This window comes from Mus musculus, chromosome 10, assembly GCF_000001635.26.
Source record: "Mus musculus strain C57BL/6J chromosome 10, GRCm38.p6 C57BL/6J".
NCBI classification, from domain to species: Eukaryota; Metazoa; Chordata; class Mammalia; order Rodentia; family Muridae; genus Mus; species Mus musculus.
Window position 1 is genome coordinate 57,768,419 of NC_000076.6, and position 53,668 is coordinate 57,822,086.

Sequence of the window (53,668 nt, forward strand, 5' to 3'; positions counted from 1 at the left end):
TCAAGTAACATATAAAGGCAAGCCTATCAGAATTACACCAGATTTTTCACCAGAGACTATGAAAGCCAGAAAAGCCTGGACAGATGTTATACAGACACTAAGAGAACACAAACTGCAGCCCAGGCTACTATACCCAGCCAAACTCTCAATTATCATAGAGGGAGAAACCAAAGTATTCCACGACAAAACCAAATTCACGCATTATCTCTCCACGAATCCAGCCCTTCAAAGGATAATAACAGAAAAAAACCAATACAAGAACGGGAACAACGCCCTAGAAAAAACAAGAAGGTAATCCCTCAACAAACCTAAAAGAAGACAGCCACAAGAACAGAATGCCACCTTTAACAACTAAAATAACAGGAAGCAACAATTACTTTTCCTTAATATCTCTTAACATCAATGGTCTCAACTCGCCAATAAAAAGACATAGACTAACAAACTGGCTACACAAACAAGACCCAACATTTTGCTGCTTACAGGAAACTCATCTCAGAGAAAAAGATAGACACTACCTCAGAATGAAAGGCTGGAAAACAATTTTCCAAGCAAATGGTATGAAGAAACAAGCAGGAGTAGCCATCCTAATATCTGATAAGATTGACTTCCAACCCAAAGTCATCAAAAAAGACAAGGAGGGACACTTCATTCTCATCAAAGGTAAAATCCTCCAAGAGGAACTCTCAATTCTGAATATCTATGCTCCAAATACAAGAGCAGCCACATTCACTAAAGAAACTTTAGTAAAGCTCAAAGCACACATTGCGCCTCACACAATAATAGTGGGAGACTTCAACACACCACTTTCACCAATGGACAGATCATGGAAACAGAAACTAAACAGGGACACACTGAAACTAACAGAAGTGATGAAACAAATGGATCTGACAGATATCTACAGAACATTTTACCCTAAAACAAAAGGATATACCTTCTTCTCAGCACCTCATGGTACCTTCTCCAAAATTGACCACATAATAGGTCACAAATCAGGCCTCAACAGATTCAAAAATATTGAAATTGTCCTATGTATCCTATCAGATCACCATGCACTAAGGCTGATCTTCAATAACAAAATAAATAACAGAAAGCCAACATTCACATGGAAACTGAACAACACTCTTCTCAATGATACCTTGGTCAAGGAAGGAATAAAGAAAGAAATTAAAGACTTTTTAGAGTTTAATGAAAATGAAGCCACAACGTACCCAAACCTTTGGGACACAATGAAAGCATTTCTAAGAGGGAAACTCATAGCTATGAGTGCCTTCAAGAAAAAACGGGAGAGAGCACATACTAGCAGCTTGACAACACATCTAAAAGCTCTAGAAAAAAAGGAAGCAAATTCACCCAAGAGGAGTAGACGGCAGGAAATAATCAAACTCAGGGGTGAAATCAACCAAGTGGAAACAAGAAGAACTATTCAAAGAATTAACCAAACGAGGAGTTGGTTCTTTGAGAAAATCAACAAGATAGATAAACCCTTAGCTAGACTCACTAAAGGGCACAGGGACAAAATCCTAATTAACAAAATCAGAAATGAAAAGGGAGACATAACAACAGATCCTGAAGAAATCCAAAACACCATCAGATCCTTCTACAAAAGGCTATACTCAACAAAACTGGAAAACCTGGACGAAATGGACAAATTTCTGGACAGATACCAGGTACCAAACTTGAATCAGGATCAAGTTGACCTTCTAAACAGTCCCATATCCCCTAAAGAAATAGAAGCAGTTATTAATAGTCTCCCAGCCAAAAAAAGCCCAGGACCAGACGGGTTTAGTGCAGAGTTCTATCAGACCTTCAAAGAAGATCTAACTCCAGTTCTGCACAAACTTTTTCACAAGATAGAAGTAGAAGGTATTCTACCCAACTCATTTTATGAAGCCACTATTACTCTGATACCTAAACCACAGAAAGATCCAACAAAGATAGAGAACTTCAGACCAATTTCTCTTATGAACATCGATGCAAAAATCCTTAATAAAATTCTCGCTAACCGAATCCAAGAACACATTAAAGCAATCATCCATCCTGACCAAGTAGGTTTTATTCCAGGGATGCAGGGATGGTTTAATATACGAAAATCCATCAATGTAATCCATTATATAAACAAACTCAAAGACAAAAACCACATGATCATCTCGTTAGATGCAGAAAAAGCATTTGACAAGATCCAACACCCATTCATGATAAAAGTTCTGGAAAGATCAGGAATTCAAGGCCAATACCTAAACATGATAAAAGCAATCTACAGCAAACCAGTAGCCAACATCAAAGTAAATGGAGAGAAGCTGGAAGCAATCCCACTAAAATCAGGGACTAGACAAGGCTGCCCACTTTCTCCCTACCTTTTCAACATAGTACTTGAAGTATTAGCCAGAGCAATTCGACAACAAAAGGAGATCAAGGGGATACAAATTGGAAAAGAGGAAGTCAAAATATCACTTTTTGCAGATGATATGATAGTATATATAAGTGACCCTAAAAATTCCAACAGAGAACTCCTAAACCTGATAAACAGCTTCGGTGAAGTAGCTGGATATAAAATTAACTCAAACAAGTCAATGGCCTTTCTCTACACAAGAATAAACAGGCTGAGAAAGAAATTAGGGAAACAACACCCTTCTCAATAGCCACAAATAATATAAAATATCTCGGCGTGACTCTAACGAAGGAAGTGAAAGATCTGTATGATAAAAACTTCAAGTCCCTGAAGAAAGAAATTAAAGAAGATCTCAGAAGATGGAAAGATCTCCCATGCTCATGGATTGGCAGGACCAACATTGTAAAAATGGCTATCTTGCCAAAAGCAATCTACAGATTCAATGCAATCCCCATTAAAATTCCAACTCAATTCTTCAACGAATTAGAAGGAGCAATTTGCAAATTCATCTGGAATAACAAAAAACCGAGGATAGCAAAAACTCTTCTCAAGGATAAAAGAACCTCTGGTGGAATCACCATGCCTGACCTAAAGCTTTACTACAGAGCAATTGTGATAAAAACTGCATGGTACTGGTATAGAGACAGACAAGTGGACCAATGGAATAGAATTGAAGACCCAGAAATGAACCCACACACCTATGGTCACTTGATCTTCGACAAGGGAGCCAAAACCATCCAGTGGAAGAAAGACAGCATTTTCAACAATTGGTGCTGGCACAACTGGTTGTTATCATGTAGAAGAATGCGAATCGATCCATACTTATCTCCTTGTACTAAGGTCAAATCTAAGTGGATCAAGGAACTTCACATAAAACCAGAGACACTGAAACTTATAGAAGAGAAAGTGGGGAAAAGCCTTGAAGATATGAGCACAGGGGAAAAATTCCTGAACAGAACAGCAATGGCTTGTGCTGTAAGATCGAGAATTGACAAATGGGACCTAATGAAACTCCAAAGTTTCTGCAAGGCAAAAGACACTGTCTATAAGACAAAAAGACCACCAACAGACTGGGAAAGGATCTTTACCTATCCTAAATCAGATAGGGGACTAATATCCAACATATATAAAGAACTCAAGAAGGTGGACCTCAGAAAATCAAATAACCCCCTTAAAAAATGGGGCTCAGAACTGAACAAAGAATTCTCACCTGAGGAATACCGAATGGCAGAGAAGCACCTGAAAAAATGTTCAACATCCTTAATCATCAGGGAAATGCAAATCAAAACAACCCTGAGATTCCACCTCACACCAGTGAGAATGGCTAAGATCAAAAATTCAGGTGACAGCAGATGCTGGCGAGGATGTGGAGAAAGAGGAACACTCCTCCATTGTTGGTGGGATTGCAGGCTTGTACAACCACTCTGGAAATCAGTCTGGCGGTTCCTCAGAAAATTGGACATAGTACTACCGGAGGATCCAGCAATACCTCTCCTGGGCATATATCCAGAAGAAGTCCCAACTGGTAAGAAGGACACATGCTCCACTATGTTCATAGCAGCCTTATTTATAATAGCCAGAAACTGGAAAGAACCCAGATGCCCCTCAACAGAGGAATGGATACAGAAAATGTGGTACATCTACACAATGGAGTACTACTCAGCTATTAAAAAGAATGAATTTATGAAATTCCTAGCCAAATGGATGGACCTGGAGAGCATCATCCTGAGTGAGGTAACACAATCACAAAGGAACTCACACAATATGTACTCACTGATAAGTGGATACTAGCCCAAAACCTAGGATACCCACGATATAAGATACAATTTCCTAAACACATGAAACTCAAGAAAAATGAAGACTGAAGTGTGGACACTATGCCCCTCCTTAGAAGTGGGAACAAAACACCCATGGAAGGAGTTACAGAAACAAAGTTTGGAGCTGAGATGAAAGGATGGACCATGTAGAGACTGCCATATCCAGGGATCCACCCCATAATCAGCATCCAAACGCTGACACCATTGCATATACTAGCAAGATTTTATCGAAAGGACCCAGATGTAGCTGTCTCTTGTGAGACTATGCCGGGGCCTAGCAAACACAGAAGTGGATGCTCACAGTCAGCTAATGGATGGATCACAGGGCTCCCAATAGAGGAGCTAGAGAAAGTACCCAAGGAGCTAAAGGGATCTTCAACCCTATAGGTGGAACAACATTATGAACTAACCAGTACCCCTGAGCTCTTGACTCTAGCTGCATATGTATCAAAAGATGGCCTAGTCGGCCATCACTGGAAAGAGAGGCCCATTGGACACGCAGACTTTGTGTGCCCCGGTACAGGGGAACGCCAGGGCCAAAGGGGGGGAGTGGGTGGGTAGGGGAGTGGGGGTGGGTGGGTAAGGGGGACTTTTGGTATAGCATTGGAAATGTAAATGAGCTAAATACCTAATAAAAAATGGGAAAAAAAAAACAAAAAAACAAAAAAAAAAAAAAAAAAAAAGAAAATAATATGCATGTTTGACTTTGATGTTAGAAATTCCAAAAGTGACAAACAACATCAAACATGGTCTCTTTCCAGCTGAACTGGGTCCTCCCTGGACCCAGGATCCTTTGGTTTGGGAAGGGCTTCATAAAGCTGTAAATTATTTTTTGAGGTAAAAATCATTCCCTTAATATATTTGTCATTGTTCAAATCGTCATTTTTCATTGTCATTGTACACCTGAGGAGTTTGAAACAGGATTTGATGACAACCTTGGGCTTATTTCAGGGAGCAGTTGGCTATCTCACAATAAGACTTTAGTAAACCTACCAGAAATCTGACTTTACAGGAAAATGGGCTGTCAAGTCCACTGCCCAGTGAAGTCCATTTCTACATATAAGTCACATATGTTAAATATTATAGGGAAAGTCAATTAAATGTGTTTTCAAAGAAAATCTCTGCTTTGTACTCTAATAAAGAAATGTCAAAATATCCGTGGTATTGCTCTATATTTGCTGGCTGTCTCAAACTTGCTAGGAAAGAATATGGCAAAACTACTAGTTATTATTAAAATTTAGGCATCACTTTCTCTGGTTAAATACTTTCCTTATTTTTATATTTACTTAACTTGAATTATGTTTGTTTTAAAACATTCCTAGGGCTGGAAAATTTGAGGTCTCCTTTTTATCTGATATTTCTAATGGTGTGGCATACTGACCTATGTTAGTAATACTGATTATCAACTAAAGAAAAGTTCCTTGGAATTTACCTTATATCTTTATTCCAATTGCTTTGATATATTTGTTGGTAATTTTAGTATCTAGGTTGCACGTGTTTTGTCTTTGTTTGTTTGTTTGTGTATTTTCCAGAAAACTCTCTATAGTCCTTGCTGTCGTGGAACTCACTCTATAAACAAGGCTGGCCTTGAACTCAGAGATCTGTCTGCCTCTGCCTCCCAAAAGCTGAGATTAAACATGTATGCCACCCTGTCCATTGAACTTCTCTTATTGTTAATGTTTCTGTTTCTATTATGCATAGTACCTCTGCATTTTAGAAAGTCTTCACAGGTAATATTCTAGTCATTATTGTTGCTCTATTGGTCTAATTTCTTCTTTTTAATTAATATTTCTAAATCCTTTGATCAGCTTACTTTTAAACTTAATCCTTTCCCTGCTGTTCATCTGACTCATCTTATCCCAGGCTGTTCTCTCCTGGAAGAGTCTTACTTCTGTTTTATGGGAATCCTGTACATGTATAATATACAAATGACATGTGGTTTTGTTTGTTTGTTTGGGGGAATTTTTGTTGTTGTCATTGTTGTTTGGTTTCGTTTTGTATTTTTGTTTGTTTTTGATTTAAGAAGCCATTTGTTAGACTATATGTTTTATTCCCCATCTTCAAGTAATATAGTGTTTTACTATTATTATCATCATCATCACCAGCAGCAGCAGCAGCAGCAGCAGCAGCAGCAGCAGCAGCAGAAGCAGCATTAGTGGTGATATTGGTGGTGGTTTATACCATGAATTTGACTGTTTTTACATATTTTAAAATCAGAACTAGCCACCTACAGTAGGACTTATTATAAATGTAGGAGGATTTTCCCTGTTACATGCTGCCCATATCATAACTGTCAGCTTCTCATTCAAATGGTTAGAGAATAGGCTTATGAACACATAAAGAAATAATTGTGAAATTTACTGCTATGTACTTTTGTCCCAACCCCATGCCTAAGCCTCTGAAGTTTTGGGTTTTTTTTTTTTGTTGTTTTTGTTTTTGTTTTTGTTTTTTTTACTTTGTATTAGTTATAGCTGTCATTTGTGCTTAAAGTTATTATAAAGTATTTGTTGAAGGTGATAATACTTCCATGTTGACTCCATCTGCTACTTTCAGACATTGGCTTCTTTTATATCTGGTGTGATGAAAGTGTGTGTTGGGAGACAGAACTCAACTTGAAATATCTAAGGAAGGGTGCTTTGGGGTTCCTGGTTTATACATTCTTATCATCCCATGTACTGGCTAGTTTTCTGTATCAACTTGACACAAGCTGGAGTTATCACAGAGAAAGGACCTTCAGTTGAGGAAATGCCTCCATGAGATCCAGCTGTAAGGCATTTTCTTAATTAGTGATCAAGGGGGGGGAGGGTCTATGGTGGGTGGTGCCATCCCTGGGCTGGTAGTCTTGTGTTCTATAAGAAAGCAAGCCAAGCAAGCCAGGGGAAGCAAGCCAGCAAGTAACATCCCTCCATGGCTTCTGCATCAGTTCCTACTTCCTGACCTGCTTGAGTTCCAGTCCTGACTTCCTTTGGTGATGAACAGCAATGTGTAAAGTGTAAGCTGAATTAACCCTTTCCTCCTTAGTTTGCTTCTCAGTTGTGATGTTTTGTGCAGGAATAGAAACCCTGACTAGGACATCCCATAACCAGGAAGGAGGTGGTGAAATAGAACAAAGAGCTCTTGTGTTAAGTCTGTAAAGTTCACACTATGTTAGATGATTAAAACAACAACAACAACACCAACAAAGGCCACAGAATTTGTAAGCATGTCATTATAAAATTGACTAAAAAATTAGGAATTTAAGGTCAATATTTTATACAAACATATTACCTGTGAGACAGCTGAAGGTAACATAATAAATAGGTGAATGGACTCTAAAGGAATAAGAGGAGTTTGTGATGCTGAGGGAGCCTGGAGTCCAGCCTGTGCTTTGGTATGCTAATATGCAAGACAGATAGCCATTTGTTCCTTCTGCAAGTGAAACAGGAAATAGCTACTTTTAGTAGAGGGGAATGGGCTTCACAATTTTCTGAGGAATACTGGTTTCTAACTGCCAGAATTTGCAGAAATGGAGTTTCCTTTAGACCTGACACCAAGAAGGCACTCTACAAAATGAGAAAAATCTCCAGTCTCTAAAAAGTTGTTTGCAAATAAAGAAAATATAAGTTAACGGCAGTTTCAAAAGTATAATGTTTTGATTTTCAATCAACTAATAGAAAAAAAATCATCAGAAGTTTCAATAAGCTGTTTACAGTTTATAATGATGTTACTCCTCAAATTCTATTGACTCTTGCTCCAATAAATTATTTAGAAAATAATATGTTGCAAAGGCTTAAAGTTTATCTGGAAAATATTCATATACAGTTCTTATTTAAGATTCTAGGTTTTTTTTTCTGTAAAGTGAATATGGAAATACCTTATTTATCTGAAGGCCCAACTGGACCAGATCCTTTCTTGGAATTGGATTTCTCAATGTCTTCAGATATTTTCCCTTAAAATTAATAGAGATAATTAAACTTTGTGATATGTTGGAAATTTGTCTTATGATTAAGGCAAACTTACATTAAAATACAGCTTTGCACAATAACCTTAACTTAGCACTTTTTATCTTTGGGATATTTTCAGACCATGTGGTTTCTTCCTTGCTAAATATTATACAATGCTTTTTTTCAATAAAGAGTCATCTGTGGTATAAGACAGCATTTCAGCAATCCTTGGTAGGCAAGAATGCTGTAGTGTCATTTGTGTTGTAGGATTACTTTGTACTTATGGAAAGCAGAACTCAGATTTACTGAGATGATTCTGACGATGTGCAATGGAATGTGGCATCAAGCATTACATGAATTATGTCTAATTTCATCCTAAGCTTTTGTGTTTCAATAACCTCAGGTCAGCTCTACCAGAATCTTTGTGGGAAAACTTGGGATTGACAGGAGCACATATGTCCTAAGGTATTTCTATCACTGACCCCATTTTAAAATCTACTACTCTCTGACAGTCTGGCCAAACACACACAGTCTTTACCTTTCTTTCTAGTTTTCGTTCTTATTTTATTTTTATTTTTTTGAATTCCGTCCCACTGTTTGTGTCAGAGAGGAAGTATAATTGACTTGTCTGACATGTGATTTTTTTCAAATTCTGGCAGTTAGACAAGAACGAGTGAGCAACATGTAGGAATTTCTGAAGCCAGCTGCCCTCTACCCAAAGGAGCCATTGGCAGAAGGAACAAATGACTATCTGTGGTGCTCATTAGCATAGAATCACAGGCTGGCCTGTGGGCTCCCTAAGTATCACAAGTACATATTACATTTCAAAGTCCTTGCTAGCTATCTAGCTCTTCTAAGCTTCTCTCTCTCTCTCTCTCTCTCTCTCTCTCTCTCTCTCTCTCTCTCTCCCTCCCTCCCTCTCTCTCTCTCTCTCCCTCTCCCTCACCTGCTAAACTTCCTCAAGCTTAAGAGCATCTCTATCCCTGCTGCTTCTCCTCCTTATAACCCTGCTGTTTGGGTTGTGTGCTTTCTTGGTCCTTTTGTTTTTCCCACTCTGTCTTCATCTGTTCATCTCTTCTCTTCTCCTTTTGTCCCTATCTTTCTCTCTGTTCTGCTCTTGTTTCTCTCATGGCCAGTTCATTATATTATATTCTCTCTCTGCTCTTGATTCTTCCAAATAGCTCTGGCTGTTTTCTCTCTCATATCTACAATAAAAAATTTTCTCCTTAACTATACCGTGGAGTAGTCATGTCATTAATTTGTACACAATTCTACTGCCCTCTGTGCTCCTTCATCCTCTAGAGAAACTAGAGGATCTGATGACACCTCCAAGATGCCACCTACATCTTCACTTGAAGTAGGTTCTGCATGTCCTATGAATTAGGATAGGATTGGAATCAAGATTTTTCACAGGTCAAGGAGAACGTATGGAAGAAATTTGGTTCTGAGATTGAGTCCACATGATGCGGTTTTGAAATTGATATTTCTGAGTGAAGCATTCTTGTTCCTTTGTAGCAGTTAAAGCAGAAGAATTACTGAAGTGAGCACTTGTAGAAGGAGCTTCCTGAATCTTCACACTCCTGACACTACTATAAAACACTTTTCCTGAAAGAAGTTGATTTCCTTGGTAGTGAACTGAGAGTGTTCCCACAGCTTAGCTCAGCCTGAAATCTCTTCCCTCATCTCTTTAGAGAGTTCTGTTAGCATCTATTTCCCTATATTTATCTTGCACTATCGAGAGCAGATCCAGTGTTTTCTTTAGTCTTCATAGTATCCTAAATTAATACTTTCCTTCCTCTAGCAAGCTAGCTGTCTTTTAGTCATTACTTAGTGCTTATTTTGATATTTCATATAGAAAGAAAACAGAAATCTTCAAAGCCTCTAAGAACAACAATAACAGACAAAAAACCCTATTGATATACAAATGAAAATAACCCATAATAAGTAGACCTAAGGATACACTGAAAGAGCATTCTCTATGTGCATCTGTTAACATCAGTCTTTCCGATTAAATAAGAAACAAGATTGTTCCACACTTGCATTAAAATGTGCATCATGCATTTGGATGTTCTCCTAGAGTACTGTATATGGGTTTTCTTCAAATGTTAAATAGGAACCTAAAACATTAGTCTTAATGTTTACTTTGTTAGAACACGGCCTATGTGTGAAGCTTTGTGAGTAGTTCTCCATAGCATGGTTTGTTCTTGAAATGTGTAGTAAACAGGAGTGGGTTTACTTCAGATCACCCATCGTCTATTATTATTATTCAGACGATGTTTCCAAGCACAGGTTATTCTTGCTTGGAAGGACAGCCTTGCTAGGAATATAGTCTAAACTCATATGACCTTTGCTCATTTGGCCTTGCCAAATGCTTCAGAATGTCCTCCGAATGAATACACACACACACACACACACACACACACACACACACACACACACACACACACAGAAAGAGAGAGAAGAGAGAGAGAGAGAGAGAGAGAGAGAGAGAGAGGCACACATTTGTCTTATGCTCTGAATAAAACTGGCTATCACACAAGACCTTAGTCTGCTGCATTTTTAGGCCATACTCACCCAGGTTCACTGTAGAGTGGTAACACACCTAAATGTTAATGTGATAGGTACAAAGAGGAAGCTTGGGTATCTTGCGTTGGAGACCATACAGTCTGCGAAGAGAAAAAGGTTCAGATAAAGACCTGGTAAAGACCATATAGGCAGCAATGTATCATCGTTTTGGAGTTCTTTGTTTCTCTGTGTTCATTCTTTTGTTGCTTGAGCACACACTGTGGATTTCATATTAGCACAGACAATGAGCATGAACTATGTCCCGGAGTAAAACAGTTTCATCAAGAACTTGTGTTCCTATGAGAAAGAAAGATGCTAAATAATGAATTATAAACATATTTAGCTGAAGTATGACATATGGAAAAGACATAAAATGACAAGATGGCATAACCGCAAAGTTCTGGATTGGTCTCCTGTAAGGAAATGATATTTAAGCTAAATGCTAACTGACAGCAGAAATCGATAAGGAATTGAGAAGAGAGCTGCTTTATTTTCTGGGAGAGCTGTCCCACATAGATAATCAAAGAGAGAAGGTACTGAACCTGAAAGTTTTATAACAGTCCTGGTATAAGAGAAGATAACTTTTGAGTAATTTTGTCTCTCTGGAAGGAATCTAAAGACTTACATTATAGTCAATGTTTAAGAAAATATGGGGAAGAGGCCACTTAGATAAGGCGAGGTAAAAAGCACACAACAGCAGGAAGTAGAAAAGAGAAGAAATGTTGCCCTGGCCTCTTTAAACTATGCTAGCTGGATTTACAGTTGCTTTCTGGTCCAAGCTAGGTATTTTCTGCGTGTACCAAACCACAAACTTCTCCTCACTAAGGAACAGATGGGCCATTGTTTCCCCCCCTTCACTGCCTCAGTACCTTCTCAATCAAATTCAGTTATCAGAATCACATTAACCCTAGTCTTGCAGGTTCTGATCTTCCTTACTCTAAGCAACTCAGGCACCAAGCAGTTTTAGCATCTTGGTTGTGGAGATGGTGCAAGAAAGTGTAGGTAAGATAGACAGGTGACCTAATTTCAGAAAAGGGGGCAGGGAAGAGGGGGTCTAGTTCTTTCTCTCTTGCCGATTACAGGAGGGCTGTGTCAACAGTACAATCAGCACAAGTCATATTTCATTTCAACTATGAAGATGTTCCCTTAGGATTTTGTATAATTTGGTGATGAAAAGAAATTCCAGCAGAGATCCTGAATGTTGATTGTCTCTCTCAGAGTCTACTCCTGGGAATTCTGCAGGACATATCAGTCAGGAACTTGGTTGACCTTCTTCTTTTTGTTTTTTGTTTGTTTGTTTGTTTTGTTTTGTTTTGTTTTGTTTTTTTAAAGTGGTGAAAATGTATGACCATTCTCTATTTTCTTAAAAGGGAATGCAGTTAGAAACCAAGCTCCCTGAGATCCAGCCTTGTGTGGAGATTCGCCAAGATCTCTCAAAGCCCTTTCTCTCCCTTTTTCTTTGACTACTTAAAATAAGTAGATCTTTCTAATGGATTTTATTATTTCCCATTGGCTTGCTGACAATGGAGCTTTGCACACACTCTACCACTGAGCCATATCACCAGCATTACCTACCGATCATGGAAATGATTAGAGGTCTCATTATCCCTAGTTAACATGTACAGAAATTAGCTCTAGAAGGTCAGTCAGTCAGTTTATCACCTTTTCTTCTTGATTTTACGATGCATGTAAATTATTACATCCTCAACAGAGTCATACATTACTCCAAGGTTTAGGGAATTTGGAGAAAAATATTGGTTGAATTTGCCTTAGCACAGCAAATACAGTTTCTGTTCTAGAACTGTCTCAATAGAGATTCAAATATGCCCTTGTTTAGAGCAGTAAGTATTCTGTGTATATTTTATTCAGTTTATATTACATAGTGAGTAATTTGAATTTGCTCAGATGTGTTGGTTTAGGTAGTCACAAAATAGATTGGGTCTTCCAAAAATTCTACTGTACTTATCTACATAACAGTATTTTCCTCTGTAAATGAATATGAAATTTATGGAATGCTTCCTATGAAAGGAACTATAAAATGTATAGAGTTATAGTTCTATATAAAAGAATTATATGCACATGTAATTTTAGTTAGAATAAACCCTTCCTGTTGTAGTCTTCGTCTGCAGAACAGAGAAGATAAATGTAAAAAGACAAATAGTTCAGCCCTCTAAGCTGAGGAGTGTAACACTTGCCCTGCTTCCTTCAAATGTCCAGGGCAGGGCTGGCTTAGAGATGCTTTAAGTTTCTGTCTTTAACTGGAGAACAAGAAGGGTTTGCATAAGGGCTTAAATAAGAAGTCAAGATCTGTGGGACTGTGATAGGCAGCCTATTTTAGTTGAATGGGGCTTGCTCTGGTGACCCAATAGAGAAATCTACAAGGGATGAAAAGGTGAGCCATATTCCCAGAATCAGGAGCCTGTCCATAATTCTGTTACTATCAGTCGTGCAGACAATGTCCCAAGCTTCTGGCATTCTGGTTAGACTCCACCCCCACAGCCACCTGACTATAGCTCACTATAAGAGGGGCTGCTTGGCCCCTCCTCGCTCTTTAGCCCTCAGGTTTCTTACTCTCTAGCCTCCTCCTCCTCTCTCTCTCTCTCTCTCCCTTCCCCCATCTCTCCACATGGCCATGGCTGGTTTCTCTCTCTTTCTACCTTCTTTCCTTTCTCCCTGCCTTTCTACAATAAAGCTCTAAAACCATAAACTGTCTCTGATCATGAAGGCCTGCCATGCTTGAACTGCCATGCTTAGGCTTTCTCCTAAGGAGCCGAGTCTAACCTCCCACCAGAAGGCCATCCTGTGCTCCAGCCACAGACCTGACCAAGGACTCTCGCCCGAGTGGGAACCATCCAGTGCCCTCTCCCCCAGCCCTCTCCTCCTTTCATCCCTGGGGCCAAGTGCCACCCCGGGCCCCTATTCTGTTCTCTGTTCCTTTGCTGTATCCAGCCTGGGATGTCGGAGGCCGAGAATCTGGTACCTGGGGCTGCCCCTTGTCTACCACCCGCTGTGTGGGGTTAGTGGCTTCCTACAGCAGACACCCACCGGGGGCCGTGTGGAAAGCGTGAACAGTCCTCCTCCGACCACCCGCCCAGAGCACTGGATCTCTGGCGGGACACGGGTTCTCTCCCACTCCCCTCTTTCCCCCACATCCACAGCCCTGCAAAGATCAGGCTTTGCAGACACCACTGTTGCTTTTTGCCGCTTGCTGAAGCAATGATCAACCCCACCGCGTTCTTCCTTGGGCCACGTCTCCTTTGAGCTGTTTGCAGACAAAGTTCCAAAGACAGCAGAAAACTTTCATGCTCTGAGCACTGAAGAGAAAGGATTTGGCTATAAGGGTTCCTCCTTTCACAGAATTGTCCCAGGATTCATGTGCCAGGGTGGTGACTTCACACGCCGTAATGGCACTGATGGCAGGTCCATCTACGGAGAGAAATCTGAGGATGACAATTTCATCCTGAAGCATACAGGTCCTGGCATCTTGTCCATGGCAAATGCTGGACCAAACACAAATGGGTCCCAGTTTTTTATCTGCACTGCCAAGACTGAATGGCTCGATGGCAAGCATTTGGTCTTTGGAAAGGTGAAAGAAGGCAATGAACATTGTCGAAGCCATGGAGCGTTTTGGGTCCAAGAATGGCAAGACCAGCAAGAAGATCACCATTTGTGACTGTGGACAAGTCTAATTTCTTTTGACTTTCGGGCATTTTACCCATCAAACCATTCTTTCTGTAGCTCATAAGAACACCCCTACCCCATCTGCTCTCAATGTCCTGTAATCTCTGCTCTCACTGAAGTTCTTTGGGTTCCATATTTTCCTCATTCCCCTTCAAGTCTAGCTGGATTGCAAAGTTAAGCTTATGATTATGAATAAAAACTAAATAAGAAAAAAAAGTCAAGATCAGATTTAGAATTTAAAACAACTATACAGAGGTACCATTAACTAAATTCAATTTATATGTTCTTAAGATGTATACAAAATAAAGTTTGATATATTCGTGAAATTTTTGTTTTAACCAAGAAAAGAAAAAAAAAATAAAAAGGATTTTTTTGCAAAAACACATATCCACCAAGTAGCTTATCTAAAATATACAAAGAATATGTATATAGCACAGCAGAAAGGGAAAAAAAAACCCCAACTTTAAAGTAGGAAAATATTTACATAGTCACTGCATGAACGGTATTCAAAACCCAGAAAATCACATTAAAAAAATGTTCAGTGTCCTTAGTAGTGAGGGGAATGCAAATTTGTGTTTGAAAGGTTGCTGGTTTCCAAGAGATCCTTTGAGAACAGTGTGGTAGCTGCTGCTAAAGAATCAGGCAAAGCCAGAAGTTGCTCACATTTAGGAGGCTTGTGTGCTGGGGGTTGGGAGGATGACTGCTAAATACTGGGGAAGCAAAATGAGCTAAGTCTTTACAGCAACTGTCATTTGTGAGAGTAAACCATTAGAAACGGACGGCAGGTTTGTGGTAGATTCCACAAGGTGGTGGAACTAGTCGCATATGTAGTTCAGACTTGAAGGCACACACGTATGGGGACAGTTCTGGTGTTTACGATAAACAGGTATGCTGCCATCCAGCTAGCACAGCACTAGGCTAAAGCGTACTGAGCCCTTGTCTTCCGTGGGAGCTGCAGAGTGGGATGCATGCGTTGTGAGCTGAGGCTCAAGCTGCGCTGGCAGAAGAGCAGGGGTTGCCTTGTCAGACTCCAGGGTCTCTTTCTCTCTGAGCCTGGGAAAGTGCCACTTTATTGGATCTATAAAGCCGGGGGGGGGGGGGGGGGAGGAATCTCAAGGTGAAGAGGAAGTTCACAGACCCCTCTAACGCCTCTATTAGAACCTTCCAGCTATTCTCTCATACTTGTACACTGAGCTGGCACACAGTATAGGCAAGTTCTATTCGCATCACCCCTCTAGTTCCTGTCTCCCTGGTTATGCAAGCCTCATATTTAGGTAGATGTGACCTTAGGAAACCAAAATATCCTTTAAGATCTTACTAACTGGTTGCCTGTTCAGCTTTTCCACATTGATCCTGTAGCCCCCTCGAGGAGGTGAAGGAAAAAAATCTCCTCTTTGTTTCTCTAACTCATTAATGAATTTTAAGGGCACTCTGTAAGGTTCCTTTCCCATTCTGGTCTGGTTCGTACATTCTGAGAAACACACTGTGTTTGTGTTGAGAGTTGGCTCCCTAGCTACACTGTCTGTCACATTGATGCTCTGAGTAGGGACAGGGTTCATCTAGGAAATATATTTTCACTCACACTCTGTATCTTTTCCTAGTTTGGCATATTCTAGTCTGCATTTGGCTCTCTGTTTAAATATAAAAGAAAACTAAAACACACCCTTCAGACGCCTATGTCTGAAAAATCTGGCATTTCCGTGGGTTTTTCTTTAAGGAGGCCTTCATTTGTAACCAACACCATGCTCTCCTTAAGGAAATCAATCTCAATGCCCTATTATCCTTCCCTTTTCTTTCCTCCCAGTTTGAGGCTGCAGTTGCCTTTTTTTTTCTTATCCCCTGCTGAACCTGAAAAACCCTCTCTTTTCTACAGTTTTCTGTTCCCAGGCCCCGCTGACTTCCTTTAGAGCATGGGGGGGGGGGGGATCAGGATTGTGATGTGTGAACTGGGAGGATCTTGACCTACTCCGCTAACCCAGTGGCCTGAGCAAATCACAAGGAGGATTGGAGCCATCTGCCCAGCCCCTCCCCCACGGCAGCCTGCTGGAAAGAGACAAGTTAGTCATTCAAATGATTGGCTTTTTGCCCGCTTCTTCTCTAAATAAGAAGGCAGCAGCTTCTGCTGAGGTGCAAAGGGTTTTTGTGAATTACGGTGGTGGGTAAGACCCGAGTTCCTCCAGTTCCTGCCTATTTTCAGCTGACTAGGCGGTTAAGGATGGTAGATGCTTTCTGCGCAACCTGGAAGCTGACAGACAGTCAGAATTTTGATGAGTACATGAAAGCTCTGGGTAGGTAAAAATAAGACGTACTGTTTTCTTCTTAACTCTGTATTTTGATCCTTAGAAACCCCCGATTTTACTTACCAGGTTTCTGAAAGACAGGCTGAGCACATTGTGTCAATTATACTAAGACTGTGCATAGCCCACTCAAATAATTCTTACTGTGGTATTTTCCTGCCTTCTTGCGAAGAATCAAATAAAGGGACCATTTGATATCCTGTGGATAATGTGAAGCTTCTGTAACTTTTGGAGAAGGGAGTGAGAAGGTCCTTATTTGTGCTTACCTTGTCCATGGCTAGTGGAGTAACCATTAATCAGGTTTGGACGAAATCTACACTTTAGAATCCAATTCTGGATTCTTAGAGTGACAAGCAGATTTCTGAACTATTTTGGAAGTTGCTGTTAACTGCGCTGGCTCCCTTTGCTGTTTCAGGCGTGGGCTTTGCCACTAGGCAAGTGGGAAACGTGACCAAACCAACTGTGATTATCAGTCAGGAAGGTGGCAAAGTGGTGATCCGGACACAATGCACATTCAAGAACACAGAGATCAATTTCCAGCTGGGAGAAGAGTTTGAAGAAACCAGCATAGATGACAGAAACTGTAAGGTAAGAGGCAGCTTTATCCGGTGAGGATGGGACAGAGGATTCCCAATCTCTCCACAGACATGGAGAAGGGGAACAAGCTTTCAGAATCCCCCTTCAGGAAGAAGGAGCCAGAGCTAACATTCTAGGGTTTACTGGTTGTATCCCAGACACTGAGTAATTTCCAGAGCCAAACTTGCAGGCTATTTATCCTTTTTCACATTTTATAGCAACTTTTACCCAGAGAGTATTGAACCATGTTTATTTGAAAGAAAGACCACACCTTGTTCCTTCTCTCTGATCATCTCAGCTTGACCAATTAGTCCGTCGCACAGCAAAGCTTTGCTTAAGCAAGAAGAGTGACTAGTTCTGTATTTTTATTTCTGATCTATGCTGGTTTTTTGCAACTGGCTGTATACATGGCAGCTGAATCATAAATGGCCACATTTTAGAAAACAGAGATTCTTGAAAGTAACAGAGGATGAAGTGCTGCTGGAATAATTATGAGTGATGTACTCAGTTATGGCCCTCTCTGATAATGCTGTCGTTTGACTTCTGTGAAAAGTGGACTTCTGCCTGTTAACCCCCTTTGATTGGTTGTTGCTCTCAGTCTGTGGTTCGGTTGGATGGAGACAAGCTCATTCATGTGCAGAAGTGGGATGGCAAAGAAACAAATTGTACCAGAGAAATTAAGGATGGCAAGATGGTCGTGGTAAGTCCTAAGGAGTCTGCCTTTTCTGTCCCTGCTTCCCTTCTAAGCATCATTCTTTTGCACTCCCCTCTGGACTCTTCTTCCTTAGCCCCCACTTTTGCTCTCCCCCAACCCCTTATTTTCATCTCAGTTTCTCCTGCCGTTCAAAGTCCCTTAATATGTAAAACAGGAGGAAGGAAAAACTCAGAACTAGTTGTTGCCTCAGGTTGGCACCTGTAGAGTTTTAAAATTATACATCAATTTACCCCAAAAGTGTGTGTCAAGAACCGTGGTCATGGGATTGCTGTGAATGTCCAGCCTTCAACTGGAACTTAAATGTAAGCTACTCATTAGGAAAATATTTGAAGATAACTCATAGGAAAACATAAAGTAACGAAATATCAGAGTAGTTACCTATTAGAGACTGTAATTAAGGCATTTTAAACATTTTAAATTTTAGTTTATAAGAGCTCAGTGCAAATAATTTTAACAAAAGGTGAAGCTTTAATTTTTACTAGATCTGTTTGATGTTACTCCCTTACAGTTGTTTTCATATTTAATGAATCAGCTAAGTTTTCAAGATATGTCCAGTGACAGCTAGGCATATAAATATCCTAAGATAGAAAATAATTTTATAAATAATTTCCCTCATGATAGAAGTTAGGCCTTGATCTAGACCTGTAGAGACAATTTTAAAAATAGAAATATTTAGATGATAGTGATATGGGTAAGTTTGATTATTACTCTTGAGGATGTCTGGGGTTCCCTTACAAACTCCTGCTAAGATTTTCTAGCTGCCTTTCTAGTGCCTTTCTGGCTGCTGGTACAGAATAGATTGCTCACTTCTTTACTATCACAGTCAGAACTATTCTGTACTTAAATACACTTCTTCTCACATGTAGAATGTTGGAGAGCAGGGAGCAGAGATTTTTCTTGAATAATCAACAAAGAAAAGAGTTCATTTCTAACAATTATCCTAAAGTTATCTTTTTATGAGTAGCCTTGATTCCTTTCTTGTTTATACAAAGCTAGAGCAAGCTCATCTTTAGAAATCCTGACTGTGGTCAGGCAAGACTGAGTTCTGCAAGAACTCAGATTACAGAAAGGCATACTGAATTCTGAGGGTTTACCAATGCTTGGAACGTCTTGGGTATAAACCTTAATACTTTTTTTTTGTAGTAATTCTTCACTTTCAGAGTAAGAGCATCAAAATTCAGTGCCCCTGCCACCTAAGCATCTAGATTATGTTCACATGAGCTAAACATGACAGTCAAAGTAGAGAGAACACCGTACTGGCATGTCCTTGCTGAGCTTAAAATAAGTCACTCCTGATACCATGAGCTCAAAGGCTTGTATTTTCTAAAGAAACCCATCAGGATTGTGGATAGAAAACTGTTATGAAAATCTATGAAAAATCGAAATCCCTTTCAAAGCAGACAATTGAGGCCACAGTGACATGATGCGTTTTTCTTGGATCCAATTTCTTCTGGTTCCCTTAGCAATTTTACAGGAAAGGAATTTTTAAACCATAGTTTCCAATTCAGTTTCTACTTCCTTTTCATCTTCATAAATTTGAATAAGATGAGCATGCTTTTCACTTATTAAACATGAGCATCTTTTTGTTTGGTTAGGAAACAATGAATATATGCAACATTTAATGCTTGCCTATGTCCTCATTCTTTGGTCTAATATTTAAGTCATATAAATGACAATGTTTAAAATTTCAGCAGTGAATGGTCTTAGGTAAAACGATTCAATTATCTTTGGACTATTTCAGACTCTTACCTTTGGGGATATCGTTGCTGTTCGCTGTTATGAAAAGGCATAGAAGAGATGACAGGACTTTTGACAACTTGGTTTCCTGGAGTCCCAGAGTTAGCCAGCTAATGAAGCACTGGTCACTAATTATAAGTTTGTCTTCGGTGTGGAGGTAGAAAATTATAATTCTAAGATGTGTTACTCCAAGCAATTCATGGGATTTTGATATGCAAATTTACTGTTTTCCATTTTTTTTAAATAATTTTACAATACTTTTTATAGAAATGGGAATATACTTATGACTTTCTTTGGAATGCAAACCAAATTGAAATAAAAAATACACACACATATGATAGCTGGTTGTCATTTTTAATACCGTCAATCTATCTTGAATTTTCCATACAGTAGCCTTTCTTATAGCATAAAGTAAGGCTGGAAAAAAGTCTTGTATCTTGTATAAGATACTCATTCATAAGATAGCTTGATGACCCAGAAAAATATGGAGATGCCACATATTTGAGACTATGATGAAGAACCTGGAATTAGTAAGTTCATCTGGTCAGGACCTAAGGAAGTTGGTTATAGTAAGACTACAAAAATGATCTTTTGCTATTAAAAACAGTATAAAGGAAAAAAAAACAGGCTTCAACATGTGACCACAGGTAAATATAATCAAGTGCCATGGAATCACAGTGCCATTTATCAAAGTTTTATAGCAAAGACAATTTGAGAAAAGAAGTCAATTTTATCCTCCACTCTTAGCACGAGTCTCCAAACACTGCACTACACTGAACTTTACAAAGTCAAGAATGGTACAATGAAGCCTATACAGAGAATCCATGAAAATGTTCCAATTCCACTTTTTTCAGGGGGTAGGAAGAACAGGTAATTAGAACAGAGCTGACAAAACTAAAACAAATATATTTATGTAGCTGGTTTGTATCTTCTATGTACGTACACACACACACACACACATACACGACTGAAATTTCTAACTTGTAAAATACTCTCGAGTCATTTTCTCAGCCTCTAATCTAAAGCAAGGCAGGGGATGCTATTATTTATCTACTGATGGAGTAAACCAAGGATCAAAGTAGTATGGCTACGTTCTTGTGACTGGGAAATAATACTGAGAATGGCAAACTTCAGGGTTTCTCTTAACGTTCTCTTGGAAATCTGCATTTCAGCTCAGTTTTCTTCTTCTAAAAGAAAACTGCAACCTTGTAATTTCATTAAGTTTTTATATGGGAATTCAAGGTAAAAATATAAAATGTAAGGAAATCTCCTTTAATTTATATAGTTCACTACAACAATACCATTACCTGATTGTTATAGGACATGTTTAATATTCCTTACCCATAGTACTTGGGACAAAAAGTGTATTAGATTTTAGGATATGCATGTACATAACAAGATATCTTAGAAATATGATCCAAACATAAAACTGCTTTATGTTTCACAAGTATCTTTGTCCCATACTTGAGGGTAATTTTGTAAAATAACTCAATGCACTTGCACTAGAATCTGCCATATTGAGGTCAGAGCAGGAATTTCCCCTTGGTGCTGTCATGACAGTTTAGGATATTGGAGCATTTTGAATTTTGATTTCTATACTAGAGATAGATACTCAATGTGCACTTTTAAATGTTTTAGAATTGTGTGTGTGTGTGTGTGTGTGTGTGTGTGTGTGTGTGTACATATTTTCATGTGAATGTCTGAGGAGGTCAGAAGAAGGTGTCAGGTTATCTGCAGCTGGAGTTATAGGTGATTTGAAGAACCAGAGTTGGTTGTGTGGAGAACCAAATTCTGGTACTCTGGAGGAGAATAAGTGTTCCTCGGCACTGAGCTGCCTCTCTAGCCACTCCCATGAATTTTAATATATAACAAAGAAATACAAAATTAGACATGTGGATGTACAATTCTTAGTGTCAAAGTAAATTACCTAGATAAGGTTTCTGGGCCTAGAAGGTCTACTTTCTTTAAAAATACAACGCAGAGAGTTGATAATGTGTTCATTCCGTGTCTCTAACAGTCACCATCTCTCCTGCTGGCAAGAGTTCCTGATTCTTGCTTTGAAAGCATTGACTCTAGCCTGCTGCTTTAAGGGTGCATTGTGAGTAGGTGAAAACACAGCCTTAATTTCCAAAACATTAAAGAAAGGAAAGGTGTGGGAGTGGGGGTAGGAAATAACACCACAGTGGTATAAGAGATCAAAAGCTGCACTGGCAGGTCTCATGTGTATTTATAGAAACATTAATAGATATTTCTACTTCTTAAATTTTAAAGGTAGTTGGATCTCATTTTTCTTCAAACCTGTCTTAGTTAGGGTTTTACTGCTGTGAACAGATAGCATGACCAAGGCAACTCTTAGAAGGACAACATTTAATTAGGGCTGGCTTACAGGTTCAGGGGTTTAGTCCATTATCATCAAGGTGGGAACATGGTAGCATCCAGACAGGCATGGTGCAAGAGGAATTGAGAATTCTACACCTCCATCTGAAGGCAGCTAGGAGAAGACTGGCTTCCAGGCAGCTAGGATGAAGGTCTTAAACACACACCCACAGTGACACACCTACTCCAACAAGGCCACACTTTCTAATAGTGCCTCTCCCTGAGCCAAGCATATACAAACCATCACAAAACCAAATTCTTTTTTTTTTTTTTGAATTTACTAAATTTTTTAAATTAGGTATTTTCTTCATTTACATCTCAAATGCTATCCCAAAAGTCCCCCATATCCCCCCACCCCCCTACCCAACCACTCCCACTTCTTGGCCCTGGTGTTCCCCTGTACTGAGGCATATAAAGTTTGCAAGACCAAGGGACCTCTCTTCCCAACGATGGCTGGCTAGGCCATCTTCTGATACATATGCAGCTAGAGACACGAGCTCTGGGGGTACTGGTTAGTTCATATTGTTGTTCCACCTATAGGGTTGCAGACCCCTTCAGCTCCTTGGGTACTTTCTCTAGCTCCTACACTGGAGGCCCTGTGTTCCATCCAATAGCTGACTGTAAGCATCCACTTCTGTGTTTGCCAGGCACTGGCTTGGCCTCACAACAGACAGCTATATCAGGGTCCCTTCAGCAAAATCTTGCGGGCATATGCAATAGTGTCTGCGTTTGGTGGCTGATTATGGGATGGACCCCCAGGTGGGGCAGTCTCTGGATGGTTCATCCTTTCATCCTAGCTTCAAACTTTGTCTCTGTAACTCCTTCCATGGGTGTTTTGTTCTCAATTCTAAGAAGGGGCAAAGTGACCACACTTTGGTCTTCGTTTATCTTGAGTTTCATGTGACAAAACCAAATTCTATTTCACTTAATAGTCTGTAGATATAACAACTATCAGCTCACTCCCTTGTCACATTGTTAAAGGAAAGGGGATATTTCCCAAGACCAAGGACAAATTGACCAAGAGATTGAGGAAACAACACTTTTGAAATTCAAAGTTCTCAAATTTGTAAACTAACCTAAAAGTTTTTGTATAAAATCCACTCATAGACCACTGTACTGGTTAGCATTAACTGACAACTTAGCATTGTTTAGGTTCCCTTGAGAAGAAGAGCCTAATTGAGAGATTGCCCAAATCAGATTGGCCAATGTTAATGTATATGGGGTCTTTGTTGTTAAGTGATAAAGGAAGATGCAGCCCACTATGGGTGACTCCATTCCCTGGGCCTGTGGACTTGAGCTCTATAAGAAAGCTCACTAAGAGTAAGTGTATGCAAGAGCCAGAATCACTCTTTATGTTTCTGCATCAAGCTCCATCTTGAGTTCTTGACCTGACTTCTCTTAATGATGGACTATAATCTAGAAAAGAAAACTTTACCTTCTATAGTGGTTTTAATATTAATAGCCCCCATAAATTCATAATGCTTATAAAGTGGCACTATTTGGAAGGATTAGAAGGTGTGGTCTTGTTGGATGAAGTGTGTCATTGTGGGTGGGCTTTGAGGTTTCAGAAGCCCAAGCCAGATCCAGCTGCTCTCTCTGTTCATGTTGCCCGCAGATACAGATGTAGAATTCTCAGCTACTTCTTTGGTAGCATTTCTACATGCACACTTGATGAGAATGGACTAAATTTCTGAAACTATAAGCAAACACCAGTGAAATGTTTTCTGTTATATGTGTTGCCATTGCCTCGATGTCTCTTCACAACAATAAAACTAGTTTCATGGTTCATTACAACAGAGATGAACCACTGACAGTCATCAAAATTTATTTACTTATTTATTTATTTATTTTTGGGGCTTTTATCTCACATTTTCCCTGGTTCAGATAAAGACAAATGCATGGGGGCTGAAGACCTACAGGAGTAGGCTTACACTGCAGGTATATCAGCGTGTGGAACACTGAAGCCTTGAGCTTCTTCTTAGTGAGTAGAAAGGAGGCTGTGGCTTCCATTGCTCACTTAAAACATTATCAGTTTATGTTCTCAAGCATTTTAAAGGTTTCACAATGTGTGTGCTTCATATTTTGTCTTAACTGAAGTTATTTCACAACCAATTTACTTCCTATAACATGTCTTAGAAGTTGAAAAATAATGTTTGACAAGGCAAGACACTGCAGATGTTCCTCTATCTTGTATTCTTACTGAGGCCATTTCAGGCTTAACTAGAATTTGATCTCTTTAATGGAGAATCCACTGGGAATTTACCCGACTCTATTGTAGGACCAAAGGCCAAGATGCTGCAGCTAACTTATCGCTTCTGCTAAACAGCTTGCTTGTGCAAACCTACCTCTGCCAATGCAAAGTGAGATACCAGGATATGGTTTTTCTCTTTAAAAGACTTGCTCTGAATAAGCTTACATCCCGAACACTTGAACATAGTTCCAGCCAGCTGGCTTGCAATCGGCTCTCAACTGTGTCTGAATGATCATCTCTGGTTGGATCACAGTTATAATGAGCAAAACTGGTATTCTGATCATTAGTTCACTTTCTTTTAAAATGTTCAAGCTCTTGCTATCTTGCTGATCCATTTCTGCATTTCAAGCTCACCACCATTTCCCGGCTTTACTTTCCCTGTACTCTTTAGACTGTAGACTGAGAAATTGCAGAAGTGACCATGTCTGTTGCAGGGAAGCATGCATGGTTCTTGAACTGCTCTGAATCACCCCAATGATGTAGCAAAACTTGGAGGAGTCTACCAGGATCTGAAAGGAAACTTAGTGTCCATTAAAAAAAATTTATTCACAAGATATAATGTCTAAATCATGCAGATATAAAACAAAGTTTTTTTCCTCTGATGGAAAATAAATATATTTGTAAAATATAATGGTAAAAGTACCTAAAGAAAATACAAAAATAATGTATCCTAAGCCAAATATGTGTGATCCTAGGCTAAGAACACAGATCCTGGTTTCTCTAAATGACTGTTTCAACATGGAATAGGTTACAGAAACTTACAGTTATAGAACAAAGAAAATAATAAATCAATACACTTACCAGATATGTTCCTATTACAAAGAATGTAAATCTAAGTAGGTAAACTATAAAGTTTCAATGTAGTATTCTTAATTCTATAGTTGGAGGATATTGAAAAACCATTTAAGCTTAGTGACAGAGATACTCTTTTAATCATGAAAATGGTATGCTAGATACACAAATTAAGGCATTTGAGTATTAAAGAGGCCATGGTATCCCAAGACAATGTGGGTGTCCACCTAAAACACCCATCTTCCCATAATAAGTACCTTGAACTCAGCTAAAGCATAGTATTTTGTCAGGACCTTTTAACACAGCACGGCTTCCTCAAGACGCCACAGCTCACATCTTTTATGAGGTCAGCATCTCTCAAAGGTTTGCTCTTCTCCAAAGACACCCTACGTTTTATAAATTAAAGTTGTTGGCTATATTATAAAGAGAGCGCATTCTCATAAATTCCTAGAGAGAGAACAAAGAATACATATTACACACAGTCTGTGGGTTTTGGTGTCTTTGCCAATACTTATAAAACTTTTGGAATAGAAAAATCAACAGTCTCTATTTGTATTTACCAGGTAGGTTGCATGAGGACGTGCTTAACTCAGTTGTGGAAAGGAAAACGTTCAGCCTGGTGAACCTGGGACATAGTTTGCCGACTCCACCTATCTATCACCTTGGAGTACTATGAAGCCACACATGGCCAGCCCAGCTAATCTGTTCATTTATCAGCGGTGGCCTGAGGCTTGGGAGTTTACATTTCTGTCATAAATCCCAGGTAGCGAAACCATTGAGGAAATCCAAACCCATTCTTGTACTCGTTTGTCTTAACTATGATTCAGGGTTCTCCTGCCTTTTCAAGTACCTCTGCTAAATGGCCCTGTCAGGTAGGCGCTCCTGGGGTTCAGGGAAGGAAACAATACGGGGTTGGAGCAAGAACATTGTTTCCCATTGACCTAAGAAATTAAGGAAGCATATTAAAATAAAGGAGTCCAGAAGGTCAGAAGAACTCGTGCTCAGGGGAATCTAATATTACACGTGATCTGCTTGCTGGGCGTCAACACAAGGAAAGGCTCTGGCTTCCTCTCCACCCCTAGGGCCTGCGGGTCTCAGCGGCGCCCAAGCTCCAGTCTAGCGTCCTGGGGCAGTGGCCTCCACCATGGCGTTGCTGGGCAACTTCCTTTGCTGCCTACTGGTTGCCTGGCTCTGCGGCCCGGGGCTCGGGGTGCCCCTGGCGCCGGCGGATCGCGCCCCAGCTGTGGGTGAGTGGACCGATCGGGACTGCACAGGACGGTGGAGGGGGTCGGCGAAGTCATGAAGGTGCCGGGTGCGTAGGCAGCGGGGCACAGGACGCCGCCACACTGGTCACTGTGGCCAAAGGCCAGACAGCAAGGTCACTGGGTCTGAGTCATGGTGGGGGCGCCCCGTGGGCGCCAGTATGGAGCCGAGCCGCCTGCTGGGCGTTTGTTTACATCCCGGGTCTGGGTGGTTTAGTTCCCAGGGGAGGAAAGTCTGAAGCTGTTGTCTGGTGGGAAATGCCGCTCAGAATTGGCTGTGGGCATTCCCGGAGTCACCTAGTCTGCCCAGAGCAGAGGAGGACCTACAGGGTCCCTACACCTGGATGTAGCTTCAGTCCTATTCTGTTCTGCTCAGTGACGTCGGAGCCTAATTCTGCCTCTTCAGGTCTCCGAGGCGTCTGGTCTCTTTCGTTCTTAACATAAAACCCCTGAGCCCTTCCGCAGCCCTTGGTGCACTTGGGGTCTTGCGTTTGTGGTGTGTTCTGTTTACCGGGAGCCTATTACTCTGTTTCTGCAATCTTGGCCTGCCCTGCCCTGCCCTGCCCCCTCAGTCTCCTTCCACCCAGCAGTAGCAGCTGCCAAACTTGGTGGGAAAAAAAAAAATCGGTAAGTTAAGCCCCACTCCAAAATTACTGGATCCAGACCGGTGGGAATGGATTCCTGGGCACAGTTTAACACTCTTCATCCCTCTCAAATTAGAAAATCCCCGTCCAGACTGAATGTTTAGTAAGACTGTAGGTTGCCTTCTGGGTTTTAAAACTTAAGGTGACGCTCCCCTCCCCCATCTCCCTAGCTCCGTTTAAAAATAATTGCTCTAGTTGGGGGGTTTGTTTTGATTTGCAGAGAGAGCTATCCTTGAGACTTTCACCTGTGCTCAGAACTGAAACTCTCCTGCTGTCTGCCTCCTCTCCATGCCTGCCTCTGATCTGCACAGGACTTCCCTGAATGGGGTCCAGGGAATCCCTTCTCCTTGCTTATGAGTGAAGTACACCTGACTTAGCTGTCAAGCTTTTGCAAGCCACAGCTGTATGTCCGGTTTGTCAACTCTGGCAAATAACACCTGTAACAGAAATAGCCCCCAGAATGTGTACATATGTGGCTGCCTCGTGTTTTTATATTGCTGGAATTGTGCTATTTTAAATTTGTGACTGCTCCGGATTTTGACCTGGAAATGTCTCAGGCTGCACCACAGGTAAATTCGCCTTTGGTTTTAATGAATTAATTGCTGAAAGAAGTCATAAAACTTTGCCCGTGATCATGTGACTCTCCTTCTGATACCTTCCTGTTTTGGTAGCGGGAGGGAGAGAGAATAACCAGACCTGTTGACTCTGGTTTCACATTGCATGGATTATTTTACCTGCTTTCCACTTGACTAGAAGGCCTCTCTCCCCCTGGCCCCTTTGCACTTCCCTCCACAACTTCCACCCAGCCTGGCCTCTGCTTGTTTCCTAACTGTGTTTAAGTTCCCAGTCTTAGTTTTCCCCCTTGCCAAGTCCATGTGACTAGAGGACCACCACCCTGGGTGTTTGGCTTCATTTTTAAAAGATTTAGTAGGCTGTCACCTGCTGGTGTACTTAGCACACAGCAACTGACTTTATAAACAGATCAACCAACGCCCACTTAAACGACTACATACAATTGTCCATATAATTATGGTTCATTGGGTTTGCTGGGACAAATTATTAAGCATTCTTTGACTGAATTTTTTTTTCTGAAAATTTTGAGTATCTCTTTAAATAAATTTGAGCACTTATGTAGACTGTGTAACACACATATCTTGAAAAAATATTTGAAAAGTTTATCTGGGGGATAAGAAAGAAATTTTGGTAAAGGACTTTGGGCATTTTTGGCCAAAAAATTTAGATTTGAGTGTGCTATGGACTGTGTCACAGGCTGGATTGGTGACCTTACAAACTCGCGCACACACACAGGCACAGACACATATATACAGACACACACAGAGACACACACACACAACCACATTTTATGTACAATATCATTGGCGTTAGGATGTAAAACCTCCAGATGTTCTGACTCATTTCAAGCCATCCTTTAGTGAATCTAATTACCCCCTCATTTGTCTATCCAGCAATGTGATGTGGTAGAAATAGCACCTTGGCATCTGGAGAAACAGGTTCTAGCTCAGCTTTTATTGCCTGGTCACATGATCTGGAGGGAATCCTGAAATTTGCCTTTGCCTCAATGCCATGAATTGTAAAATTAAAGAATCTTTGTTAAGGGCCCACTCCATCAGACTCATTCCTGTTCTTGGAGCTCTGTGAACCAGGTACTGCATTATGTCATAGGGATGTGCTCAAAATCCATTGCAAGATTTGGATTATGAAAAATTTAATCCATTCATGATCTCATTTACTTTAATCCTCAATGTACCTTTTGTGTAGATATCATTATCTACTTTGGTACAAGGCAGCTTATTTGACTAAGTATATGAGAGGCATTGTACAGTGATTAAAGGCAACATGTCTCCCGAAGTGTGGCCCCTGAACCAGTGTCAGCCCTTTACTTTATGACAGATGACCTGGGTTTAATCTCTGCGTGTTCCACTTTCCTGTCTGTTTTGCTGGGTGATAATGATGAAAAGCTTATAAAATAGTACTAAACATATCATAAGTGCTGGATGAAATTGAATATTTTACATGCAAAAGGGAAAGTTCAATGTCAGGATGTAGGTTTTATAAATGGTAGTAAAACTAACACATAGCTAGTTCAGTGTCACATGCTCTTTGAGGGCTTAAAGGATCTTTTAATGGCATCTTAAAGGCTGCCATTACTATTCCCATATGACAGATGAAACAGGCCAAGATCTTACAGACTAATAACTGGGTGCTAATCTCTTATGTTGGAAGTCTGGCTGTCTGATTCTGACACCAATCTGTTTTCTGTGTAGTTACTGTTTGTTGACAGTCTAAAAATAATATAAGCACTGGTTGACACAAAACTGAGATGCAGTCTATACGCCCTGCGGACGGGCAAACTGCATGAAAATTCCAATCTAACTGCTTTCTCTGCTTTTGGTGCTAGATAGAGTGGATCTGAACTCCAAGTTTAGGGCTTTTTCTGCTTTGTAAAATGAAAGAAATTACCCTTTGCTGATATTTTCAAATAGTGCTTAAGTACTGAGTAGTTGACCACATATACAATTTTACATCAATTTTCATCTGGATTTCACGTCGTCAATGTTTTACATGTCAACTCTTGTTATAAAATTATGCTGGTGCTGGCAAAAAATGACCACCAAAAATGCTAACTTATTGTTGATACTTAGCAAGTTCACTGTAGTTTTAATTTCATTTCTGAGGCTGTAATCAAATGGCTGCCCCATTATTGCTGGTGAGAGACCAAATCTTTTGCGTTCAGACTCCATCTTAGAGAATCTGACCTAAGGTTAAACTCAACTTAACTAGTAGGCCAGAACCTAACACCAGTTTCCAGGCTACCCAACAAGACCTGTGTTTAACACCAGTTTTCAGCTTACTCCCCAACAAAACCTCTGTCTAACACCAGTTTCCAGATTATTCCCCAAGAAATCTACCCCTCCAGGTTACAAGCTTGTCCCTGGCACTTCACTTCCTAACAACCATAAATCAGGAAAAAAGCAAAAGTTAAGTTTATGGTTTGGCTCCCAACACCAGCCAATTATGTTAAAGGCCATAATAGCCCCAATCAGATATGTACCAGGCTAGATATCCCCCTTTCTTGACCCCAAAAGTACTTTCCTAAAACTAGGCTGTGTCGGAGTTGGTGGGGAGCCCAAGCTCGAGCTTGAATAAAGAGACCCTAATGTGATTGCATCCGAATCAGCTCCTTGGCGGTCTTTTGGGGTTCATGAATGTTTCCTGGCACAACAGCTGGGAAGTCTGAGCAGGTACTTAAAACAGCTAGTCAGCATTCACAGTCCAGAGCAGAGAGAGAATAAAGAATGCATACTTGCTTGTGTTCAGTCCTCTCTACATGTACACAATCCAGAATCACCAGCCCTCTATTGTAGGCTGGGTCTTTCCACATCAAGACTTTAAAGTTTCTTATAGGTATGCTCCAGAGCAGTCTGATGTAGAGAAGCCCTCTTTGAGATGCCTTTCCCAGAGGATTCTACGTTGTGTCAAATTAACAGTCAATACATCATCGTGACTGTCTTCAATGTATTTTATTAAGTATGATCACCTTTGCATAGATTTCAAAAGTTTGCATTCTTTTTCTTTCTTTGTGTTTCTTCTGAGATCTTTCAGATGTTCTATATCAGAATCAGAGTGAGTTCAAAGCTCTCAAGCATGGTTTGGCAGCACATGTGGCGGGCTATTTTGAAGAGCAGTTAAAGAGAACAATCTGGAAAAAATGCATAGTATATACTCACTAAATAAGTACGGTAATTAATACAAGATATAGGATATGTTTCCTTGTTTGTGATTCCAAAATTTAGTTCTATAGTCCTAAAGGTTTCCAAACTTTCAGAAAAGTAAGAAAAGCAGACACACAACAATAACAAATAACAATACATGACTATTGAAGCAGGGATCAAATCTCAGAGTTAAAGAATTTAATTATATATGAGAAAGCTACACAGATATTGAATTTATATGTAAATTATATATGGAAACTGGAGGGCTCTTCAACATATGGTCTCCTTAATATCATATAAGCTGTAAATACTCACCAACTTTCCTACTTGACCTGGTGTTTTAGTTACCTTTTGTTGCTGTGATGAAATAGCATGACTAAGACACCATCTAGAAGGAAGAATTTGTCAGTTTATTTTTATTTGGCCTCATACTCCCAGAGCATAGGAGGGTGTGGCACAGGGGGCTGTGTCAGGAAGCTCAGTGATCACAGTTCCAACCACAAATGCAAAGCAGAGACTAAGCACTTTCACAACCCTCCCTCCCCACTGTGACACAGTTCTTGCACTGAGGCTCCACCTCCTGAAGGTTCCTTGATTTCTCCACCAACTGGAGACTAAATATTCAAATACCTGAGCCTATGAGGGACATTTTCATTCAAAACATACCCAGCATTAGTTTCTCTACTATAAATTCAAAACGATGAGTCCAGCTTCATCATTTATTCATTATATATATAATAACAATTAATATAAATAAATTATATATTACATATATGAATTTATATATTAAATTATATATTAATTATATAATGTAGTTAGGTAGATGTGAGTATAAATGATATTTGATATAATTAATTATGTATAATATGATAATATAATTATATAAATATAATAAATTAATGATTGTAATACATACTATGAATATAAGTAAAATACAATATGAATATATAAAATAATATATGAATATATATAAATACACTTAAATAAAAAATTTCTTAATACCACAGCTATCATAAAACACTAACTCATTGTGAAAGATAAAATTTGTTCTAATAATTCCTTCAATGCAGTAATATTTCTTAATATGATTTGCAAGTAGAATTGCTGACAAATAAATTTGGCTTTTCCTGAGATCAATAGGAAGGCTCTCTTTGAAGAACTGCTTCCCACAATATTAACAATGAGTACTCGTGTATGTTGGTCGTAGCGCTGATTAATTAGCTTTTAGGAATATCTCAGAGATACTATGTCTGTCACAGGGAATAAAGGATTTATGCTTTTTTTTCTTTTAATACTGAGTGAAAGCATATACAAATTAACTGAAATAAACATTTCCTGATTCAGTCTTAGCAAAGTAGATAATATTTCTAAGTCATTGTTTTTCTACAAGAGAAAAGCAAATAATTTGCAAAATCTCAAATTTTGCAAGAAGACATGCTATTGAGACACAATATGGAAGGACCTCATTTGCCTCTCAGACAGGTGGCCCCAAACCCCTCGCTGTGTAGCCTAGTCTTTACTATAGTCTTGGTGGAGTAGTCACATCAACTCTGGGCTTGTTGTTTTCACACATTTAAGTTGTATGCTCTTCTGCTATTTGAAGTTACTTCATCTCAAAGGAGAGAGCTGTGCTTAAACTCGTGGTGTAAGGAACATTGAAATTGTGCCAGGAGACAGGTTACTTGGTCTTACTCTAAACACAAACTTATTAGTATTTCTTTTCTAACCAACAGGGCAGTTTTGGCACGTGACTGACTTACATCTAGACCCTACTTACCACATTACAGATGACCGTACCAAGGTGTGTGCTTCATCTAAAGGCGCAAATGCCTCCAACCCTGGGCCTTTCGGAGATGTCCTGTGTGACTCTCCATATCAACTTATTTTGTCAGCCTTTGATTTTATTAAGAATTCAGGACAAGAAGCATCTTTCATGATATGGACAGGGTAAGTACACACATAAATTCTTAACTATGCAGTATTGACCTACAGTGTGACAGTCTTCATGAGTGCACTAATTTTCATTATGAATTATATATGTTAAAACATGCTTGGTCTTCTTCACCACTGGAAGCCCCCATGCATGAGTATCTAGGCAGTACAGATTGGACTCAGTGAGTTAAAAAGGAAAAAGAAGGGACATGAAATTGGGGTGACAGGGAGGTGGGTGTGAATCTAGGAGGAGTTAGTGGGGAGAATGGGAAGTGGGTATAAACATATGCATATGTGAAGCTGTCAGAATTAATAAAATGTTGCATAACACTACTAGGTCACATTAGTCAGCACTATTAGTGATAAAAACAATTTTAGAAATCCTGTGAGGATTTTTCTTGTAGTATAGACTTTATAAACATGCTTGTGATAACTAAAAGATGATTCCATAAATAACACACTTGCATCAGTATCTTGTAATCTTGATTAATATGACAATGTTTGATTAAATCAGTAAGAACAAAATATAACGATGAGTGTTAACCTATGATAACCATTTTGTGAAGCTTAATTTTATAGATAAATAGCTAGGTTCACCCATCAGAATACTGTAGTAAGGACTATATTTCTAGTTCCTGAAATAAAGACTATTGGTTATCCTTATAAGGTGTTTACCTTGTGTGTAGAGTATTGTTTGTTTTAATTCATTTCTATTTTGAAATCTATTAATCTCTATATCGCTATATTAATTTATATATAACTATATTACATTATATATTATATATAATTTATATCTAACTAATATTATTGGTACTAATTAATCTTTATACTAATCTTTAGATCTCTAGATCATTATTTCCATATTAGATTTAAGGAAATGTATTATCAAGATTCTAAACAATTTGCCCATGCATGTACAGTTACTTGTTGGTAAAACTGATATTTGAATCTATTATATTGCTGATCCTGTGGAATAGGCAGTGAAATAGGCTGGAATTTCTTGTACTACTCCCTGGCCAACCCCATTTTTATAGAATTGTTGTAGAGAAGAGGTTTATCTCATTCCACCCCACCGTCTTTTGAGGTTATGTTTTGCTATGTAGTCCAAGCTGATCTTGAAGTACTAAGCTCAAACCATCCCTTGCTTCGGTCTACTGAAGAGCTGGGACTGTGAGTATGCTATTGCCATCACCACTTTTTGACTCTAATTTTAACTTGTTACTTTAAAGTGGACCTCTATAGCAATAGCTACAGCAAGTTATGCATACATCTAGGGATTTTTGTTCTTCACGTTTCTGTCTCTTTTTCAGGGATAGCCCACCTCATGTGCCAGTACCTGAACTCTCCACAGGCACCGTGATAAAGGTGATCACTAACATGACAATGACTGTCCAGAACCTGTTTCCAAACCTCCAGGTTTTCCCTGCACTGGGCAATCATGACTACTGGCCACAGGTAAAACTGACCTCAGCTTCCAGAAGTGCTGAGGTGATTTCCCTATTAACAGTGTCAGAGTTATGACAGTGGTGGCGTATAAGGAAGCATTCCTGTGATAACCATCACAGAAGGTTTTAGGTGATTTCAGAAGATTTTAAAACAAAATTCATAAAATTTTAAGCCAGTAAAGCATTTTAGAAACAAATCACATAGCTTGTGAATTATTAATTCCTTTTTTTTCTGTTATAAGCTTCTTCAATTTCTTATTTATTTTTTTCAGATCCATGATAGGCTTAGCAAGGCAAGGTGAATATTGACATTTTCCAGAACCTGTTAGACACATGAAAATCATCACCTTCTGATTGAAGATAGAGTGTTATTAAGGACACAACTAGAAAGAGTGTGAAAGCAACCAAAGGGCAGGTCCGTGTTCCCAGCCAGCTTATCTGATAGATGTGAGTCAAGGCAAAAATTAGTTCCAGAATATTCAATGCTGATGTGACCTGGCTCCAGTCACTCACAGAAGCCATTTGTGAAGGTACCTGTGTGTTCTCAGTCACGGTACAAGGTTCTGTTACAGCCAAGTAAAAATCAGTTTCTACAGAAATTTGTTCATGAGAATATATAGTTCAATCCTTGCCCATCCAGAGATCTTGCTTGATCTTGGGTAATTCACATATGTCTTGTGTGTAGGTCACTCATTTATAAACAAGAGTGACAGTATTTGCCTTGCAAAGTTCTTATGCAAATTAGTGATAATATGTGAAGAGTGTATTTCCTGGCACCTCATAAGCCCTCATGATGTAGTTGTTATCTCATCCCCCAGATGAATTCTTTCTGGATTTCCTTGAGGCTTCATTTTATTTTATCTTCATCTTTCAAGTCAAATCTTAAAGCAAGTCAAAGATATAAATACTCATTTCTATAAAGTGTCCTATCTGTAGGTAAATTTGGTGTACTAACCAGTACCCCGGAGCTCTTGACTCTAGCTGCATATGTATCAAAAGATGGCCTAGTTGGCTATCACTGGAAAGAGAGGCCCATTGGACACGCAAACTGTATATGCCCCAGTACAGGGGAACGCCAGGGCCAAAAAAAATGGGAATGAGTGGGTAGGGAAGTGGGGGGGAGGGTATGGGGGACTTTTGGGATAGCATTGGAAATGTAATTGAGGAAAATATGTAATAAAAATATTAATTAAAAAAATAAGTACAAATTACATTTTTTTTCCTATTTCTAGCTTATGGGTTTACATTTACTGAAGGAGATTGATTCCAGAATCTCCCACATGCTAAACTCTGGTTCCTATAAATTAAGCATGTTCTGTCCTGTTGAACCTGATTTCCAGTCCCTATCTTGTGTCTGTGTGTGTTTTCCTATTACTTACTTTGCTTTCTGCCTTCAGAACACCACGATTAAAGACTAACATCACCATGCTCTTCTGATATGTTCTTAATGCACAAGCATGTTTTTGACTGTTTCAAACATGAATAGTGTATTTATATCATTTCCATCCTTTCTACCAGACCCAACTACTCTTGTGTCCCCTTATACACTTTTACCTCACAATTTTAGATATATCAACTATCACATGAAGTTTTAGAGCAGATTCTTCTAAAGACTGCTATCTAGGCCACAATTTTAGAGAGCACTAGTGTAAAATTAGAGTATAATCTCTACATTAAAACCTTTAAATCTGCACCATTACTCTGTTCACATGCACAGAGATGCACAACCACCTCAGCTAGTCATCAGGAGCATGTAACGTATCTAGAAATCCTTTCCCATTACTGTTCAAGCAGTGTGGACCAGGGTTTCTAGTTCCTTCTACATGGATAAGACAGGTGCCGCCAACCTCAGGGGTTATGTCCCTTATCTCAGTGATAGTCAGGTCTCAGCCGAAGGACTGAAAGACTGACTGATGCATAGCCAACTGGATGTTAAAGTGGTAGTGGGTAGATATGGGGGTTAGGGGGAGTCCGTAATTGACAACTTTTTGGATGGCTTTCCTCACTAATCTGGTGCACAAAGTCTCTATATTTAGTGTTGGAAAATTCAGAGAGCTTGTTAATATAAAAATGGCACTTTATGATAAAATGGTAAGGAGCTACTTTAGGACAAAATTTATGTATTTTATATATATTTTAAAAGATTCTATCTCTCTCTCTCTCTTTGTGTGTGTGTGTGTGTGTGTGTGCGCACGTACATTAATATGGATGTCCAAATAGGTCTAGGACATTGGATCCTTTGGGACTGGAGTTACAGTCAGTTTTAAACCACTCAACATGGCTGCCGGAAATCAATGTCAGTCCTCTGAAATACATATTTTTAATTGCTGAGCCGCCTTTTTCAGTTCCTATTTTTTATATATTTTATTATTTAAAATTCACAATATGTTGTTGCCACTCAGCCTGCCATGAAGAAAGTGGTGTAAGTCAAAAGCAAGCCCATGTACATCTGAGTCTTGAAGGACTTGTGCAGCTTTATAATAGTATTCTAACTGACTTTATTAAATATCAAGTTGCTGAAGTTTCTCCAGTCTTACTGCATGCTACCCCAGTCTTGCCTGCTCAGGCTCAAACCTGCCTTCATTGTCTTACGAATACAGCTCTTCATCTCACCATCCACCTAAACACTGCTCCGGCCCTAAGCCTGAGCTTCCGTCTGCACATAGCACACACTCTGCACTCATGTGTTTATGTTCGACCATTCATTTTGCTTTAAGCTCAACTTAAAATTGTTGCTCAATTCTTACTTTAAATGCTGCCTTCGTTCCTTTCGTGGCATGTTCTTGTTTTGTCCTCCCAGGGCCTCTATGGTAGCATTTGGCACCATGTCCTAAAGTTAGCCTATCGTCTTTTGTCTGCTTTTTTTCCCCAGCTAGGCTATGAATTCATTAAATTCTAAACTTACCCTCATGACTAAAGAGGACTAACATAGACAGCACTCAAGCAATATTTGCCTTAATGAATCCAAATATCTTTAGAATTTCAATTGAGGATTATCTTCTTTGTGACCAGGACCAGCTGCCAATAGTCACCAGTAAGGTCTACAGTGCTGTGGCTGACCTCTGGAAACCCTGGCTGGGTGAAGAAGCTATTAGCACTTTAAAGAAAGGTTAGTGAGACACTTTTGCTTCCCTTTTCATTATTTGTTTAGGCTTAAATCTTCTACATCCGTTTGCGTCTTCCAGGTCTAGATAGTTTCTGCACTCACCCACTTTGGATGAATGAAAGTAAATCATAATGTGGCCTTAGGACACGCATGAACCTGTTTGTCCTGTAAAGGCATTCTTTGCCTTCCTGTTCCATTCTCAACCAAGATGTTCCACATGAAGAAAAGGCTGAATTATGAATATGAATATAAATAAAAGTGTGTGATTTTAATTGGAAAATAGATTGAGAAGAAAGCATAGATAGCTTTAACCCCCAAAGCACAATGTTATAAAGGAACAGCTGGTAACGTGAGAATATCTAAGGTGTTCATGTGTGCCTTGAGATGTTTTGAAGAGTAACGTGAAGAGAACACAGCAAGTCCTTCCCTGGGTGGAGTCTCCCTTCCCCTTCCCATGGGCAGCCCCCGAGGAGATGACGTGGGAAGCTGCAGAGTGAAGCTGCATGGAAAGTAGAGAAGTTGAAGATGCTGGGAAGTGGAATATCATCCAAGGGAAGATGCAAATGCAAGCAGAGCAAGCCAGGGGAGGCTATGTGACATGCGATCAGAGAAAGGCCATAGGGCTGCTCAATTGGAGCTGATATCCCACTGCTAACTACAGTAGGTGTCAGACAAAGAGTCAGGATTGAGGATTTATCCTGCTGGGTGTCCATCTTGCTTTTGTCTGAGCCTTCCTTGTTGCTTGCCCATTCTTCTCTTTTGTAATAGTAATGCATGCTTAGTGATCATTCATCACTGAGATAAATACACCTCAAGGTTTATGAGATAAACAACTCAAGGGAGGAAGATCCATTCAAAGAGTTTCTGCTTTCAAACGTCTATTGACTCATGGTCTTCTACCCACAATGCTTCTGGCCCTTGTTAAAGGGCCAGACATCATAGCAGAAGTGCAAAAATGATTACTAATACTATGTTTATAATAGTTAATGCTGGAAATTAATATGGTGTCAGTTATTCTTTAACTAGTTCCCCAAATAATCACAGAGACCTTTTAATATTTCCAAGCTTAGGCCATTGCTAGGCACTCTCAACTAGCTCATCTTAAGTTAACCTGACCCCCTATCCCCATCTGACATGGCTAGCTATACCTTCCAGGTCTGTACTCATGTAGTCACCTCTGATGACTCCTGGAGAAAAAAAGTCTTTCTCTTCTTCCCAGAGTTCCTTTCTTCTTCCCAGGAAGTCCCGCCTGTCTCTCTCTATTGACCAATCACAGGCTTTTGCCTTTCATTGGCCAATTAACATGAAGAGCAAGGTTTGCACAATAGCTTATGTCTGTGAGGATCTACTTGTCTTGGAGCAACCAGGTCTTGGGATACAGTATTTAGTATTTGAATACATAGCAGCACCAGACCAACCCACTACACAGTTGTAGATTTATTTAATATAAATGATTACTTTTAAATATTCAGCTCCATTGTCCACTGCCCAAATATTCATATTGGATGCAACTCTTGTTACTTCATAATCTTACAGTTTGGTCCTGACATGGGTCAGGTTAATGTTAACTTAAATTCTTACCCAAGCAATGAGAACACCTGTCTACACTGTTACCATTAAGAATTCACTTTCCCAAGTGTCTGCATATATGTATGTTCGTGTTCCTAATGTGTGTTTTACATTTGTTTTTACAGGTGGTTTTTACTCACAGAAAGTTGCAAGTAATCCAGGCTTGAGGATCATTAGCCTAAACACAAACTTGTACTATGGCCCAAACATCATGACCCTGAACAAGACAGACCCAGCAAATCAGTTTGAATGGCTGGAAAATACACTCAACAGCTCTCTATGGAATAAGGAGAAGGTAGATCCTATAGAATAGATTCGCCGTGGACTACCAGAAGGCTAAATTTGTTTACTTAGCTTGGGGCAGAATCAGGACTTAACAAAAGTTGTAAAAATTAAAATTTTTTTAGAAGTTGACTAAAGTCAATATTGTTCTGCCATCTAAAAGTACAATATAAATGACCCAAATGTCAAGACAGTGACCTTGATAGTTACATAGGCAAAGCTTTTTCTTTCTTTTTTCTCAGAAAAAGGAAAGGGGGTATGTTTGCTTTCTAAATTTTAGTTAATGTATATTCACTTATGAGTATCCAGCTGTAATTTAGTAATGATAAATGTGCAAACAAGTTGTCCTCTGTCTCCTTTCTCAGGTATACATCATAGCGCATGTTCCAGTGGGCTATCTCCCTTATGCAACTGACACCCCGGCGATAAGGCAGTACTATAATGAGAAACTGCTTGATATTTTCAGAAGATACAGCTCCGTCATTGCGGGACAGTTCTATGGCCACACCCATAGAGACAGCCTTATGGTCCTTTCAGATAAAAACGGTAAGGAATGTGGCCTGTATGCAGATCTCAGTCCCCATCTCTGGAGCATCAGCTATATAATATATTTATGTGTTATGTAAATATATATTTATAGATATAATATATAGGTATTATATATAAATATATTATAATTATGTTATAGTTATGACAAATTATAACTATAATAACTACACTATTGTATAGACCAGGCTGGCCTCAAATTCACATGTACTTACCTTTGTCCTCCATATGCTCAAATTAAATGCTTGTGCCAGCTAAATTATTATATAATGAGTGAAAGATTGCTTTAAGTAAGGTTGAAAAACAAGTCAGGTTTGTTTTTGCTTTTGTGTGTGTGTATGTAAGTTATAGTAGACTTGCTTTTTGTGAAAAAGTTTTAAATATATATAAAAGTTGAGACTATGGTCAACAAATCTTGGTTCTTCCATCATCTGCATTGAACATTCATCACGATCTTACTGTCCTCATCTTCTAGCTAAACATTCTTTTTCAAGATCTTCCTGTTTCTCTTTATGATCATCTGTCCTTTCCATTATTTCCTTTTCACCACTACAGTCTATTTGTCTATCAGTCAGTCATCTGTCTGCCTTTTGTCATCTGTTTCAATGATTTCTCTTTCATTTATCAGTTATGTATCTATCATCTACCATCAAGTATCTAATCTACCTATAACCTATCTGTCATCTATTCTCTATCTACTTATCTGACGTGTTAAAAAGTGACTTTCAAATACCAAGTCAATAATTTTTCTATATAACTCTTAGTTATTGTTAGGAATTATAGATAATTTATATAACCATAAAAACATTAATCTGTATAACAAAATCAGTAGCAGCTCTTTGATTTTGGTATTGAATACCCTTATTTTCTCAAAAGTAACATCATTGCTTTCAGGCATGATTAATCAGTGACCATAATATTTGTCTATTGATCTCTTAACCTAAGCTGTTTATATTTTTAAGGTTAAATTGTTGATGTTGTTGTTTAGGGAATCCACTCAATTCTGTGTTTGTGGCACCTGCTGTTACACCAGTGAAAGGAGTTTTACAAAAGGAGACCAACAATCCCGGTGTCCGCCTATTTCAGTACAAGCCTGGTGATTACACATTGCTGGTAAGTTGGAGCAGTTTCAGTTGATCCTACATCTGTATATACATGTCTTTAAGTTTTCATTCATGCGGTAGAATGTTTCTCAACAAGCCACGAGAGATGCACTTGATGCTAAAGGTGGGTATCTGTTGTCATTCTGATGGGAGGGTAGGTAAAGTTTGTTTGTGACGTGTTACTATCTCTTTAAGGGTTTTCTGACCTTTTTTATTTGTTTGTTTTAAGACTGGGTCTCCTGTAGTGCAGGCTGGCCTAAAATGTGCTGTATTCTTAAGACTTCTGATCCTCTTGCCTTTCCCCACCAGGTGCTGGCATCATAGGTGCACATCCTTATACCGGGGTTTATGGGATGCCAGGGACTGAGCTCAGGATCTTGTGTATGCAAGGCAGGCAGGCAGGCACTTTAACAATGGACATACAGCCCAAGCCCTGACCTTGCCATGTTTTCAAAGCTTTCGCTGGATGAAGCCTTATCTGTGAACTTTGATAATACCATTGTCCTCCCTAAGTCATATTAACTATTCTTCTCCCAAAAGTAATTATTTGGGAAAGTATAGGCCCTAGAACTATGCTCTGTCTTCAGCTATTGCCAAACTGCTCTGTGTTTAATTTGTTCTTCTTTAACATGGGAATTAGGATATGAGTGAAGGGGCTCAGGGGATATCTCAGTGAATAGTGCATTTGCTGTAAAAGGACCTACGTTCTGAAACCCAGTAGTCACATAAAATGCCAGGCATGGCTGTGCACATCTGATTCCCTAAGGCAGTGGCATTAAGACGAGGGGCTCCTAAGAGCTTGGTACCACCCATTCTAGCTGAAGGAGGGGGGGGCTCCAGGTTCAGTGATGAAACCCTGTCTCAGAAGAAACAAGGGAGGGAACAATTGAGGAAGCTATCCAGTATTGACTGCTGGCATCCACAGCACTTGAACCTATACATACACAGTAACAGACAGAATTTGTACACACATACATTATACATACCTATGTGTGCCAAATGGACACAAGTATGACCGAATCATGAGTTCCCAAGATGTTTCCATGAGAAACAAAATTGATATAAAGCATTTAGAATAATGCTTAGCTCATGTAAAGTGCTCAATACAAGTTAAGGTTTGTTTGTTTAAGGAAAAACTCAAATTAAACATTTGCTTTTGTCTCAAAAATTCTCTGGTGCACTTTTGTGGCTCTATACTTTAGAACAATTTGATCTCAAAGGGCTGACCATTTATATTGTGGATACCTCAGTTGGGTAGCTGCTCCTTTCTACAGATACAGTTTGAAGATATTTTATTTCACTTAATGTAGCTGTTGATGTAATTGTATTTCTAATTTATTTTTCATAAGACATCTCGTTAGTCTTCTGAATACCAAGAAGAGGAGGCAGGAGATAATTGAACTTTATCCATAAAATGAAATTTAAATGTCCACAAAGACTAGTTCAAATGAATTGTTTTATAATTGATATCATTGCCTGGTTAGTGACTTGAACTTCACAAGTCTACATGTACACCCTCATATATGTATATGTATATATATATATATATATATATATATATATATATATATATATATATATATATGGGTGCTCTGTACATGATAGTATTTATATACACACAAGTGCTAACGAATATTTAACAACTGGTTCACTGGAGAAAACAGTTTCTGTGTAGCTGTATTGCTTCCTTGTTTCAAGATAGAAAATGCACTTATTAGTATCACAATCTCAAGCTACCAAATTGACATCAACTGACTTGCAGCATACATGAGAATCTTAAACAGCATTCCTGAGCTGGGCTCAGCTGCCTCCAGCACTCCACTGGTTTCTATCATTTGTTACTGGTTGTCTTAACCTGTGGGAATTCAAGATGCTTTGTTTCATACATCTCACTGTATATAGGGATGATGTACTATTATATTCTTTGATTATTTTTAAAGTCTAAAGCACTTTACGTTAGAATGTTGCAGAAAGCTTAATAAGACCTTTTTATAAGGCGCCACAGTCTCTGTGTTGTAAAGTGAACTTGGTCTCTTACTGTCTTTAATATAGGACATGGTGCAGTATTACTTGAACTTGACAGAAGCCAATCTAAAAGGAGAATCCAACTGGACATTGGAGTATGTCTTGACTCAGGCCTACAGTGTTGCAGATCTGCAGCCAAAGAGTTTATATGCCTTAGTTCAGCAATTTGCCACCAAAGACAGCAAGCAGTTCCTGAAATACTACCATTATTATTTTGTGAGTTATGACAGCAGTGCAACTTGTGACCAGCATTGTAAGACCTTACAGGTCTGTGCAATTATGAATCTTGATAGCATGTCCTATGATGATTGCCTTAAACAGCATTTATAAAGCACAGTCACTAGTATTCCAGTTGTGTTTGTAGAAAAAAAAAATCACATCATGGTGCTCCTGCGATCAGCTTCTGAAGTGCTGGGAGCATAGGAAGATTGACATTCTGTGTGACTTGTGAGGCTCAGATGCTGATACCAGTAACATTCAAAATTAACTTCACGCATTGAATACATTTAAACTGTTCATTAGCGGAGTGATATTTGGACATAAATATCTCGTCTTCCAATTTTATGTAATTATACCTAACTTATACCCTTGTAAAACTTGTCATCTATGCAATAAAGCAGTTGATTTTTCTGTGGATGCCATGGAGTTCTGTTTGCCTTTGTTGTTTTTGTTGTTGCTGTTTTATTTTGTTTTCTCGAGAAAGGATCTCACACTGCACCTTAGGCTGCACAGGATCTCATTATAGTCATGAACTACTATGCCTCCCGATACTTTTAATGCTTCCTTTACTACTGGTATGATAATTTTCAGCTTTTTCTTTTCTTTTCTTTTTTTTTTTTTTTTTTTTTTTGAGGCAGGGTTTCTCAGTGTACTATTGGCTGTCCTGGAACTTACACTGTAGACTAGGCTGACTGACTTCGAACTCACTGAAACCCTCCTGCCTCTGCCTCTCAAGTGCTGGGATTAAGGGCATGCACCATAACACTGCCTGCCTGGATGATTTTCAACCTTTTAATTCCCTCTTAATAAAGTCCTTGCTGAATAAAATCTGAGGCTTGCTAACAGTGAGAACTGCTAATTCCACCCCCCCTCCAAAAAAATCCAAAAAACCAAAATTATGATGGGGGAGGCAACCGTCTCTAGTTCTTCAAGAACTGAGTTTGGTGAGTCACTGCATGGCTCAGTTCCCAAAGCCAAGTTGAAGTCGTGATGCTTTAGTGCTTGGTAATTTGATTCTAGAGATATACTTAAAGGTAAGCTCTCAAAAGTACATGCTAAAAGATATACTTAAAATTCACAGAATATTATTATGTAAAATATGACGATAAAGCTAGAGCTATAAACCATAGGTGATAAAACCAAACCTATAAACTATAAATATACCTCACACCATCACTTTTACTACGGAGATAGAAATCTAGTTGTGAAAGATGTGTGGGTTGTTTTTCCTGTGGAGAATGATTTATGGGAAAGGCACAGAGACATTGGGAGGATTAAAGCACTCTACCTAGAGGAGCCTGTTCCTGGGCTGAGGTAGTAGTAACCCAATGTGGTGGTTTGAATGAGTTTATACACTCCTTCCTCCCCTCATGGTTTCACGTGTTTGGATGCTTGGCTCAGAGGAATTGGTACTATTATTGGGAGGTGTGGCTTGGTTAGAGTGGGTGTGGCCTTGATAGAGGCTGTGTGTCACTGTAGGGGTGGGCTTTGAGGTCTCCTAGTGCTCAACTTCCACCCAGTGTGGAAGAGAATCTCCTCTTAGCTGCTTGCAGAAAACAGATTTGTCCTGGCTGCCTTTGGATGGAGATGTAGAACACCTGGGTCCTCTAGTACCATGTCTGCCTGCAAACTGTCATGCTTCCCACCATGATGATAATGAACCTCTGAAACTGTAAGCCAGCCCCAATTAAACGTTTGCCATTGCTTGGGTCATGGTATGTTTTTTACAGCAATGGAAACCCCAACTAAGACACCCAGTTCCTGGTACAGTTTGTAAGTCCATTCATTGATAGCCCATATGAAAATGACAAGACTTCTGACTGGAGCTCCAATGAATGGTCGATGGTTGAATGAGAAGGGAATTGGACTAACAGGAGAAGGAAAGGCTGATTGAGGATAAGACAGAGCAGCAATTAAGAGCACTACTGTGTGTGACAGCAAGCTTACAGTATCCGAGAATCCCTCTGATTCATTTCACATATGGATTCTTAAATGAGAATGTCTTCCCGTAGGCTCATGTATTTGAACACTTGGTCCGCAAATGGTATAGTTATTTGGGAAGGTTTCGGGGTGTTGCAATTTTGGAGGAAGTACATCACTGGAGGTGGCTTTGAGACTTCCAAAGCCTCACATCACTTCTAATGACCCTTCTCTCTGTTATGCTTGTGGTTCAAGATATGAGCTCTCAGCTTCTGCTCCAGCTGCCATGCCTGCCACTTCTCTGTGGCAGGGATGGATGGACTCTTACCCCTTGAGAACTGCAAGCCCAGATGAACCATTTCTTCTATAAGCTGCTTTGGTCATGATATTTTATCAGAGCAATAAAAACTAAGACAACAAAACTGTCTTTAAATGTAGGGTATTAAAGCTTCTTTTTGTAAAATAATTTTGACTCCTAAGAAAGAAGCCAAGCCATATATCTCATCCAGATTTTGAGAATAAGATTATTTCTCCAAGAATTTAAATTTGCTAGTAACTTTAAAAAAAATGTATTGTCTACCCATTTCTCTGCCAGTAGAGTTCTTGCTAAATCCAGCTTAGAAAAAAAACACTGTAAGGCATTTAAGTAAGGAGAAAATAAATGGTATTGTTTTATTATTGATGAGCCATCCATTTGTTTGTTAAAACTGGATTTCTTAAAATAGGCTCTCCTACTTAAATATCTTTCCAATGGAGCAATTATGTGTCACCCAAACAAACCATGTCAGTAATCCATGTCACAGAACACAGACAAAGCTAATAAACAAACATGGAGTGTATAGTTTATACTATAAGTTTCGTTTTCTCAGACAGACCTATAGATTCTACCTTAAAATAATCTTCATTAAATGAATAGTGTCTTGGCATCTTTACTTATGAGTGGAATGGGATGTATTTATGATATCTATTAGTTCTTGGAAAAATTTAAATCTATATCAAACTTTATATTTTATTATAAGAATTCAGGTCCCCTGTATTTTAATCTATATATAATTCATTTCCCCTGGAAGTCTTTACTTCATTATTTGTAACAACTGGTGATTTAAGAAAATGCTTATGGATGCGCATGACATTTGTCATGTAGCTCTGGGGACCATGCCCTGTATTGATTGGGCTGGTTGATTCAATAGCCTTTCTCTGATGCATTGCAGCATCTGTCATTACCTCCCATATTCTAATTCAAATGGATTGCCTTTTTACTTCCTGAATACAAATGCAATTGCCCTTATCCTCGCCTTCTCTTATTTTTTTCTAAGTCTTAAAAACTACTCAGTTTCTTTCTTCCTCTCCCAAAGTGTTTCTAACATTAAAAGTTGTCTCTTTTGTCAAGATTTTCCAAAATTTTCAGTCAGTGTTAATTGCCCCTCCCTAAGGCTTCCACGGCAGCTCTTTACTCAGCTTTGTTAGTAGCGTTGATCATCTCTCCTTTCCTTTCCTTCCATCACCCCCCTTAGTCAATACAGCAAAGCTTCTGTTTTCCTCAATTCTGTATCCATATTGTGAAGCAGAACATTTAACAAATATTATTTTAGTTTTCCCAGTTACTATAATAAAATACACAGACTTGATGTTGTGTACAACGCAAACTTATTTTCTCACAACTCTGGAAGTTGATGGTCCAAGATCTATGCTCCTGCAAGATAGATTTAGGGTGTCTGACAATAAAACTCTATCTTTTTATCTCTCACATAGTACAGTCTTAAGACTGGTGTGTGTGGTAGGGGAAAGGCAGCGGGCAGAAACAGAAACAGAAAATTAAGTCTTGTTTCATTCTCTTATAAGGACACTCTTCCTATAGAAATGAGGCAGGCGGTAGGGAGAAAGGGCCCATGGTTAAAAACTGCAAGTGGCTCACATTTGTTTTCATGAGAACAGACTGTTGGGTTGGTCTGGTGCTGCTTTGTATCCAAATGCAAAACACTGGTTCCCCAAGTTCTGGTTGCCTTCCAACTCAGAGATCCTCATGTACACCAAATAATGCTATATAATCCTTGCTCCCCAAGTTAATTGATCAACAAAGGACTAAAGCCTGTGATTGGGTTGTAGAGAGGGAAAGGAGGAGAAAGGAGACCAGGGAGGAGGAGGCCTCCAAGAAAGGAGATAGACCATGAGGACGAGCATGTGGTCAGAAAAAACAGCAAGAAACAAGGGATATATGGCTGGGATGTGAGTTAGAGGAGCTCCCAAACTGCTCAATCTAGGCTTACAGCTTGTCAATAAAATACCAGGATTGTGTGTCTTTTATATGGGCTAGTTAGAATAAATTATTCCTAGTACATAGACATTGGAGTTGAAAGGGAGATTAGATTTTAAAACCGCACAATCCAGAGCACCGAAAGAGATGTATAAAGCCACATGCAGCTCAGCGTGAGATAACTGAGCCAAGCATTTTAAACAGAGGGACAAAGACTCTGGGCAGTAACGGAGAACCCACTGGCTCTCCCAAATCCTTGAGGCCCCGTTATTTTTTCCATATTTCCCTGCTTCTAATACAGCTAATTGTAACAGACTGAGTCATAAATAAGAATAGCTTATGGTAAAGGCTTCACGTGCTTCAGGAGAGATGCTCCAGACCACCGAATAGATAAGGAACTAACAGGAAAGAACCAAGAAAGACTTGCTAGATCCCAGTGGCTGCGGCAGAGTTAACAGTCTGCCTGGTAAAGCTATAAGCTGATCTTGTAAATGTGAGATAAACTAGAGCTTCGTACAGTTAACAGTTCTTGAGACACCTGCAAGGCCAGAGGGTAGTTAACACCATTCAAGTGAGTAACAGCTAACAGTCAAAGACAATAACTAATAAGGATGGAATCAGAGATGTCCTCAGGGAGGCGTGCCACATCTAACTGGTGGGCAGTACACGAACAGTGCATGATAATCTTCCTGGATGGGCCAGGGAGATGCAGGGGATGTCGGACTTACATTGACTCAGTCCTTGATGGCCCAAAGAATGAAATAATGTCAACAGAAGTTATTGCCACCTTTGACTGGTTGTTGCTGCTGTCCTGTAAAATTCCAAAATGAAGGAAATTCTGTGGGTTTTTTTTTTTCTCCCTTGAAATCACCTCCCTCTTATTTCTCTTTAATTTCTAAGCTTTTTTCCCCCTCAGTTTTTTGCTGCAATAATACTTGATATTAGTGAAGCCTGACTCTGTTGTGATTGTGCCAATGGAATTCTGCATCTTTCATTATAACTGATATAAGACACAAGATAGGGGCTACTGTCTCAGAATGATCTTTGATGAACCAGATGGAATCTTAGATCCTTGGTGCATATAAACTGGGCAGTGAAATGTTTGGTTCTACTAAAATACCCTGCATCAGAATCAGGTCCCACCCTTTAACCTTGTTTAACTTTTATTACTTTTTATTTATTTATTTATTTATTTATTTATTTAGAGACAGGATCTTACCATGTAGCCCTGGTGGCTGCCATGGAACTTGTTAGTTAGAACCTCGTGATGTAGTCTAGAAGTCACCAAGATCTGTCTACCCCTGTCTCCCAAGTACTTGGATGAAAGGCATGAGCCATCATAGTAGGTGTTACTGTCATTGTAAAAAAAGAAAAACAAAACTACTACTACTACTACTACTACTACTACTACTACTACTACTTACTACTACTACTACTACTACTATTAGCTACTCTCTGCCTGCCAACTCTCTGGTGGGACCAGAGCTTCGCAGTTTCCTTCACTGCCACACCAGCCCCACGGAATGACCGTCCACCCCTCAGTCAGCTGCCACAACTCTCTGTCCCTGCACAGGTCTGCCAGCTCTGTCTCTAGCTAGCCCTTGCAGTGACCTATCGCTGTGTTTCCAGCTCTGGTTTGTTTTTCTCTGGAGCCTCTAGTTCTCTCTCTGCCATAAACCCCTATAGTCGGTGGTCCCACATTTCAGTAACCCAGTAAAACAAAACTCTAGAAGCTTATAATTAACAAGTCATATTTATATACCAATAAACTCTCAATTCACAAGATGCTATTACAATAATTTCTGAACTAATTGATAATGCTAAAAGCTGCCCACCTAGATTAGACAAATTATCCCAATTATTCTAACCTTTATGATATCATAACTCTCTGTGGTTGTTTAAAGTCATGCTGGTTGAGGTTCTTCTTCCTGTCCATCAGCCTTTATCTTGGCTCTTTTCTCTCTCCTCAGACACTATCTCTGTAATTCTTAGCTCCTCCTCCCTTTACGCTGTCCAATCCAGGCCTCCTGATGCACTAATATTTTAGTGTGGTTGGACAGGGAAAATCCTGTCACATCCATGAGCCAGAGAAAAAGACTGTAGGAGCCAAAGGATGGGAAGAACTGCTGAACAACTTTGTCTTCTGGACATAACATATCTGATGCATTTGTGATATCACTGATATTGTGGTCAGGGAGTAAGGCCTGTACAATATTAAGCCCATCAACATTACATTTGATCTACAAGCACAAGGCAGAGAAAAAGCTAACTGGGAATGAACTGGAGTTCTGAAACTTCAAAGGGTACCCATAATGATACAACTTCACCGATAAGTACACACATTCTCCAATAAAGCCACACCCTAACCCTTCTCAAATAATCCCACCAACTGGGGACCATGTATTCAAGTATCTGAGCCTCTTGAAGCCATTTTCATTCAAAATACCACACAGACTATTGAGTTCCCATGATCATGTAGGCAACTCTTCTTTAACTCAGTGGATCTCACCCAAGCAAAAAAGACATGAAAGTGACAATGGAATTTATTAGAAGAAGAATTTCAGTAGAAAAGTACATATACATGTATAAAACTAGGAATGCACAAAAATATAATAATTTTGAAGACTATCTTCAAATATAAGTATATTGGAGGTTAAAGCTCTGACATGAAAACATTATTATAATAGTATTAAATGAATAGACTTAACTCCTAGAGATGTTAATTTCAACTGTTTGTTACTGTCTTAATTTCTTTATCAGTGAGTGGTAAAATTGACATAGTAAAATGGAAACGTTCCGTTGAAACAAGTCTTTGGAACTTATTCACACTAGAGGATGATGAGTTGATGAATAAGCGATCCTAGTAGCTATGTGCACTCAGTTCAATTTAAGTATGGGAAAGGGACCTGAGAAAAAAAGGGTGATACTGAGAAATAAAAAAGAGAGGTATTCATTGGCAGAGCATGGTGAGTCATGTATGTAATACAAGTTCAGAGGAAGCTAGGACAAACGATTATCATAAACTTGAAACTGTTCTGGGCTTTGTGGTAATTTCCAGGCCAGCTTGGAAAACAAAGAGCCAAAAGAATGAAAAGACAGGTATGAACTGAGGATTCAGCTCAGTAGTAAAGTATTTTTCTATATGCCTAGCATATTAAAGCCTTTGGCTCCGAGTTGTACACACACACACACACAAGCACACACACACACCCACACACACACATACCATCAGGAGGCAATGAGACAGATAATAAATAGCCTTTCCACTCAGGCTTTTGGGGGCTGCTGCATCTTCACCTTATTGGCTATAGTTAACCATCCATCCGTGATTCAGTATGTATCATTTATTAAATAAGGGCTGTAATGTCACCCATCTCTAATGTGGATATTAAATGATACCATTAACTACACATTCTCATTTATGGATACAGTAATCATTATGAAAAGATACAAATTTGAGTGACTAAGTCGACGTGATTGCAAGGAGGTAAAGTTGTTTCAACACATGCAAATTAATAAATGGGATTTAACACACACATAAACTTGAGCAAGCTGTGACATCATCACCTTAGCAGACACCAAAATAGCCTGTGACAAATGTCAAGATTGTTCATGATAGAAGACTGAACCACACCAGCCAGTTGAGGATGAGAAGAGCCTTAACATAATGGCCAAATTCTAGTCAACACCATACTAAGTGGGGAAACACTGAGAACATTTCTTCTGAAACCTAGGAGACAACCCAAAACTCTACATCTACATAATTCAAAATAGATCAAGAGATCTGAATGTAAAGCGAAACTGCTCTAGGTTGGGGTGGTGTGCAACAAATTAAGACATGGACTTAGTCAGCAGCATAGCAAATAATCACAGGAACTGACATAAGAACTTTTGCACAGCAAAAGGAAAAGGCACCAGAGTGAAAAGGCAGCCTACAGCACAGTAAAATGGGCTAACACATATTAGGCAATCAAGGACTTATCGCAAACTGTAGAATTTAAACAGGAGTAAACTAAAATATCTTTCCATCAGTGGGTGAGTGAGCTGATCATACAGTTCCCAAAAGAAGGAACACAGCAGCCAATCTATATTTTAAGAGGTGTTTGCCATCATTAGCCATCAGGGAAATATAATTAAAACTTCTCTGAGACTGCATCTCACTCCAGTTAGAACGACTATCGACAAATATGACTACAAATGCCAGTAAGGATTTAAAAGACAAGAAGTCTTCATTCACTGATAATAGGGGTGTGTTGCTGGCTACTATGGAAGCCAGTGTGGATGTTCTTCAAAAACTAAAAACAGAAGTGGTTCTAATACTCTTAGGTATTTAGCCAAAGGATTCTAAGACAAATATGCCACAGAGATACTTTGTAATTTATGTTTGTGACTACATTGTTCATAATAGCTAGGAAATAAAAGCAGTCTATATGTCTGACCATCGATAGATGAATAAATAAAGAAAATGTAGTACATGAACAGAAAAGAATTTTATTCAGACTTAGAAAAAGATGAAACCGTGATTGGTGTGGGAAAATGGATGCAATTGGAGATTATGTTTAAGTGAAATAACCTCAGAAGAGCCAAGGGTACATTTTTATTGTGTGTGTTGAAATAGAGAAAGAACTATTAGAAAGGAGAAAGAAATATTAAGAATGAGAAGAAAAAACAGAATGTGGGAATACATGTGGCATAAAAGCACCAGGGGTACTTTGGGGGAGGAAATGGACCAGCCATAGGGGTTAGGAGGTTGAGGTGATGTCCCGAGGGAGAGAGACAAATAAGGACAAAGTACATTGACATATTTTTTGTGGTGGTTCTGAATGAGAACTTCCTCCCCATAGGCTCATGTGTTAAGTGAACAAAATGGACTGAAGGGGTTCAGGAGGTATGACCTTAATGGAGGACACTAGACGTGGGCTTTGAGAAATAAATCCTGATATGGCTGTCTCCTGAGAGGCTGTGCCAGAGCCTAACAAATACAGAGGCAGATACTTGCAGCCAACCATTGGACTGAGCTCAGGGGTCTCCGATGGAGGAGTTGGAGAAGGGACTGAAGGAGCTGAGGGGAGTTGCAACCTCATGGTGGGAGCAACCTTGTTAACTGGCCAGACCCCCGGGAGCTCCCCGGGAATACACATAGAGGTTCCCATGGCTCTGGCAGCATATGTGGCAGAGGGTGGCCTTGTTGGACCCTTGGCCCTGAGGGGGTTTGATGCCCGAGTGTAGGGGAATGCCAGGGCTGGAAGGCAGGAGGTGGGGGAGCACTCTCATAGAGGCAGGGCGAGGGGGGATGGGATGGAGGTTTTTGGAGGGGAGATCTGGAAAGGGGATAACATTTGAAATGTAAATAAAGAAAATATCCAGTAAAAGGGGAGAGAGAGAGAGAGAGAGAGAGAGAGAGAGAGAGAGACTCACACCGTTTTCTATTAGTTCTCTCAATTTCCTGTTTGCAGTTCAAAATATGAGCTCCTAGATGCTTCTGTCACCATGCCTTTTTGGCCTGCTGCCATGATTCACTGATGACAGACCCCCCTCCTCTCCTCCTCTTCTTCTTTGCCACCTATTCCTCCTCCTTCTTTTCCTCCTGTTCTTCAATCATTAAAATCAATGTTATTTTCTTGTCTTACTGTGTTATTCACTAATGCTTTTGAATGGAAAATTCATATGTTGCTTCTTGATCAAGGTTCCAGTAGGACCCTTGGCCTCCAGCTTACTACATCAATAATAACAGCAGTAACAAAACAGTGGTCTGTTCCTAATTCAATTCTCAGTTTCAGTTCACCAGTTAAAAATGTCCACTGTCTTCCAAATCATCCAAATAGGTAAATCCAATTTAATATAAAATATTTTTGACCTATGTACATTGAGTTGATGAGAATTTGTAGTTAACAGTAGATGCGACATGACAGTCTTTTCATTCTCAATCAGATCAATATTACTAATCAGGATTTAGGGTACTAGCAGAGAGCAAAGGAACTGTTATAATGGAATCCTAGCCTTCTGGAACCATAATTTCAAACAAACCTTTTTTTTTTTTTCTATGAGTTGCCTTGGTCATGCTGTTTTATCACAGCAACAGAAAAACAACTGCTATGTGTGTGTATGAAACTTTCACAATGAAACCTATCATTTCTAACTTTAAAATACACTAATTTTTCAGTGAACAAAACAGACAAGTTACAAAAATTGTTTTAAATATCATTAAGCGACTGAAACGTGGATACTGAAAAGACATAAAATCTCATACCTCACGGTTACACTAGAAATCATCTAGCTTAGGTCCCATTAAACCCATAGCCACCATCTTTTGGTACAGTCTCTCCACAAAAGCCAGTTAGAACTTTTCAAGTTCTATATCCTGTGCTTTAAGTTCACTGTCTGGCAATAAGCAAAGCAGACATAATTTTCTGCTCTGGTGGAGCTAACCTGAATGGGCCTGTGCATGGGAGTTCACAAACATCTCTCTCTCTCTCCCTCTCTTTCCCTCCCTCCCTCCCTCCCTCCC

General features: G+C 39.4%; 2 protein-coding genes and 1 pseudogene across 2 annotated transcripts; all 3 read left to right on the forward strand.

The window, feature by feature from the left end:
- Gm5777 (predicted gene 5777) lies at positions 13,868 to 14,585 on the forward strand (annotated as a pseudogene).
- On the forward strand, positions 16,505 to 20,032 carry Fabp7 (fatty acid binding protein 7, brain). The gene is made up of 4 exons (NM_021272.3): positions 16,505 to 16,663; positions 17,088 to 17,260; positions 17,847 to 17,948; positions 19,705 to 20,032. Exons 1-4 carry the CDS (start codon positions 16,591 to 16,593, stop codon positions 19,753 to 19,755), a joined length of 399 nt encoding a protein of 132 aa, NP_067247.1. The 5' UTR covers positions 16,505 to 16,590; the 3' UTR covers positions 19,756 to 20,032.
- A 6,093-nt stretch (positions 20,033 to 26,125) lies between these two features.
- On the forward strand, positions 26,126 to 43,412 carry Smpdl3a (sphingomyelin phosphodiesterase, acid-like 3A). Its single transcript, NM_020561.2, has 8 exons — positions 26,126 to 26,366; positions 32,493 to 32,706; positions 34,002 to 34,146; positions 37,149 to 37,245; positions 38,937 to 39,106; positions 39,459 to 39,639; positions 40,628 to 40,752; positions 42,795 to 43,412. The coding sequence occupies exons 1-8, from the start codon at positions 26,264 to 26,266 to the stop codon at positions 43,095 to 43,097; spliced, it is 1,338 nt and encodes a 445-aa protein (NP_065586.3). The 5' UTR covers positions 26,126 to 26,263; the 3' UTR covers positions 43,098 to 43,412.
- Positions 43,413 to 53,668: the final 10,256 nt, after the last annotated feature.

Coding starts and splice junctions, on each gene's coding strand:
- Fabp7 (NM_021272.3), top strand. CDS start 16,591: ATGGTAGATGCTTTCTGCGCAACCTGGAAGCTGACAGACAGTCAGAAT. Junction 17,261..17,846: donor TAGATGACAGAAACTGTAAG/GTAAGAGGCAGC, acceptor TGTTGCTCTCAG/TCTGTGGTTCGGTTGGATGG. Junction 17,949..19,704: donor AGGATGGCAAGATGGTCGTG/GTAAGTCCTAAG, acceptor GGACTATTTCAG/ACTCTTACCTTTGGGGATAT.
- Smpdl3a (NM_020561.2), top strand. CDS start 26,264: ATGGCGTTGCTGGGCAACTTCCTTTGCTGCCTACTGGTTGCCTGGCTC. Junction 26,367..32,492: donor GGATCGCGCCCCAGCTGTGG/GTGAGTGGACCG, acceptor TCTAACCAACAG/GGCAGTTTTGGCACGTGACT. Junction 32,707..34,001: donor TCTTTCATGATATGGACAGG/GTAAGTACACAC, acceptor TCTCTTTTTCAG/GGATAGCCCACCTCATGTGC.